Source organism: Cryptomeria japonica, chromosome 4 (assembly GCF_030272615.1).
Source record: "Cryptomeria japonica chromosome 4, Sugi_1.0, whole genome shotgun sequence".
Lineage (NCBI taxonomy): Eukaryota > Viridiplantae > Streptophyta > Pinopsida > Cupressales > Cupressaceae > Cryptomeria > Cryptomeria japonica.
Genome location: NC_081408.1, coordinates 542859574 through 542931662, shown reverse-complemented (window position 1 = coordinate 542931662; position 72089 = coordinate 542859574).

The following is a 72089-nucleotide window of genomic DNA, read 5'->3' as shown; positions in this document are numbered from 1 at the left end:
GTGATGATTGCTAGACTTTTGTGTATTGGTCTGTTATTATATGTACTGCTGTTATTACATTTAGATAGGATTGCTAGACTTTTTATGTACTGTTGCATTATATTTAATTAGACTTTCATGCACTGTGGTATTATATTTAATTAAATTTTGATTAGTTATGACTGCAAGTGAAGAGTGTTTTTTTGGGTTAGTATTTCGTGTGTTTTATATTGTGTAATAAATGGTTGCGATTGACTAACAAGTCGCTATCACGCTGTACGAAAGGTCTATTTTGGAACCAGAATAGCTTCAGGCAACATTTATGTATTGTAAACTTACTGCCCTTTAATTCTTTCTGCTGTTTTGCAGTGTAGTGTTTATAGTTTAATTGTAGAAAATGTTTTATACAGTCACATAAATAGTCAGTCGTATAAGAGACACATTTTCTGATACGTTTATTTATTCTTATATGACTGTTTATAACCATTTCTGGAATTTATTATAGCTGTTCTCATTGATATTTTATTAATTATTCTTCATCTCTATCTTGTTTGAAACTGCTATTTTTCTTAAGTTAAATTGTAGTCATGATAATTTAGCTGTAGAAACTGGTTATGCTGTCATATAAAAGAAACATTAACCATATATTTGTTTACTGTTATATGACTGACGATATATATGACTGCATAACCATTTCCATACATTGTTATAGCTATTCTTACTGATATTTTAATAAGTATTCCTAATCCAGTAATAAAAAACTTATTGTCCTTAGAAGTGCACCGCCCATTGAATAAAAAATTATTGAAGGGCCACAAAGCATATGTGTATTTCATTGAGATATATCTGTGAGAAAATGAGATGAAAAGAATAATGCAGAATGGACAAAATCAGCTCCATAAATGAAAGAGACAAATTAGACAATAAGAAATGCATTGTCTCTGTAATATCTCTGAAATGGACTGCTTGTATAGAATCAGAGGAGGAGATCAAATCCACCGCCTCACCAAACAACTTGTTCTTCTCTTCTCTTGTCAGTGTTTTCTTGATTACCAGTCATGTATCTGTCATATAATTCAGAAAAGGAACTCATTGTTGTTCCCTACTCATTAAGATACAACCAAAATGAAGAGAGTTTTGAATAATTGAATTGTTTATTTATTAGTTCCCACATCCTTATATGCTAGTCAAATCAATGGGCTTTTGAGCTAATGAGCTAATAGTTGTCTATTGCCTTGAAAGTCATGGCATGTTGAGATTAGATTAGACATTGAGAACTGACACTCTACTCTTCATACAACTTGTAACTATGCCTAGCTCTAGGTGTATATGTGAGGATGATGTGTATTTGTATGACCAAATCAAGACTCTGTTATGTTTTAGATTCTATTCTTTTTAATCTTTTTATTATTAAGCATTGTAAAGGACTTCAAGAAGGGATATTTTATGAGGTACTTGTATTATTTGCTCTTGCTTTTAGTCGAAAATTGGAAAAAAATGTTAATTTGAGTTATCTTTCCATCTCATTTTCAATATATTCATCATTTCGATTTTGATTTGTTATATTCATGAAGTTGTCGTTTGCATGTAATTCTTACAACTGATTCAATAAAATGATTTTCATAATATTGAGAAAAATATTTCACAAACAATTTTATATGTAATATCTAGATTAGAATGTCATAGGTAAGGGGTTCTTTCCATAGGTAAGGGGTTAAGTGGTGTTGTTGTCATGTCCACCAAGGTTAAAACCTTCATTGGGCCATTGTGATTGTAGGCTTGTGCCTTTGTTGATCCAATGTGCTTGTGGGTTTGAACCTCAGCTTTGTTAAATGGGGATGAGGTCCCCTGTTTGTGACCACACTAGTTCATAGCTCCAATTCAAAATCATTTCACATGATACTCGAAGGTGTGTCATACCAACATCACCAAATACATTAAAAAGTTTACCGACACTTCAAAAAAACAAAAAGAATGCCATAGTAGCTAAATATATCTAGGCTCAAAGTGACCTTTCTAGCATGTGTGCCATATCTATGCTTAGAGTAGCCTTTCAAATGTGTGCCATTGGTTGTACAATTTAGCATGGTGTTCCTAATCGAGAATTCCCATTATTTTTAGTTCCAACTATTTGTTTAAACTCCTTAATTCACAACTCTTATCTATGATGTAAGCAATGAATTTAAATGAATAAAATCCATAATGAAGATTGAGTAGAATTGCAATGGTAACAATTGATGTTAGAAACAATTAAGATAAAAATTATATTTATCGTATAAATTAATGCGATTCATATTTTTATGTGGCAAGCTCACAATTTTCAATGGTACAAAGAAATTTAAATCACTCTAAGAGAATGCACTATCTTCATCAACATAGAACAACACAACAAAATTTCAAAATTTCCTTTCATAAAAGCATTTGTTTGCTCTTAATAACTACTATACGAATTCCTATAAATTCCACTTCCTTAAACTCTAAAAACTAAATTCATTCATCATCGTTGGCAACCAATTTGAGATGTCTTAATTATAGTTTTGTTGTGATTCTGTTAAGCTTTATGTCTTGTTTCATATAGTTTTCTCCCTACCTTATGTCTTAGCTTATTTTTGTTGAATTTATTAAACAATGTTACAAGTGTAGTTGATTTCTAGGGTAGCTTCATAGAAATGGCAAGCCAAAAGGGTCTCAAAAGTGGCTAATTTTTCTTAAATTTAAAAAACAAATGAGCTCAAATTTTCAAAATGTGACAATAACAAGATTAGTAAGGTTTATAATCTAGGTTATAAACTAATATTAGAAAAATGGTGGACATTAAGATACTCAAATAGGGGGAGCACACAAAATGGTCTTATTTTCTGTCAAAAAACATAACTTAGTGTCAGGTGTGCTCCCCTAAAATGCTAATTTTTTTCGTATTTCAAACTTCATTCAGATGGAAAGTTAGCTAACATCACCTAGTTTATTCAATTTGTTTCTATTTATTTTTTGATGAATATATCATATTTTTACTAATTTTCAAATTAGATACATCTTAAAAATTAAAAATTTGGGCAAGCTCCCTTGTAATTTTGAGAAAACTAATTAAAAATATTTTTTGAATGTTTATGCATTGATTCTAGAGTATAAAAATAACAATGTTTATGCATTAATTTGTTTAAAATCTTGATGAGTATATAACAAATGATACTAGTAAAAGTATACATAGTTTTTTAGTGAATATAGACAATAGAAAAAGTACTTAAAGATAAAAGTATAGTATTTAAATTGTAGAAAAATTTACATGGTTAGAAAGGTAAGTGTTGGCATTAGATTGTCATTAATGTCAACAGTTGAGATGATGCGCTACACAAAGATGCATTGAGTGTGAGTGTCCCAGAGTGAAGATCAACATGATATAGATGGTGTTGTCTCATGTTGGCAGAGTTGAGCAGATCTCAGTGTATGTGAGCAGGATGAACAAGAATTGAGTTTGTATTTAGTTAAAGGCCATAGCAAAGACAAAGAAGACAATTGGAGTTAGCTAAGTGGACTTGTAATTGGACAAGGAAGACACAGGCCATAGAGTGGTGGTGGAATTGAGCAAACAATGAAGACTTAGAAAAAGTGTTGTTACAATATAGCATAATAGAGTGCATTAGTCACACGTTTTACCAAGGTTAGCATAATAGTCTATGTTAGTTGGGTTGCTAGAAACATCAACTCAACACTCCGCTCTTGAGTCCACCATGGATGCCTCCTACATGCAGACTATTTGTGAGCACATGGGTATGTTGATGGGTCCCACCATCCACTATGTTGCTGAGTGAGATATGAAAGCTACGTGGATAGATCTTGGTTGACTGGTCTATGTAGTAGATTGGAGCATGTGTGTCAAATAAGTTTTTGTTTTCAGTTTTATCAACAAAATAAAAAGGAGTCAATGCTAGATAGAGTTGCAGTTGAAATTTTTTAATTCCAAAATGGACAATGTACAAGATAAAATCTTATCACAGGGGTTGTTGAGAAGAGAAGGAAGGAAACATTTAATATAGTCAGTTGCGAGATTGAAGAGGAGACAAGGCAGGTTGTCTAGGGGCCCGAGAAGAAAATTATTGAATTTTCTTCTTGGAGGTAAGATTGTTTGTGGTACGTAGATGACCACCAAGTAAGAAAAGATAATATGACAAGTAAAGTGGAGAAAGGAGGTAATGAGGGTGCAAGTGTTGTGTGTGAGTAGGACCTAAGGTGGGCAAAGGAGATATGTGAAGAAGGAGGAAACAATATAGAGAGGAAAAAACATGGGCACATAGAAGCAGTTCATAATGATCTCATAACACAAAAAGAACACGCATAACATCTGAAGAGATTTTATGTAGAGTGATCAGAGGTGAAGAGAAAGCAAGAGATAGCTAGAAGTAGATCAAAGAAAAAAACCATAGAGGACTAAGAAGGTAGATCAAGAAAGTGAAGAAGTTAGAAGCAAGATTGAAGAAGAAGGTGTGTCTTAGTGAGCATGAGAGGTTGTTGAGTACAGAGGTAGTGGAAGCACACAAAAAGGAGGAAGAAGTATTGTTGTTCAGAGAGTTGAAAAAGGAGGAGTGAGTGTGAGTTGTAGGCATGGAGAGAGGTGAAGAGAATATGTAAAAAATAGAAGAAAAAGAGTAGAGAACAGAAAACAAGGGCACAGAGAAGCAGTTTTAGAACGTGTGCATAACACGGTACCAGAGTAGGCATAACCTCAAAAGATATTGCTTGCTAAATAATTAAAGGTGAAGATGAGACAAGAAATAACTGAGAGCCAAAGCAAAGAGTAGAAAAAAAAAGGACTAAGAAGGTAGATCAAGAAGGTGAAGAAGGTAGAGAAAGAAGGTGAAGAAGGTAAAGAAAAGAAGGTAAAGCAAAGAAGTGAAGAAGGTATCCATGAGAAGATGATACAGTGTAGTAGAGAGCATGCGGGATAGTTGAGCAAATAAGTGAAGAAAAGATATAGTTCAAGGTATCAACAAGCGAGAGAGTTGAAGAGGGTTGTAGAGGAATGAAATCAGAGCGTCAGCATAACACAGAGGCAGAGAAGGAATAACACTATGAGCAAGTACCAAAAGAATAGTGAGTTACAAAAATTCATTTGTAACAAGGTGCTTAACTATAATTGAATACTTACTCATTGAATGTCATCTTAGTGGGTGCTCAAATTAGGGGTCGGTGATCATTTGGGTTGGTGCCCATAAATGTGTAATCAAACTTTTACTTGCGAGGCTAGATTAGAGCAGTAACCTCTAACAACTTTTCTCATTGAGGTCTTTCCCCACCGCGGGTTTTCCTCATACACACTATGTCATGCGTATTTGATGTGCATGTGTGTTCAACATTTCATTTTTATATTGTTGCATTTTTACTTTAGCATTTTCATAGTTTAATATCAAGTTTAAAAGCTCCCTTGATTCACCCCCCCCCCCCGCCTAGTGGTCCATTTGTGTTCCTTCAGTAAGAGAGGTTTTTACACTGCCATGAAATTTTGAAGTAATGTCTTAAAATGTGCAAACCTAATAGAGAATAAATATAACATTTATTATTTTTTGTATGCTTTAGAAAAAACATATAATACCCCAAGATTTCATCTATTACATTAGCATAGAAAAATCAGATAAACAACTTTCAAGTGATACAAATATGATACCAAGCATGTCACACCACACTTTTATAAATATAATATACCATAAAATAATGTCATGATGTACAATTGACATGCATGCCAATACATCATGGTGCAGGAGCACCCCTTCAAGATGATAAATCAGACTCAAAGGAGGAAGGATAAAGCATCAAACATGTCTTTAGGATATTTTATATGTGTTTCAATCATGCATTGTGTGTTTGTAATAAAAGACCCCATCTTGTGAGCCAAACTCCTATTTTGGCATCTCAATAAGCCAATTAGGACTTTTGGACAATAGGGGATCAAATGTGTGTAGGGAATAGTTATCATAGTAGATTTAGTGCTTCTAGGATGTTTTAGGAGGGGTTAGTCTTGACCTAAGGCATTAGGAGGCGAAAGATGACATTTTGGCAACTTTTGCAAAAGTTGTCATAAGCAACATTTATGCACTTTTTGCATGGTTGAGAGAAGTTGTGGAGTGGTTTATACACCTTGTGGATCCAATTCCCAAGGAGAGATGGTACAAAGGAAATATTTGGTGACTGCAAACTAATGAAATTATGAGTTTTTCCTGCAATTCTGGAGTTTTGGTACGGAGTACGGTACTGTACGAATTGGGATCAATCCCAAATGATGTGAATTGGTTAGAGTAGAGAGTTACCTTTGTTTTGGATTTGGTTTGAGGTTCAGACCGTGTGTTTTGCTCCTGATATTCCAATTTTGCTGTAGGTGCCCGGAAAACTAGGGTTTACCTAGGGTTTTACTCCTCCATGGCCATAACTTGCAATTTATTAATCTAAGACTCATGGGATTTGGTGAAATGAAAGTATGGCTAGTTTATTCTAAGATTCCAAAATCATTTTGCTGGAGGAGCAAGGGAGGTGTGTGTTTGAACCGACCCTAGGTAGACATCTCTATGTGGCTACCTAGTCCTTAAACAACAAAGTTACCCTTGTATGCAAATGGCGATGATTCCATGCGTGTAACCATAGAATCCATGATGGTTTATGGTTCCTCACATTCTTATGGGGTTTTGATTGTATTGTTTTCTCATTTGGACATAGATGCTTCACAAATGGAGGCCTAATTAGCCCTTTAGGATAGTCAACATTCTACCAGTTCAGACCTTTGTTTGTCAGACCTTGACCCTTCCTTTTGGGGAATTGTGTAAGGCCCAAAAGGGTATTTGAATCCATTATTTTTCTGCTAGGGTGTTTGGAAAGGTTTGGACTTAAAGTCCCTTTACCTGCTTCAAAGGGCTACTAGCAAATAGGCCTAATTGTGAAGGTGCTATAGGGAATGGGGTTTAACCCATACAACCAATATTTGATCTGGTCCAATTGAGTCATGTTTGACCCAAAACAAGTGTGCTAATGATCAATAACCCTTGGGGGTATCAAAGTGTATGTTGGAGCAAATTATCCAAGTTGAGTAGGTATGAGTCTTGAAGGTTGTGAGATGTTGAACTAATGTTGTAGAGCCTTGCCTTGATAGGTTCCTATTGTTTCTTTGAGGGGTCAGTGTCATACATCTTGGAGTGTTTGGCAGGTTACAAGGAGGGCTCTGCATCACATTAGCATAGTGACACAAGGTGAAGAATTGCTACATCATGAAATACTTAGCCAATAAGATTTAGATGTAAATTATGGTTTCCATGTCAAAATTTAAACCCCTACACCTTGATTAGTCAACCAATCCTTAGTCATCTCAAGATATGGGAAGACAAAGAACATTCCACGCTAGTTTAAACTTTTAGGATCAATCTACATAGGTTTAGATGTTAGGGTGAAATTTATAGTCTCTAAATTAGCTTAGAATTTAGATTCCAATCTAAAATTATGTGTAAGAATGACTCAAGATTAGTATTTTGAGTTGGTGGATACACCTTCAAAATTAAGGTTGGAACTCTAATACAACTTGATAATTTCTCAACACTTTAGAGTTTAAACTATAAGCTACAATTTAGACACTATCATTTGGCTTGTATTTTTCATTTCTAATTCAAGTTATGAAACACATAATGCAAGCTACATAATGAAGAGATATATATGAATTTGTAGGTTGATCACTTCTAAATATGAGTGACAATTTTATTTTATTTATAAATAAAACGTGAAGTCCAAACTTTGATAATAAAATCTAGATGAACCTTTAGAGGCTAATGAGCCACATGGATATAAGAGTTTAGACTCCAAAATATGACTTACATAAAATAAATTATAAATTAGGTCCAAACACTTGGGGAATGATAATTTAGACTTCAAGGTTTGATTTGTAGCATGCATTTTAAAATCTACTAATCAATTAGAACTTGAAACAAATTTAAAATCCCATATCTTATAATGCAGAATTTAAGGTTCAATGAGAAAATTGTACCATGCAAAAAATTTATATATCTTTTTCAATCAACATGTTATAACTCCCTTTATTAATTTGACATTAAAAATTTCTTAGCTCAAGTATTGAGGCATACATATATGATCCATATTAGCCAATAATGGAGCTCCCAAATTCATTAAAGAGGACTCTAAATCACATAATAAAATTCTCTTTTCCTCAACAACAAGACATTATAAAAAATAACAAATTTCACAAGGAAACAATCAAAGAAGACAAGAAAGAATCACATGACATCACATTAATATACAATTTTAGAAAGAATCACATGACATGACAATTCCTTAATAAGTCCATTATAAGGCTAGGATCAAAATATATGGAAGTATACTTATATATTAGGAAAATCATACATAATATAAAATCAAGTTTTGTTACACCATAATGAATAATAGAGTACATATCACCTATAGGGGTGGAACATAGTGAAATAAACCACTATCTATTAACAATATATAATTGATAAAAAAGGACATCAAAGGTCCTATATTTATACATTTTTACAAAATTTATGGAAATAATTAAATATCATATGATGAGATGGAAGATTTGGTACACACTCCTTAATATACTTTGAGAAATATACAAGCCCCTAATGGTGCTTCAAAATCACTGAAATAGATGGAACCCTTAAGACCATCCCTCTGAATTTGGGGCCAACTAAATTGGGTAGTCTAACACACTCAAAACAAACATGAGGTCAAACAAACACATAATATTCACATCTTAATCATATTTCAACATAGGCTCATCAAGAAATCATAAATGAATCTAGTAAGAAATTTCTATTAAATGAATGCACATGAAAAATAAATAGTTCCATTGTTACACCCCATAAACATGGACGAGAATAAATATATAACAATAGATAAAGTATGCACATTAAACATCATACTATTATGAAATTACTAGTTGATCAAACCATTTCCTACATTACTCTATGAGACAAAATTATAGATGCAAGATTATAGTTTTACCATAATGTAAAGATCAAATATATAATGCAATAGGACACAAGATATACCATAGGAAAATCACCATGAGGGAAAACCCTAGTGTCCAAAAGTATCCATACTAAATTTATATTATTTAGCATTTAAACATTACAATACAATTACAAAGTCTACATGACTAATTTTGAAATATCAAAATCCACCAATGCACCCTGCATAAATCTAAGCATAATGAGTAATCATGAAACGACACATCCCATGCCATGATTCACATATGCACTTTTCAAGAGAGCTCAATACAAATGAAATCCAATGCTTGCTTTTATAAAATCAAGTTTGCACAAGTACAACTATTGTTTTGGAAAAAGAATGTTCTCAAAATTATAAGATCACAAAACCATTAACCCAACATTTAATTTTTGGCTAAGGTTTCCCAAAATTAAATATTCTTCCAATGTGAAACACACATGAAAAATATTTATCAAATATTATAATATAACTTTACAAGTGGACCCACATAAACATCTAACGAGGCTAAACAAATAACCAAAGATGCACCATGAATGAATATTCATTTTACAAAATTAAAAAAAGTTCTTATGTAGTGGGTGCAATACCATTTTCCTAAAATTATCCCACTCATTATATGCATTGCATAATGGTCAATCGATGAAACACATAAATATGTAGCCATCCATGAAACCACTTTAATCTCTAGCATGCCCTTGTTCACCATCAAGATGCCTATAATAACATCCGTGGTGAGAATCATACCATGAAAGAGCTCCTCTCATCCTCTAACATGCTACATATGGAAGAAAAAGAACAAGCCAACTTAACAATGCACCAATCCAAAGAACAAAACCATCAAATTTAAGTGATAAGAAAGGATCCAAGATACTACCAATAAAAAACTCACATAATTGGAAATAACAATCATAATAAATTATAATGCATCTAATCATCCATCAATACAAAGGTATTTGAATCTATTAGTAGAAGTCGTGTGAACAACATATCCAACTTGTAAACTAAAAACAAAATCTCCTTATATAAAAATTGTCAATAAAGAACATACATATCCAAGAACTCCTATAATATGAGTAGTGCCAAACAATAAAAAATAGATCAATGAATACCAACTCTAAAAATAAACTCTCAAATCTATGTATGGATAATAATTAATAGTAGCAAGTAACAATCACAATAACCCAACATGCAATAAAAATCACTACATAATATCTCACAACAAGTCACCATAATTCTCTAAAGTTCTCTAGACCCATATTATATGAACATGAACCTTTATGATATAGCCATAAAACAAAAAGAGAAAACCAAAAAATCATACAACATAACATGTCGTACTAGCACCTCAAAGTCCTAAGATATTCCAAGTAAGAAATCTTTCATAGAACCTCAAATAAAAGTCCTTAACAACAACCAAATATTTAATCTCATAGATAAAAAAAAAAAGTCTCATATAAGCAACATTTATGTAAGAATATTTAAAACCAAACAAGCTCAAATTGAAATTCACTCCTAAAATAAATAAATAAACCCAATAAAATCTCTTAAACTCCTCATAAAGGTCATCATAAATAAAAATCATACACATAAGGAGATAATATTCCAAACATTCCTCAAATAAACCCTTCAAAACTAATAAGAATACCTAAAGATCCACATCCATGAGAATATAAAGAAGGAAACATAATCCATATGAAAAAAGAGGACAATAACTATTATATGATTATCTATCAAGCAGACCAAGAGTGGAGAATGAGATTACTCCTTAAGATACACCAAGCCACAATGACTCTCTCCAATAATAATATACTCAATAAAACCATATTGAAGTCACAACCATATCCAAGTGAAGGATCATCAAACTTACTACTAAAACCTCTATAGTAATTAAATCTCATTGGTGTCTCTAAACTCAAGAGAACTCTAGCCAAACTTGAATATCTAAGTATCAATGAGAACATAAAATTGATAAAACCTTGCTAAACTCTAAATATAAAATTGTACTATCATGAATATCTCAAGCACAAGATTAATGTAATCAATAACTAGAGAACTAAGCAAATCACCATCAAAGTTAATATTTGATAATTAAGTACTCACAATAATGTCATATGATCTAACATATCCTGTTGGGAGATCATACACTTCAATCGAAAATATAACTCTCAAGACCACCTACATCATGTCAATACTCTAACATGAGATCAAGAGTCCATGATGTCACAATACCAAACAATCCTCTTAACCAAGGATCTCCTATAGTCAAAATTAACATCATAAAATAGCATCTTAGCCAAAGTCTCCAAGAGACCTCCAGGAATAATCAATATATCAACATCTCAATTCATGTGATGATAATAATATCTTATTAATAGAACTCAAAATGTCAGAGTGCTTTGACTGTGCAAGCATCATGATCCTAAAATTTTCTAGGACACCCACTACTACTATAAAATATCATCTATTGCCAAGTGATGAATCCACAATATATCCAAACCTCCCACAAAAATATGATATTGATCTATCCATGTCATCATTATAACAATCTACTAAATGAATATCACCCATATTTCATGCATACTCAACTAGAATACTAGTATCTCTAGAGAATAAAGTACAACTAAGATCTCCAAGCCAAGAAGATAAACCAATAATTTGCCTCTATAAAAATCTCCCATTGAACCATGTAACCAAGATATCAATGAAATTGTAATAATAAACCATAATAATAGTCCCAAAAACTAATTATCTAATCAATATAATAGTATATTCTCTTGTATTTATGCAAAATACCAATTTATAAATGATAATGGACAAGGCCAATTGATTAAATTTGCATCAAAACTTAAAATACCTATAGATAAAAATAAAATATAATATAATTTATCATTACAACTATTGGATATTTAACCCAAAAGACAATATAACTCATAAATCTAAAACCGACGCAATATGCAAAATTAGCATCGCATTGATAACATGTAAACTAGGATAATTTTTAGATCTCTCTTGAATCAAACACCAAATCAAATCCTTTATTTTTTCATAAATATCTTAAATAATAAACAATATTCAAGGAACCAAAAAAGAATCTAGGAGATAAGAATAACCTCACCACTAGCTATAAATATGATTCAATCAAATATCACAACCCAATTGTTGGCAAGAGACACTGAAGGCATGATGAGATGTTGTCATTGATGGCAACTCATATCAGTGTTGGCATCCGCACTTCATGATTTCATCATTCCAGAAGATTGAGTAAAGATTGCTTGAGTCTGGTAAGGTCTGGTAAGATGAACAGTGTATCCGACAGAGTGTATGATGTTTTGGTTGGCGGATTATTGTGGTTGAGCATTTTACTTTGCAGATCCAGGAGATGTATTATGGATATGCAATTTACCTTATTCCAGGCTTGTGGCCTCTGGTGATAAGTTTTGTGCAAGTTAGAGGATCCAATAATCATGTAATGGCTAGAACAGTGGTTATCAGTGGTAATGTGTGATAATTTAGTTTGTGGATCTTGCAGATCGATTTTTGTGGTTGTTTGCATGTCCTAGGTTGATGAGATGACTTGTGGAAAGCATGTGGACTTTTTTTTTTGGTCTTCTTAATTATTTTTGGATCAGATTGAGATGACTTGTGTACATGTTTTATCTTTTGTGATGTGCTCTTGAAGCCGACTAGGTGGTGACCTAAATTGGCGATGCATATATATATAAGATAGGTTTATTTGATCACGTTGGATATAAATGTGTGTGCGAGATGTGTATGAGCGATTGTGCATAGTTTTAGGTGCACAAGGGGAATATTGGTGCTCTGGTATGTTGCAGAATATCATAACAGAGCAGTATTGCAGAGCAGAGTAAGAATATGTTTTGTGCTTAACCGAAACTATACTCAGGCATTTGTTGATGCTACTTCATAGTTCAAAACTTTATTGTAATCTCTTACAAACATTTATAAGGTAGTGAGCCTTCCGAGTTGTATCCCTTTCTTGTAATTTGAACAGTGAGCTCTAGGCAGTGTGCTTGAATGCATGTGCATTCCCTCATGTAATATTTCTATACTTTTAGCATAGTATATTAATATTGTGGGTTAGAATCCCATCCTGGTTTTTCCATTAACCGGGTTTCCACATAAAAATCTTGGTGTTATGGTGTTGCTAATCTTTGGTTTGTGTTTCTGTACTTTAATTTCTTTCATATGCATTAAGTGGTTTAATGAACAAATTGTCAAAGTTAAAAATTGATTCACACCCCCCCTCTCAGTGTTCCTTGATTCCAACATCAATCCTATCAATTATATACATGATCATGTGACGTCGATACTCAAATGTACATGAATACCAATGACACCATAATCATCAGCAATATTGTGTCTATACTCAAATCTAGATAAACTAATTTTCCTAGTCTCATAAACCTAGCAACCAAGTTCACAAAATTATAGACAACCTATGTACCTATCACTATCAAAGTCCATGTGATGAAAATACCTATATCATTGTATTAGGAAGCACAAAATATGATAATATACTATACCATAATATTTATCTCACAATTTTTTTTCATTTTGACATGTTTTCACCCAAAAATTCATCTAAAGCCTACATAATCACACCCTAAATCTAAAGATCGTACAAGTACTCAAATAAGTACAAATATTTGTCTATTTAACTAAGTGAAAAAATACTAGATCCATTATATGTATTATAGTAGGAAATCCAACCATAAATTATATGCAATTAAAAATACAAATTTTTATGCTCAAGATATCATTTGTTAATAATTCTAAAATATTACAAGTTTTAGGTACCAAATTAATTAAAAAAAATCATGACTAAATATATCCCACTATGTAATGTTTGGAGAGATATTTATGGATCCTATTAAGAAATAAAAACTCTAATTCCATATGTGAAATTCCCTATGGAATAAAAATATCCTCAAGTGGATAAAAGGGCCTAAAACATGATCTTATTTGTAATACCAATGTCATGATGGTACAATTGAATGGTACTAGGGTGGTGCATTTGTGGTGGGTTGGAAATGGTGGTATGTTAAGTAGCATGTGGGTAGTGTGGTTGGTGGTATACTTAAAATCAAATTTACATCTATATTAATATTTTAAAACTTCATAAATGCTTGTGAGTGTCTAAATAGTGGTTTTTTTTATTGGCGACTAATATTTAGGGCCTAAGATCACTTAAAAAGGGTGGTATTGGAGTTTGGTGGGGGATAATACCCAATGAAAACCAACCTAGAATTCTTCCTACTCCTCCTATAATGTTTTAGTTCCACCTTCTAAATCTTATAAAGGTAAAAAAGAACATCTTAATCTCTCAAACTAGTGAGGTTTATTTCAATCCTCCTACAAAGGAAGAAAAGAAACCTATGTTGAGTGATCTCCAACCTTCATCCACACAAGCTTCGAGTTGTAACAAGAGAAATCATAGTGCATGAGAATACCATCAAAGATTTCATGCCAAGGATCATGCTCTTGCTTCCCAAAGTGTTTCCTCTCCTACACAACCAAATGTTGCCTTGATCCCATTTTCCTAGCATATGCCTATCATAGGGAGGAGCTTTACTTTGATCATCCTCATAAAAAATTAAAATTGTTTTTGCAACATGATTCTTCTTCGTCTTCTCATTCAAGAATGAGATCTCCTATTGTGATTAATTTGGATGATGATGTAAATAATAATGATGTGGATACTTATGATTATGATGATATCTATGAAGTTGTTGAGATTAATCATGAGTTATATTTGATATTTTAAAAAGGTTTAACCCTAGCTGCTAACTAGTGACACACATAGTAATTCATCATTAGAGAATGGTCCTTGTTTGGCACTAGCGATAGCTCCATTTATCGTACTCATTGTGGATCTTCTTAAATCTTGTCCACCATCTCTAAATGATGTTAAGAAAGATTAGTAGGTGGATGATCTGCTAGACAAGCTTCATTTGTTCAGTAGATTCTTTTTTGTGTTTGATTGCATGTAATGTTTTCCTCTTAATGTGATGATTGGCACGTATTTGTGTTTTGTTAAGCTCTCTTTGCATGACCCTTTGTGCTTTTTTAATTCAAGGTAATGAATTGACCAAATCTATTGTGACATTCATCTATTTGTATCTCACTTCTTCTACATGTCGTACTCATGTTGTGTTGTAAATTTGATCTTTTCATAAATGTGTTTTTGTGTTGTCTACTTGGGGATGATGAAAAACATTGAGATCTTTTTGGTCTCTTCCATGTTGACCCAAAAATACTTGTGTTGTTTGTCTTATATGTTTTTCTTCCATTGTGCTCATAGTTCCACTATCTTTGGTGATGCAACCATAACTGGTGAAACCCTCAAAAGAGAGTTGACCGGCTTATGCAACAAGAGTAACACAACGGAAACAACATGAAAACATAGCAAGAATATATAAGTAGATCATATTATTTCCTTAGAACTTCTGAAAACCATCCGGTTATCATCATATAATCATCTTATAACATCTGGTAGTTAACCGGTTACATGCAGGCTTCAAGTTGGATACAATCCAACCGGGACTCTAAGAATCAACTGGATCACCAAATTCGAATTTAAATCCTTATTCTCAATTATACCTCTTCTGCCCCTACAAATGATTACAAAGTGCCATATAAATACCCTTTGGAACATATCCGGGTTGGCCTCATAAGATTATATTTACCAATGAAGAAAAATGAAACATGTAACTAGGTCGGTCCTAAGAATTAAAGAGATCCTTCCCGAAAATAACAACCAAGAGGTGCAGTTCAGTAGGAAGGTCGGCCACACGCCAAAGAACATCGGACAAGACCCAAAATATATCCACATGCCAAGATCCACTCTGGTAATGAAGGAAAACCAACCGGTAAGCATAAGAACTGTTCCAGAACCCAGAAACAGTCAACTAGAAGCGACAACTGACCGGAAAAGAACCCAAATGGACTGGAAATATGGAATTAAGCACATTAACTAGCCTGGAAACTGAAAATAGGATCTGCAATGAAAAGCAAGCAACTACTGGTACCAACCAATAAGAACACAAAAAACTGCACAATGAACTAAACAAGAACTAAACTGAAAGGAAATATTTTTGGTTGATGCAAGATTGCTCACAGATCGGGGATGCTCCTGCATCATTTGGGGATAAGGTCAATTCACTATAATCATACTTGATAGACATGATTTATCTTGCACACATACTAACCCTAGATAGTGGATCCCTTATGTGCTCTCTTTGTTTCTTGTGAATCATCACCTTTGAATTGCCTACGCTTGGCACATCTCATTGTTACAACATGCTTGTCCTTTGGATGTATGTATGCTACCTTAAAGAAATTTCTACCAGTAAGGAATATGAAAATAATTTAACATGGGGCCATTTACACTTTGTGCACACACCAAAAGGTTTTGTTTATGCATTGTGATCACACACCATGTTATGTTGGTGCACACGGTAGCACCCATTTTATAGTCGAGGCTTTGTTTTGTAATCTTTGTGCTTGGTATATGCCACAATACCCATTTCGTAGTTAAAATTTTGTTAGATTATTTATCAAACTAAGGTTTTTCTTTGTAATCTATCTTTGTGCTAGTATGACTCATAGTAATAAGTTCCTTACTAGACCAATAATTCATGTCCCTTCTCTTCTCTCTCTCTTCTCATATGGCTCATAGTAAGCATCTCCTTGCTATCCTAGAATCCATATTCTCTTCTTATTTCTTGCACACTCCATGTGTTTGATCATTTTTGCTTCTTTTATCTTGATGTTTTAGATTGATAAGATCCTAAATCCTTGGAGGCTTGGTGTTTCTTATTGCTTTAATGTCTTGGTGAAAGTCTTTCAATGCTATCATATATTTTACTAAGAGTATGAACGTAAATTCATACTCTTGATAGGGAAGCTAAATGTATGTCGTAAGTTGTATCCCCAATATAATTTCATGCTCATTTGCATCTCACCTTAGTTTTTTGTCTTCTTTGTCCAAACTATGCTTTATTCCACTCAAACCAGTGCCATATATGTTGTCTCTACTCTTTATTGTTGCTTCTTGACTTTTTCCTAGCCCAAAAGGATTGGACTAGGATTCTAGGTACCATAGTCCAAGCCAAAAGGGCCCAAATTTAAATCCTCTAGTGATCAAGAAAAGTTGAGCGGGAAATGATACCCAATGTCAACCTTCTTCGTAATTTTCAACATGTTTCATGAGGTTGGGTATAAAAGAAAGTATTATCTCCTCATTTGAAACATCTCTCATCAAGGAATTTACTCCACATTAAGCATTTCAATTGAGCAATTAATCAAGCATTTTCAAGTCAATGATGAAGAGGTCAAGTATTCAGATTTTTTAGCATTCAAGATGGCATTTATGATCAAATTTATGATTCAAGATGGAATTTATGATCAAGTTTATGTGAAGACATGCATGGGTTCCTACATAGCAACATCAACCTTTAATGAAAACTTCAAGGCAAGAGAGATTCATGAATGAAGTTATAACATTTCGGTTCAACATTTTATTTCACATCTAGCCTCTGCCCTACAAGAGTAAGGTCTCTTTTTTATTTATTTATCATTATAGGGTTAATTCCAAACTCAGGGTTTGACCTGGGAAAGCTTTTATCAACCCAACACCATTTTTTCTCTCTTGCATGTGTAGGTTTCAAATTTAGTAGAGAAAGAATATAGATTCTAAAACTGTTGAATGAGACAATGAGAAACATATTTTTAAGAAGCAAAAAACCCTAGACAATGGTAATTGTCACACAATGTCCAACAAATTTTTGACCAAATTTCAAGCGTGAATTCTGAGTGACATCCTGATCCCAAATTTGTTATCAGCACTTGCATCTAGCACCTTTAGAACTAGGGCACTTATTGACATAGTCTAGCAATTTTGGGCTCAAATTATAGAAACATGTTCCTTTTTATTCCCTGTTTCCAAATCTAAAGTCTGCATATATAATATGTAGCTTAATGTTTATGTTGATTACTCTCAATTTTGCATCATTAGCCCTAGCTTTTGCATTTCAATATTCTATATTATCTGGTTGCATCTACACACAACAAAGGAGATAATCAACCATTGTGCCTAGCTCTCCCAAGGGTTTGCAATTGAGCCTATTGGTTGTTTTCCCAATGTATGTTGATGCGGATGGGTTTGATTGCTAGTTTTCATGTTTAGACTAGTGAACCCCATTTCTCACCATTACAAAATGCAAAATTCAGTGTTCATTTATTTCTTCATCATTTTTTTGTGTAAGAAGAATATATATATTATAGTCACCTCAACATACATAGAACAATATTTTAAAAAGTTAGAATTTCTCAATATAAAGGTTATGAATATGGCCTTTTTTACTAGTTTATTTTTTTTTCCTTTTTTAGTCTACCTTAACTTTTCATATTTATTGATATTAAAGTGGGAGGCCTTACCAAACATAAGAATCTATAAATGAATTCCCCTACAAAATTGATCTTACCAAGAAATGGTTATAGAGATTTGTTGTTCACAAGCAAGGTGAGTTCTAAAGTAAATTGAACTTTTACTAGGTTAATAGATTAATTTCTTTTTTGGACACTATGATTAAGTAGTTTATCTTTAGGGACACCATGCATACACTTTTTATTGAGAGATATGTTGAACTCCTAATAGCTTTAGAAAATATTTTTTAGATGCATAAAATGGTCTTATTTTTTCTTAGAGAACATGGTGATGTAGCTTTAGAGAACATGGTGATATCAATGATCTAATTGAGGGAAATATTTATAGCTAATTAAAAAGTGTTTCTTACATTAGACAAGCCAAATGGAATTTTACTACAAGTAAATTTTCCCCCCATTATTCTACCCACACCTAGATGTATCCCCAAAAGGTGCCTATTTATAATAGTTGATCCATTAAAGGCAACAATTGATGGTCCTTGGGAGAGACCTTACTTAGGTATCTAAAATCAATGTGAATCCTTATCTCTAACTTTTTTAAGATAGGAATTAAATGAGATATTGAAGACAATTGTTTGACAAGAATCATAATCTTGGATTCAATTAAGTTTTCTAATTCTTGCTTCATAAAAAAATATATCTTCGTATTAACATATATATAATTTTCCTCATAAGTTTGGCATCTAGAGAGAGATGAATAGTGTACTAAATTACTTCTTTATTGAAACCTTTAAGCTCTTCATAGTTCTCAACTATGAGTCCCTCACATTTTCTACATTGATGAACTAACTTGTCAACATCCCTTTGTGTATATACTTCGCCAACCTTTACTTTCTTATTCGATGAAACCTCTATTTCCACATAATCTCCCTTCTCACATTGTCTAGACTAAAAATAATTTTAAGTGATTAAAACCCTTTTGGAGGCTTTTTTGATTTGAACTAGATGATTTTATTGTTAGACAAATTTGATACAAGGAGTAAACTGAGAGGGGGGGGGGGTTGAATCAGTTTACCATAAGAAATCAGAACTAAGGCATATCAAAACCATTAAACCGAAGCATAAAGAAACCAACACAATTAATGATAGAACATGAGAGAATAGTACATGCAACACCAATATTTTGATGTGGAAAACCCGGTAAAGGAAAAGACCACAGTGGGAAACCCTACCCACAATCAGATGAATACTCTGCAGTAGTATTGTGAACAATTACAATGGGGTCTGCACTTGCAGAAAGGCCAACAACCTAGAGTGCACTGCTCATCACAAAGGGAAGTCTCACTGACTTACATAAACATCAGACTACAATCCGAAAAGAATGAACTATGAAAGTAGCATCTCCTAATGCTTGATACAGTTCCGGTTAAGCACAAATGTCTGCCCTACAATACGAAAACCTTCACTGACTGATATATCACTTATTCGCACATAAACCTTCCTCTGATAATGCAGACATACCATTGATCCCATCCATGTATCAATCGATATTCAAATACATGAATAAATCACCTATAAATATAAATCATCAACCTTATTGACAAGGTCGGCTAAACCCTAAACCCATAAACCCATAATAACAAAAAATACATTGCATGGTATCACCAGACCAATATTATGATTTACATTACATAGCATGGACCTAAATCAAGTAACCAAACAATTCCATCCATTGGAATTCTGCTAAGACCAAAATCCAACACGCTTCACCAACCGATAGAAACCCTTAGTGAAATAACACATAAAGTCTAACTGGATCCAAATAGGACCACCATAATAGCTCAACAGCCACTACAAAGTCACAAACACTCCGAATATGATCAAGAAGCACCTTCAACATGATAGAAACCGATTCCATAAGCCGGACCAAAATCGTCTAACCAAAACACTAAATATTACTTACCGGTAAAGCTAACCAGTACCGGGAAATATCAACCAGGAACATAAGTGATAGTTACTGGAGCACCAAAACATGAACTAATAGAATATGGAAAATAGATAACCATCCAGAGTAAGCATCCAAAACCAATTCCAGAGATCTGATCATACCGGATTAGTCATAGCCAAAACCAAGATGATCACCAAGACTAACTGGGATAGGTCCAACCAGGATAGTCTCTAACTAGGATACTGTGTTGACATCAATGACAACACAACCAAATCCAACATATTGCCAACAATCTCTTCCTTTGGCATTGATGGTAACGCCGAATGTGAAAAACATCCAAGTGTCAAGGAATGCCAACAAGCTCCCTCAAAGATATGACTGATTTTCACATGAATACCACCTCTCCCCCTTTGACATTAATGAAAAAGGACTAATACCAAGTCAAAAATACTGAACCAAATAGCTGACTACTTTCCCTGAGTAGTAGCATCATCTCATCAACCCGGATCAAAGAAAATATCTGATAAGCTTACCGGATTGATGCATTCCTGCATCTCTAAGTCTCTTCTGGAGGGTTGGTAACCCCCAATTGATCTCTGAGATATTTAAAAGTATCTTTAGGCAATGATTTAGTTAGAATATCTACAATCTGCTCCTTAGTAGGCACATAAACCAATCTGACTTCCTTTGCTTCAACCTTTTCCTTCAAGAAATTGTACCTTATAGAAATATGTTTTGATTTGGAATGAAATACCAAATTCTTTGACATATCAATAGAAACAGTATTATCATAGTGAATTAAAAAAGGCTCATCATAACTTACCCTTATATCTTTTAACATTTGTTTCATCCATAAAATCTTAGTATAGTTGGTAGCAGTAGCCACATATTCCGCTTCAATAGTAGATAATGAAGTACATGATTTTTTCTTGCTAAGCCATGAAACCAAGTTCTTCCTAAGAAAGAATGCATCGCCAATAGTGACCTTCCTATCATCCACATTGTTGGCATGATTGGCATAACTGATGCAGATGAAGAATGATGACTGAACCGGTAAAGGACTGTTTGTGATGACATTGTGATGAAGATATTGAGATTGCATGATTGGATGACTTTGATAAGTTATTTGTGTTGTCATTGATGGCAACTGATGTTTACTACAGTATATTTTTTCATCTTAGTCTTTTTGTTCTATCGGAAATGCCTTACCAGTATTGAAGACAATGAATTGGGAATTAGGACCTTAACTGGTAAACGAGGAAATGTTTTGATTAGATATGGTGATTGGTGATGATTGAAGTGTTGTGGTTTGGAATGTGAGTTTGTGTCATTGTAATATGTATATGGCTGGAATCACATCATGTTTTGGTTATCAGAAATTATGTTTATGGTTTATGTTGTATTTTTGCTAGGGTTTAAGGACCGGTAAAGAATTCTCTTAACCGGTAATGATTTTTGGTTTGGCGATGATATACATCAAGTTCAAATATTGGTGATGATGTGGCACAAACCACGTGAAGTGTTTGTATGATGTTTTGGCACATTTGAAGATGGAATTTCTTGGGAAACAACGGAGCGCTTAGAAGAGTGTTCTAAGGGTTTGACTTTGTATCAGATCGAGATGCAGTGATCATTCAATGGTTGTAACTGATTTGTAATTGATTGTAATGATCCATATGATGATCAAATAAGATGTAAAGATTTGTGATGATCTATGTTGTAAGTCTTAGGGATTTGTAACCGACTAAGTTGTAAAGATTATTTAGGTTGGTACAGTTGATGTTTGTTATGTTGATGGTTTTTGAGAAGAGTGTGAAGCCGAACCATATTGTGAGAGATCTACCAAAGTGTACTAGATTTGGAGTAGAATTGGATCTAATCAAGCAAGTAGTTAAGTGCTATACCCATACCATTCACTGTTGTTATCCTAACAGTTACGACAATAAAACCCCTTAATCGGGTAGGTCCTAACAAGCCTTACATTGTAAATCCCTTAACCGGGTAGCTCAACATCTGAGTGTTAAATCCTCTCGCAAGGTTGATCCTAACAGGTCAAAGCTCCTAATAGGGCTCATCATCTAAATCCCTTAACTGAGTGATTCCTAACAGGGCATCTTTGTAAGATTCTAACCGAGCTAGGCTCCTAACATGGCACATTTCAAAAGAGTGCACAATTTTTGTGGGTACCAATTCCCATTGTGGTTTTTCCCTATTTGGGTTTCCACGTGAAAAACATGGTGTTCATATGGTGAATGTTTTTATGTGTTGTTATGTTTTAATTTTAGTTTATTCATGTTGATGAACACTTAATGAGAAGTTCCGATAAACCAGTTTAACATTTGGTTATCAGTGATTACCGATAATGGTAAAGAGTTTATTACTGGTTTATAACTGATTTGGTGAAGTTTTGTAAGTTCAAGTTTTAAGTTTGAAATTGTTGTTAGTACTAATTCACCCCCCCCTTTCAATATTAACCGTATCCTCTAAGATTAACACACATCTCTTGCCCAATCAGAATCTATATATGCACATAATCTGAAGTCATCATTCTTTGGATACCATAACCCAAGGTCTGTTGTACCTGCTAAATACTTGAATATCCTCTTAACAACAATATCATGAGTTTCTCTAGGATCTGACTAAAAAATAGATGCAATACAAACATCATTCATAATATCAGGTCTAGTCTGAGTTAAGTACAATAATCCACCATCATCGATTTGTATCTACTTGGATTCACTTTAGGGGATTAATCATCCTTTGACAATTTGCAACTGGTTATCATAGGATTACCGACATGTTTGGAATTCTCAAGTCCAAATTTCTTAAGTAACTCCTGTTGGCAAATGCACACTCCAATGAGAAATTGTAGTTGATTGAAGGTATTGTCATTGATGGCGACCTTACAATCCTATGGCACTGACAGACACCGGCACCTTGTTCGACATGATTTTATTTATTGCAAAATGTAATTAATTGTAATATCTTTTTAAAAGTTGACAAGGCATATTATAATAAGGCTCATATATAAGTATGAGATCTTAGAGAACATTTGAAAATGGTATGTATGATGGATATTATGTGCGAATACTAAGGCAGTGTTTGGAATAAGGTTTTGGAAGTTGCAGAGCTTAAATCGATACTGGATCTGGCATAGCAGATGCCCTTTTGTAGCAGTACATGACATTGGATTTTTATAATCCACTTTTGTAAGTCAATGAGACTTGTCACTTCTCTTTTGTATTTAAGCAATGAGCTTTAGGCAGTTGGCCTTCCTGCATGTGCAAGCCCCTATTGTAAACAATAATATTCTCTTATTGGCCAATAAGCGAATATTGTGGGCCATAAATCCTACCGAGGTTTTTCCCACACTAGGTTTCCTCATTAAAAATATTGTGTTATGGTGTGCCTTTTATGTTGTGTTTATTGTTCTTATTTACTGCATTAATTTTGGTTTATCGATACACAGTTTTGGAATGCTTTTCATTTAATAAGTTAAGAAAATCCTTTAACCGACAAGATACTGATTCACCCACTCCCCCTCTCAGTATCTTTGGGAATCCTAACAAATCCTTCACATACTTAGTTTGACAAATGAAAATACCTTTATCAGTCTAAGTAATCTGCAAACCTAAGAAAAATTTCATCTCACAAATCATAGACATTTCAAATTCATTCTTCATATCATCAGCAAATCTCATGCATAAACTATCTTCTCCTCCAAAAATGATATCATCCACAAAGACTTCAATGATCAGTATGTCATCATGCTCAATTTTGTAATATAGGTTACTATCAACATTACCTTTGCTAAAACCAAGCCTAGAAAGATATTTGTTTAATCTAGCACACCATTCCCTAGGGAATTTTTTTAGTCCATATAAAGCTTTCTTCAATCTGCAAACCATGTCCTTGTCTTTTGATAAAGAAAATTCATTAGGTTTCTCAATGTAGAATTCCTCTTCAAGATCTTCATTCATAAATGTGCATTTGACATCCATCTGATATACTTTGTATTTCTTGTGTGCAACATAAGCAGGAAAAAGTCTTACCGCTTCAATTCTTGCAATCGGGGCATAAGTCTCACCATAATCAACTCCTTCCTGTGAATAACCTTTGCAAACCGATCTAGCCTTGTTCCTCACAATTTGACCTTCCTCATTCAATTTATTCCTGTAAACCCATTTAGTTCCAATGATGTTCTTGTCTTTAGGTCTAGGAACTAGTTCCCATGTCTTATTCTTTTCAATCTGATCTAATTCTTCTTCCATTGATTTTATCCAATTTTCATCTTTACTTGCTTCTAAAAATGATTTCGGTTCAATTTGAGAAATTAAACATACCTCTTCAGTAGCTAGCCTTCTCCTAGTCATCACACCTTTGCTTTTATCTCCAATGATCTGATCTTTAGAATGATTTAGATTCACATACCTGAGAGTCTTTGAATTTTATTGATTTACTGACTCTTTATGTTGTTCCTCTGTCACAGTTGAGTTTTTTGATGTTACTGGAGTGACAGGTTCACTGTTTGGAGCAACTTCATGCATTGTCAATTCAGGTCTGATAAATTCTCTTCTGGTCCATAGTCATATGATCTGTTCTGATTACTATCATGTTCATCCACCTTGACATTTATGCTCTCCATTATCCTATTCAATCTTTTGTTATAACATCTACATGCTTTGCTCTTAGTAGAATAACCCAAAAATATTCCTTCATCATTGCTAGGATCAAATTTTCCCAATGCATCATCTCTTCTAATGTAACATTTACTTCCAAATTTTTTAAAATATCTGATAGTAGGAGTATGACCAAACCATAATTCATAAGGAGTCTTACCGGTATCACCTTTTATGTATACTCTATTGAAAGTGTATACAATTGTATTGACAATTTCCCTCCAATAAATATTAGACAATTTATCTTTTGTCATCATAGTCCTTGCCACATCCAATATGGTTATGTTCTTCCTTTCCACCAATCCATTCTGCTGTGGAGTCCTAGGTGCAAAAAGTTGTCTTTTGATTCCATTCTTCTCACAAAAGTTTTTGAATTCACCAGATGTAAACTCACCACCTTGATATGATCTCAAACACTTTATCTTTGGTCCTATCTCAGTCTCAACCATAGCTTTAAAGATTTTGAATTTCTCAAAAGCTTCAGATTTTTCTTTCAAAAATTCCACCCACATCATTCTAGAATAATCATCAATAAGTAACATAAAGTATCTGTCACCTTGAAAACTTTTAGTCCTTATCGATCCACACAGATCAATATGAATAAGATCAAGAATTTCATTAGATTTATCATGTATGCTTCTAAAAGAAGTTCTGACTTGCTTACCCATTTGACATTCTCTACATACCAGATTATGAGGTTTGACAATTTTGGGCAAATCTCCGACAACCTGTGTAGAATTGATCTTCACTATGCAATCAAAATTTACATGACACATCCTCTTAGGCCATAACCAACTTTCATCAATCTGAGAAATCAAGCAAGCTTGCTCACTGGAGTTCAAATGAAAGATGTTTCCATTGGTCTAAGTTTCAGAAGCAATTTCCAATCCAAATCTATTGATGATCTTACATTTTCCATCCTTGAATTGTAAATTAAATCCTCTATCCACCATCTGACCTACACTTAAAATATTATGCTTTAAGCCTTCAACATAATACACATTATCAGTGTAGTCTTACCATCCAATGATATTGTTCCCTTGCCTTTGATCCTACATGCCTTGTTGTCTCCAAATATGACTAATCCACCATCAAATTCTTGTAGTGATAGAAATTTTCTCTTGTCACCAGTCATGTGATGTGAGCATCCACTGTCTATAACCCATTCATCATTTTCTTCAATTTTAGCAGCTAAAGCCTTTTCTCAGTATGAGTTGCTTCAATGACAGGTTCCGGAGAATAATCCTTGATAGCAATAAAAACCCAGTCCTTACTAGATGAAGCTCCATTACCAGTTCCACTCACAGGTTCATCATCATCATCATCATCATCATCATCATCATCATCATCATCATCATCATCATCATCATCATCATCATCATCATCATCAATAATACCAAAATCATCATCACTAGCATAATAACATGATTTATCCTTATTCCTTCTGAATCTAGGTCTGTTTTGATATTCCAGATTAGGCTTATAACTCTTCAAAAATCTTTCTTGATTCCTAGCATCTCTTTCGGGGCTAGAAACAAAATGACCAATCTTATTGCATGAAAAACATTTAAAGGGGAATTTTCCTTCATACTTACTTCCTTTGGGAAATCTTCTAGCAATCAGGGCTTCCAACTCTTCAAGTTTTCTTTTCTTCTCTTTCAATGTCCTCCATATCTTTAGCATACATATCCTTCCAATCTATCTTTTGCTTACCGAAGGCAGATGCTTTAAATGCAACCTCAATTTTAGTAGCACTCTGATCTCCAAGTTCCTCAAGCTCAGAAGCAGTCAATTTCCCAAGCAGTGTATCTCTGGTAACAGGGGTACTTGACATTGTCCGAAGTTCATTGATTGCAATAACCTTCATATTATAAGCCAAAGGTAGAACTCTCAGAACCTTTGACACTATCTCATCCTCACTAACTAATCCGTCGTAGCATTTGATTCCCATAACAATCTCATTTACTCTATCCATGAAATAACTTATCTTCTCATCTTCTTCCATCTTCAAAGTTTCATACCTTACCCAAAAACCTTCAAGTTTTGCAATTTTCACAGCCTGGTCACCTTCATAAAGAGTTTCAAGATTTGTCCAAATCAACTTTGCATTCTCCAACTCTATGACATTCAATAGATTTTCATCAGATAGGGCGCTTAACAATGCTTCTTTAGCTCTGACATCATTTTTAGCCTTCTTTTGTTCATTAGTAGGTGTCGGTGTTCCAAAATTAAGATCATGAGGTATATACCCTTTCTCCACTATCTCCCAAACTTCAGCTCCAAGACATCTGAGATGAATCTTCATTCGCTCCTTCCATATTTTTTAATTTGTGCCATCAAATCTGGGACTCTCCTTCTGATAGGCATTGAATGTAGAGCTAGATGCAGCTGCCATCAGATCTCCTCAAGTGATTAAGCTTCTGCAAAGAGGACCTTTCTCTGATACCAAGAGTAAACTGAGAGGGGGGGGGGGGTGAATCAGTTTACCATCAGAAATCAGAACTAATACATATCAAAACCATTAAACCAAAGCATAAAGAAACCAACACAATGAAGTTTAGAACATGAAAGCACAATACACACAACACCAATATTTTGATGTGGAAAACCCGGTAAAGGGAAAAACCATGGTGAGAAACCCTGCCCACAATCAGATGAATACTCTGCAGTAATATTGTGAACAATTACAATGGGGTCTGCACTTGCAGAAAGGCCAACAACCTAGAGTGCACTGCTCATCACAAAGGGAAGTCTCACTGACTTACTTAAACATTAGACTACAATCCAAAAAGAATGAACTGTGAAAGTAGCATCTCCTAATGCTTGATACAGTTTTGGTTAAGCACAAATGTCTGCCCTACAATGCAAAAACCTTCACTGAATGATATATCACTTATTCGCACATAAACCTTCCTCTGATAATGCAGACATACCATCGATCCCATCCATGTATCAATCGATATTCAAATACATGAATAAATCACCTATAAATATAAATCATCAACCTTATTGACAAGGTCGGCTAAACCCTAAACCCATAAACCCATAATAACAAAAATTACATTACATGGTATTACTGGACCAATATTATGATTTACTTTACATAGCATGGACCTAAATCAAGTAACCAAACAATTCCATCCGTCGGAAATTCCGTTGAGACCAAAATCCAACACGCTTCACCAACCGATAGAAACCCTTAGTGAAATAACATAGAAAGTCTAACCAGATCCAAATAGGACCACCATAACATCACACCAACCAATGCAAAGTCACCAAACACTCAGAATATGATCAAGAAGCACCTTCAACATGATAGAATCCGATTCCATAAGATGGACCAAAATCATCTGACCAAAACACCAAATATCACTTACCGGTAAAGCTAACCGGTACCAGGAAATACCAACCGGGAACATAAGCGATAGTTACTGGAGCACCAAAACATGAACCAACAGAATATGGCAAATAGATAACCATCCAGAGTAAGCATCCAAAACTGATTCCAGAAATCTGATCACACCGAATCAGAGTCATAGCCAAAACCAAGATGATCACCAAGACTAATTGAGATAGGTCCAACTGGGATAGGTCCAACCGGGATAGTCTCCAACTGGGATGTAGTGTTGACATTAATGACAACACTTAACCAAATCCAACATATTGCCAACATTTATCTCCATTAGATTATTTAATCTTGGGTTATTGTTCTATAAATTTACCAAATTATTGTAAGAATAGGGTTATTTGTACATAATTTTTGAATACTTTTTATTGATCCCTATTATCTAAAATTCTAGTCTAGATGATCTAATCCTTTTTTGTAAAATATATATTGTTGAATTAAACTAAGAGCCAACGATCTAGCCATATGGTTTTGCATCAACATTCTACACTCTTGAAATTAGTTGGAGATTAAGAACCTTAAAACATTTAAGGAGGTCCCATACTTGGTATTGGTATGATCTCATTTGAACATTTTTAGTGGTATTTAAGATTTAATTATGCTAAGAGAAGTTCTACAATGACAATAAAGTATGGGAATCGTGTTTTGAAGATCAAGTAAACAAAAATTAAAACACTATCTAACATATATTTGAAAAAATAAAATTCTTAAATAAATAAAATAAATAAAATGAATGAACACTAATATCTCTTGATATATATATATATATATATATATATATATATATATATATATATATATATATACTATTTCATTTTTTCATAAATTTATTAAATTAAGATGCTTTATTTTATTTTAGAATTAATATATCTTACCATAAATCTATTTTATTTATCAAATACTTTATTTATTTTAAATTTAAGATTTATATTTAAAAAATAAATGATAATCTACATAATTTTACTTTCAACTATTCTAACTATTATTTTAGTGTTATAAATTACATCTCTCTAGCATAATAAAAACAATATTATCCTAACTTTAAACGCCATACCATTTTTTACTCTAATTACACATTGAAAAATCTATATTTATATCATAACAATTAATGACGTTTCTTCAATTATAAGAATGTTGCATTGTAATATTTCAAATTTCTTTTTACTTAAAAATGTAAATGAATTTAAAAACATTAATATTTTTGAAGCACTACTTTAGATATTTTAATATAAATTAAATATCAATTTTTTTCTCTCTTACTTTGTCAATCTATCTTTATCTACACCAAAGACTTTTAGTATTTAAGTTTTTAAAGAAACAATTTTAGACTTGTTTTATAAGGCATAGATGTCAATTCATATGAAAAATCAAAGTAGATATTCATGAACATATGCACGAACGCAAGAACATTAGCCTTCCAATTTCTTAAGAAATAATTATTTTATTCTTAGGTTCTTTTAAATACCATTTTTATAATCTAAAAGCATTAGAATTTTAATAAAATAATTTATTGGGAAAATTGTGATTGATTTGAACGATATAAGTATTAATATATGGAATATTTTATAAAGATTATAAAGATTATAAAGAATAATTTATTCATAATAACTAATTTTGACGTTGACAATGTCTATCTTTCTTAATCACAATATATTGATTGATATGAAATTAGTTGATTTATAGTTTAATTTGCATATACATATATAGAATATTTAACTCCAAAATCTATTTGTTCGTTTAGATTCTACTATGATAGAAATGAACAAGGAAAGGTAAGTTTAATCATGAAATTATGTTTTTATTTTTTTGTTTGTTTTAGATTTATATTATTTTTTATTCTTGATGTAATAGTTTAGTATTCAATTAATATAATTGTGTAAAAAATGATATTTTCTTGAATTTGAGTTGAACTTAACTCAATATATTTTATTGATCTAGATGATTCTTAATCTGGAGTGAAGATCATTCAAGCAATCCTAGATATATGATAAGATAACTTTGACCTCCATTTTTCAAAATTAATATTTTATCATGGATCCAAACCAACTTGAATCAAATTATTTGTTAATAATAAATTAATGCATGAAATAGCGAAATTTAAATATTAAGGTGTCATATGAAAGGGCTAAACCTTGTACCATTACACATGTGATTAGATGACTGATATAGCATGATCATTATGAATCATTACATCAATAATTGCATGTAAACAGATATGCAAATAGACATTTTTTATTATCCTAGCATGTCTTGAATCATGTTTAAATAACATTGAATTGGTACATAACACTTCACTAGAATTAAAATAAGTCACACAACCCCACTTAATAGAAAATCTTATAGTGCTTTTTTTTTTATCAAGTTGTCAAATCTTCAATATGTAGATACATACACATGAATCAAAATTAAATATATGATAAAAAATGTTAAGGCCACCCAACTTGATCGAGATCATTCTTGTAGTCTTTATCGAAATCTCTACACAATTCTAGATTTCACATAATGTATCAATCATAGTCATTAATTTCCATATCTAATGTTAGATTGTATATATTATATCTCTATCACAATCTAATCACTTTCCTTTTCTCTAAATCAAAAGTATTCTAAGTATGTAACTCTTATAAGTTCTAGACCTACTAAATTTTAAGTATGTATCTAGAATCTAACTTTTTTATTTAAATTAATTATCAAATAATAAAAAAATCTATATAGACTTTGAAAGTAAAAAATTCTCAATAAAATTGTCTCATCATTATTAAAATGATCTCATCTAATATGAAACGCATTCTTCTAAATACAATGAAACACTTTCAATCATTAATTGATTAGCCTAGTCATTCAATGTATGGTGATCTTTGATATCTAATTCATATCATAAGATGAGAACTGGCATGGTTGGACTATTTGACTATTTAATTATATCATAATTAAGGTTTGTTTTCATTGTCCAGCTTGATTTTTTTTAATAGCTAATCATAACTTCAAAGTCTTGATTGAAATATTGATGGGAATGATATTGTTTTCTAGTGGAAGACAAGATTATTATTATTTTATTTGCCAAAGCTACAAATTATCCATAGTAATTTTGGACTTTGAAGCCAATTAGATATCAACGAGGTCAAACCTAGTCTTTAAATTATTTCCAATTTAGGATCTCAAACTTTTCACATGAGAGGACATATTTTATGGGATTTATGAAGTGTTTTTTATTAAATTGAAATTACTTTGCAATTATAGTTTATAATAATCCATTATCCACTAAAATAGTTGCAAAAATTTAGTCACTCATTTGCCATGAAAACATAACTTTAGTTTTCATTGACAAAATTATCCTCTCTAAATTATGGGCATATAATTTATTCAAGTACTACATATAAAAAGGTGTTTATTGGTTAGTGTGAAAATTAATCTTAGCTAAACTTATTTTTGAAGGGTTATTTTATGTGAATTATTTTATGAAGGTATAATGAATATTACGAAAGATAAATTGGATGGGCCACTCTTAAATATCTATAGAATTAAATGCAGTTTTAGTATGGATGATAAGAGAATGTGATTGCAAGATAAAACATATCAAACCTAAGATATTTGTTAGTATCTAGGTCCGTGCTCTCACATAAACTTACATTTGTGTAGATATCAAACATGGGAAGCATGCAGGCATGAGATATAACTCAAAATAACTTTTTTAGATACTATCTTGTATTTCCTACCAACCAATGGTGCAATAGAAAGGACCCTTTAACAAATTATAAAGATGCAATTGACTATTAGATGTTAACATGATCAAAAGGTTGGCAGATCTAAAAAAAGTAAGGTTTTACAACCTTTTGGATATATAGGAGCTTAACAAGCATCTATTTGACATCAAACTTTGGAAAGCTAAATGATTAATAAATATGAAAGGGGTGATTCTACAACAATATTACATGGAAAATTATGACCAATGACACATTGAGTTTTAATTCACAAATAGAATTACAAAGTCACCAAGCCCAACAAGAGGCCAAAAAATAGAGAAGCAAAGAATCAATCATCTGCCACCACAAACGTATACATGTCCTCCATAACAAGATCCTCAAGAATTCAAGAGTACTCCAAAGGCATTTGTCCCCAATCTTCCATATTCCACTAGCCGTGCTGCTCAAAAGCCCATCTTGCTAAGCAATCTACCACCTTATTCCATTCTCGAGGGATGTGGAAAAAGGTAAGAGAGCCCATAGATCCACAAAGCCTAAAAAATTGCCTTTCTACCTGAGCCAAATGCCAACTCACTCCTTCCAACTACTGACTAGTTATCATTTCCACAATAATTTGTGAATTAGATTCATAGATGATTTTTTTCCAACCCAGTTTACAACATTTCTCCAAAGCATGCAAGATCGTCAAGGCCTCCATTGAGTTTTTTTTTGTATTAAGTATCATAGAATCACAAAGCTCATTTTTTGCTCATTCGAGCATCCACGTTACAAACTTGTTACAAATACCAGCTCCTTTCGAGCAAACTTATTACAAATACTAGCTCCTTTCGAGCACCAAACTAGAAACAACAATTGGAAGACCAAGGGTCACAACTTAGAAATCCACTTTAAACAATGAGACAAATACAACCAATGGAAGACCAAGAGTCACAACATAGAATTCTACACAAAGGTGTCCCTTATGGGAGTTAAACTTGGGTCTCCACATTGAGAACTCAATGCTTTAACCAACTAAGCTCAACCCCTTGGACCCTCCATGAAGTTATTAGTCTACTATCCTTCATATGATGAGAAGAAAAATTGAACCACTCCATAGCTATCTCTTTCAAATCCTCTAATTCCAGCATTCCCAGGATTACCTCTAGAGGATCCAACAATGTTTATTTTCAAGACACCTAAAGAAGGAGGTGCCCAATTGCCATCTTGTCCAACCTTGCTTCTAAACTATTTTCCAACCCTAGAAAGGGATGACCTACCCTGACAACCAGCTAGACCCAACTTCTGAATACTATCTTGATCTCCTATATCCACTTGGCCAGATAAATCATATTTAGCTAAAATAGTTTCCTCCAAACAACTAACTGTTAGAGTAAAGTAATTAATTAACTTTACTCTCCTCTTAAGATTTCTCTTTATGCATACATTAGTCATTTAATAATTAATATTTAATTATTAAATGCTCTCACCTTAGGGTTAGGTTTTCCTTTCGGTGTTGATCTCCTTTATAAGGATTGATCTCTTGTATTATTGATATTCTTGATTCTTTTTTCTCTGATAATAAATCTTTTCACTTTGTCAGAGCCAAAACCCTTGTATTTGTTCTCTCTCTTTCTCTGTGATAGGTTTCTTGCATGCAGGTTTCTTTGGGTTCTGTGGATTTGCATTTCTCAAATCCTACATGGTATTAGAGTCATATCTGCTGCAGCTTGTTCAGACTTTTGAAAGATTTTGAGATCTAGGTTTTGGTTACATCAGATCTGTGTTTGTCTTCTGTTTTTTATTTTGGAATAGGAGGGTATTTTTTTTGGTGCACTTTGAGCCCAAACGGACCTCACCGTTGTGCTTGCAGCGCCCAAAAACCCCTATTTTCATATAAAATTCATCCGATTTGGACATAGTTGCTCCAGAAGGCAAAATTTTTTATGCCCCAAGGCCGTACGGCCCTAGGGCACGCAGCACGAGGCAGAAATTCAAAAAATAAAATAAAATAAAATAAAAAATGCAGTTTTTTTAATTTCCACGGGCGCAGCCAGTTTTAAGGCCCGCGCCGCCGATGCATCGCCCGGCGGCCACTGCCCGGCCGCCGCCGCCGGCGGTAACCACCGGCCGCGGCCAGGCAGCCACCGTCACGCCGCCGGCGCCGCTTGCAGCCCGCGCACCGCCCGCTCTCCACCACCGCCCCTGCGCCGCCAGCCCCTGCACTAGCTCCTGGTCACCCAACGGACCAGGGGCTTATTTTTTTTAAGCCCTTGAGGGCTTAAAGGCCCATCTGGGTCCTTTTTTGGACCAGTTTTACAAAATTGGGCATAACTTGGGCATCCGATCTCCGTTTTTCGAAAATGAATAGGCGTTGGAAAGCTGACTCCGAGTCAGTTCTAATGGTGTAGGAATTTTTTCAAATTTCTCTAGTTTGATTGCATTTTTTCGCAGTTAAAGTTCGATGAGCCTTTTTGCACTCCGAGGGGCATAACTTGCTCGTTTTTGCTCCGTTTTTCGAAAGCGAATAGGCGTCGGAAAGGTGGTTCTGTGCTCTTTCCAGATATACAGTCTATTTCATTAGTAAATTCTTCAGGTGCTCAAAATTTTGTCTCAACCTGTTACTGCTTTCTATCATTTTCTGGCTTTCAGTTTGTATTGGGGATTAGGTTTTTGCATTGTGGGGGGGTGCTTTTTTCTTGCTTTCTATTATTTACATCAAAAAACCAGAATCTACAAACACAAAAACAAAACAATCAAACCCCTTCTACATCTTCTGTCTAGTTCTGAAAGACCACTTAATAATAATTAAAAAAATTCAGAGCAGTTGAGGCACAGTTCATAGGATGGCCGACAAACCTATTGACTCTCTCACACCGCATAATTACCACACTTGGAAGGGTCGCATGATGACTCTTCTCCAGTCTTGAGGGTTATGGTCCTGTTTGGATGAGATTCAACCTCAGTTGACACGTCCTTTTGAGGTTATGCAACACAGGAACAATATGGATCAGGCTATGGGATTGATGGCTTTACACATTTCTGACAGTCTCCAGTTTCATCTTGAGGGTTGTCTCACTCCTCAAGCCATTTGGACCAAGTTTGAAGGACTTTTTGGTACTATCAACGAGTTCAGAGCTTTTCAGCTTGAGGCAGAGTTAACTTCCTTGGTACCTGATTCATTTCCCTTTATTGAGGACTTTCTGATGAAGTTCAAACAACAAAGATCTATCTTGCAGGGTTGTGGTAAGACTAAGACTGATACAGAGTGCATTTTCCTGATCCTCTCCAAGCTTCGGGGTCCATTTCAGATCTTCTCTTCGACCTTCTATTCCACCATGGATGCCTTGGGTGCTCAACATGTCATGCCTTCTTTTGAGGTCTTTTGTGATCGTCTGACTCGTGAGCAAGCTAAGCTTAAGCAGTTGGATTCACTTTCAGGTTTACAGAACCAAGTATTGGTAGCCCAGTCCTCCAAAGGAAAACAGAAGCAGAAACTGAAGCCTAAGAAAGATTCAGAGGCTAGTGAGAATCCCTCCAAGCCACCGCCTAAGTTTGATTCAAAACCACAGTCCAATTCTAAACAGGGCAAATCTTCAAAGTCTAGTGAGTCTTCCTCCAAGACTAAGAAGAAATCTGGTGATCCTTGTAGTTTTTGTGGCAAGGAAGGACATCCCGTTTCCAGGTGTTGGAAACGTTTAGAGGATTTGGAGGAAGCCATGCAGCAGCATAATATCAGTGCACCTCAGCCTCCTTCACAGCCCACAGGGAAAGGACATGCTCTTTCTGCACAAGCATTGTCCTCCGCATCCACTTGGATTCTAGATTCTGGTGCCTCTCACCATATGACACACACAGAGGATTTGGTCACCGCTCTAGCCCCTACAGGCACTAGACATATTGCAGTTGGTGACTTAGCACAACTTTCCGTTCAGGGTTCTGGTACTGTTTCATTGGATGGTGGTTGTCTTCAGGATGTGCTTTTAGTTCCTGACATTTTGACAAACCTTCTATCCATTTATTAGATTTGCCACTCTGGCTTTTGTAAGACAGTTGAGTTCTCACCTCATGATGTGGTTATTCGAGATCTTCATGATCCTGACTTGGTTGTGGCTACTAGGAGTGTGGATTCTGCATCTCACTTATATAGTTTTGATGGCTTTGAGAGTTCAGACACTGTTGGTTCCTCTCTTATAGCACATGCAGATTCAGTGAGCAGGCTTTGGCATGAGCGTTTTGGCCATGTCAATTACAGATATCTACAGCAGATGAGTACACAGGCACTTGTGATTGGGCTTCCACAGATTTCTTGTACGGATGGTGTATGTCGTGGTTGTGTCCTTGGCAAACATCATCGAGATCCTTTTCCTAAGGGTCGAGCCTCTCGTGCTAGGGCAGCCCTAGAGTTGGTACACAGTGATCTTATGTCCTTTCCGACTCCTTCCTTTTCAGGGGCCCGTTATGTGCTCACTTTTATTGATGACTTCTCCAAACGTACATGGGTGTACTTTCTTAAGTACAAGTCTGATGTCTTTGACTCCTTCAGGATTTTTAAGACATTTGTGGAGAAGCAATCTGGACTTTCTATCAAGAGGATACGCACAGATAATAGGGGGGAGTAGGTAAATCAGGCTTTCAGAGATTTTTGCACTGAGCATGGTTTACAACATCAGTTTACAGTTCCTTACACCCCTCAGCAAAATGGTGTTGCTGAGAGAAATAACAGAACCTTACGGGAGATGGCAAATTGTATGATACAGTCTCGAGCTATGAGTTCTTCATTTTGGGCTGAGGCAGTCAATTGTGCCAATTATATTCAGAATCGGATGCCTCATAAGGCATTGCGACATATGACTCTTGAGGAGGCTTGGACCCATGTCAAGCCTGATGTTTCTACATTCCGAGTTTTTGGTAGTGAGGCTTGGGCATTTATTCCTAATGCTCAGCGGAACGCCATGGAGAGGAAGAGCCGACCACTCATATTTGTTGGCTACTGTGAGGATGTTAAGGCATACAGGTTGTTTGATCCTGATTCCAGAGAGGTCCTGTTTCGGCGGGATGTCCAGTTTGATGAGTGCTATCCTCAGATGGATTCTCCATCCCCAGCTTCTCCCTCATTGCCTACTCCTTCCTCTTCATCTCTTGAGGATTACTTATCTCTTGAGGATGATGTAGATGATGATCCACCATCTCCACCACCACCAGTTGCTCCGTCTTTGCCGAGGTGGGCCCGTGATACTGTTGAGGCAGCTGGTTCTTTGGCAGGTGATCCTTCAGATACTCGTCGCACTCGTGCTCAGACATCTGGTTCTAGTCTTTTGAGTCATGCCATTTCAGATGATCCTCAAAAGTTTTCAAAGGCGACAGGACACCTTGAGTGGGATAGGGCCATGGATGAGGAGTATTCTTCTTTGATGAAGAATCATACTTTAGATCTTTGTCCTCTTCCTAAGGGAAGAAAGTTGGTTCGGTGCAAGTGGGTGTATCGTACCAAGTATGCTGCAGATGGTTCTATTGATAAGTATAAGGCCCGTCTTGTTGCGAAGGGGTTTTCTCAGGTAGAGGGTATTGACTACTCTGAGACCTTTGCTCCTGTCGCCAAGATGAATTCTATACACCTAGTACTTTCACTTGCAGCTTCACAGGGATGGACAGTGTTTCAGATGGATGTGAAGAGTGCCTTCTTGCATGGAGACCTACATGAGGAGATCTATATGGAGCAGCCTCAGGGTTTTGTGCAGGACACTTCTTTGGTTTGCAGACTTCGACGTTCATTGTATGGTCTCAAACAAGCCCCTCGGGCTTGGTATGAGAAGATGGACTCTTTTTTGCTTTCCTCTCACTTCACACGCTGTCATTTCGATCACACAGTGTATATTCAGCGTCAGGAGGGTGATCTTTTGATTCTTGTGCTATATGTAGATGATCTCATCATTACAGGTAGCTCATCCTCCATGATTTAGAGTGTTCAGAGAGCTTTGATGGAGCAGTTTGAGATGACAGATCTTGGTCTCTTGCACTTCTTTCTGGGTCTATAGGTTATTCAGTCTTCGGATGGGATTTCCATATTTCAGGAGAAGTATGCTCTTGATATGCTTCACCGATTTGGCATGCTTGATTGCAAGTCTGCCCCCACTCCATTTTAGTCAGGTGTTGTTTTGTCTTCCACTTGCTCTACTCCTTCAGTAGACCCCACTTTATACAGGCAGTTGGTTGGCAGTTTGTTGTACCTGACACATACTCGTCCTGATCTTTCCTTTGCGGTTGGCCTTGTCTCTCGGTTCTCCCATGATCCTCATGAGAGCCATTGGCAAGCAGCCAAACACATTTTGAGGTACATTCGGGGCACCACTCATTATGGCATTCACTACACTTCAGGATCCCCTCACATCATTGGCTTCACTGACTTCGATTGGGCTGGTGATGTCAATGATCGGAAGTCTACTTTTGGCTTCATTTTTTGCCTTGGTTCTGGTCCTATCACATGGTCTTGCAAGAAGCAATCTGCTATTGCATTATCATCTACAGAGGCTGAGTACCGTGCAACAGTGTTAGCCAGTCAGGAGGTTTTATGGCTTCGGTAGTCGATGACAGAGTTTGGGTTTCCTCCAGATTGTTCCACTATTCTTTGGTGTGACAATTAGAGTGCCATTCACATTTCTCGCAACCCAGTGGAGCATCAGGGGACAAAGCATATTGAAATCCACATGCACTTCATCAGGCAGTTGATTCAGGATGGTTCTCTCATCTTGGAGTACATACCTACAGAGGAGCAGGTTGCAGACATCTTCACTAAACCTTTGGCATCTCCGTGCTATCTTCAGTTGCGCTCCATGCTTGGGGTGAAGGAAGTTGTCCTTGGGGGGTCTCAGTGAGGCCTTCCTTCCTTCATGTTTTCTTTTCAGCATGATTCTTTATCTCTTTTTGGAGAGGAGTTTTTTCCCACTTGGTTTTCTCCTTTACTCTACTTTATAGAGATTTTCTTGTATTCGGGTACCTGATCAGGCCTTGTTGCCAGGACCCTCTTTTGCATTGTAGTTCCTTTGCTTTCTTCTACATTGTTTGTAGCTACATTGTAGCTCATCTTAAGGGGGGGTGTTAGAGTAAAGTAATTAATTAACTTTACTCTCCTCTTAAGATTTCTCTTTATGCATACATTAGTCATTTAATAATTAATATTTAATTATTAAATGCTCTCACCTTAGGGTTAGGTTTTCCTTTCGGTGTTGATCTCCTTTATAAGGATTGATCTCTTGTATTATTGATATTCTTGACTCATTTTTCTCTGATAATAAATCTTTTCACTTTGTCAGAGCCAAAACCCTTGTATTCGTTCTCTCTCTTTCTCTGTGACAGGTTTCTTGCATGCAGGTTTCTTTGGGTTCTGTGGATTTGCATTTCTCAAATCCTACACTAACAATGTGCATCCAAAGTTGGTGATTAAGAATTCTTTTCTCTTGGAAGATCCTTCTATTCCTCTCCAACTAGATTTTCCAAAGAATAAAAGGAGGACCTATATCCCAAGCAATATGGAGTAAAGGAATCTTGGCTAGAGAGCTCCCTACCTAATCCTATAACTCAACCAAAGAGGAAACATGGAAACAAGCCTTATTATAGATCCCCCATCAACAATGCCAAATTTTTGTAGAGTAGAGGGAAGAGAAGAAGAGATGAGAGGAGATCTCCTTCTCCTTCTTAAAATAGAAAAACCTTGAAATCCTCTCCTTCTCAAATTATCCTAGGTGAGGCATTGATTGTGAGAAACCAACCACATAAATAAATTACATTTAGGCCGAGAGAAATTGTTACACACCCACTTCCACCAAGAAACCCTTTCTCCCATAAATTTGGTTGTCCAACTCTTGATAGCCTAAAGTGATAGTTAATTTACCTTTTGGGTCAGAGCCCCAAGCAAGAACAATAATCTCCTCCAGAGAACTACAAGCCCTACTATATAAAATATTTCTAAGCTCCTATCAATGAAAGGTTTTCAATCTAACCAATCGACATGGAAGTTTTATAATCTTTCACTCTTCTCCACCCTGCCTCCAAAAAGATACTGCATAAGGATCTCAGATGAGGATAACCAAAAATGATAGGAGAAAATCTATCTCAGGAGTCAAACCAGAAAAGATATTCAGAACCTTTTTTGCTTATCTAAAATAATCCCTATTTAATTAACTTAGCCTCTCTTTTGAGAGTATTCCAAATCATAGACCCTTTGCCCTCAATTTTGTGTTGAGGAACATCCTTTCTCTCAACTCCACTCAAATACTTTAAATTAAGTATCTTAGCCCAATCCTAGTCTTGGTTGTTTCACCACCTCCAATAAAATTTAGCCGTCAAAGATTGACCATTAAGGATTGTCTGAAGAAGGCCAATACCCTCTTCTTGCTTTGATTTACAAACTGAGGGCCACTTAAGAAATCTCCATTTCCTTGACACCAAATTGTTGGCCCATAAGAATTGATCAGAGAGGGAATCAAAGTCCTGAATGAAGCTAGAAGGGGCAACCTACACGAAACATATATGGAGAGAAAGAGCCTAGATCAAAGACTTGAGGAGAGTATCATTCCTAGCTGAATAAAGCCATCTATTTTTCCAATGAGAAACTCTCTTATGAAGCTTATCTAGAATATCCCACCAAATTTGTTTTGATAATGAACTAATGACAATAGGAATTCCAAGATATAATAAAGGAAGAGTACCTATCCAAAATCTAAGACTCCTAGCAATCATATTTTGGATAGCCTTAAGAGTGTAAAAGAAAAATATTTAAGACTTTTCTTTATTGATCCTTTGCACCAAGACATCCAAGTAAGTCCAAAGACTTTCAAAATTTAATTGGTTCATTAGCTGTAGCCAAACCCATCAATATTGTATCATTAACAAAATGCAAATGTGAATGGGTAGGAATTTTATTACCCCAATTCCATCCTTGGATCTGTCCAAGCCTCACTTGAGATTTTATAAATCTTCCTAGACCTTCAACCATCAAAATATAGAGGTAGAGGGATAAAGGGTTACCTTGTCGAAGATCCAAAGAAGCTCCAAAAAGATCTGATGGCTTAGCATTAATGGGAATTGAGGACAAAGCTCAGGTGACACAACAAATCATTACCCACTTGATCTACTCCCTACCAAAGCCAAAATATCTCAAAGTTTTACACAAGAAATTCCAATTGACCCAATCATAAGCCTTAGCAATATCAAGTTTGATAAACATAGCCTTCTTTTTAAAAGTGGCCATGAAATGAATAGCCTCAATTGCCACAACCACCCCATCCATAATTTTCTTACCTATCACAAAACTCCCTTGTTCCTCTAAAATGAGAAGATCAAGCCATAGCTTAAGTCTCTCAGCAATCAGCTTAATAATGATTTATTAGACTACATTGCACAAGGAAATAGGCCTAAAATGATCCAAAGAATTTTCACCTTCTCTTTTTTGGAAAAAGGGAAAGAAAACTAGAATTCATAGCCTTCAAAATTTTCTTATTTCTTTGAGATTCCAAAACCATCTCCAAAAGTTCCATCTTATTAGTATCATAGTATTCCTGAAAAAAATCTACTAGGAAACCATTTGGTCCAAGGGCTTTACCCTTCTTCATTTGGAACAAAATCCTCTTTGATTCATCCATGGTGGTAGGTTTGATTAATAGCCCATTCATCTCATCAAAGACCAAATGATGAATGCAATCTAAAATGAGAGCCTCCTTGTCCTTAGCAATAGGGGTGTCTTTAGTAAATAGAGTAGCATAGTGGTAAGTGGTCTCATTTGAAATCATCTTGAAAGAGGATAATTGACACCCATCTGAAGACTTAGGAGAAGTCATAAAATTACCTTGCCTCATATCCTTTACTATGTTGTGAAAGAAACCAATGTTTTTATCCCCCTCCTAAAGCCAATCCATTTGAGACTTTTGTTTCCAAAATATTTCCTCTCTTAATTCCCTTTCCTCTAACTCTTTCACAACTTTAGCTTCAAAATAGAAGAAATCCTCTATAAGACCCAGATCCTGAATTTGACGAGTCATATCATCTAGATGAGATCGGGTTATGGCCTTAGTCGAGAACACATTTCCAAAGCATTGCCTATTCCATCATTTCAACATATGCTTCACAAATTGGAGCTGCTCAGTAAAAGAAAATATTGTTGTCCCAAAATTTGGCTTCCCCTTAACCCACCACTCAACAATCAAATCTCGTAAGGACGAATCACAAAGCCACATTAACTGAAACTTAAACAAGAGATTTTTGAAGGTACAGAAAAAATAGTAGAGATTTTTATCAGGCAATTATTTGAGCCTCTCCAATCAAGAACCTCAGAGCTAGTAGTCCAATCATATCCAACCCAATAACTAGAAACATAAAAAATATCAAGTCTCTTAGAAATATCCTCATCGTCCATCCTTCTATTGTTCCTAGTTAACAAACCATTAGATGGCCTAATGTCCACCAGGTTCAAGAAGTCTACATTATCTATCAAGATCTTTGAGGACTTCTCAAGCCTACCAATACCACCCCTCTTTTCATCCATAATTAAGATCACATTAAAATCCCTAGACAAGATCCAAGGGAGATACATAACAGGGGATTTAATCATCTTGACATGTGACCATAATTTTTTATCTTAATATTTCAAACGATGCATACACATTGGTGAGAAGATTAACCTCTCCAGTATCTAAACTAGTAGTATCCAATGACAGATAAGATTTGCTCAAAATCCACCACAATGGAAGAATCTTGTGTGGATCCTAGAAGCAAACCACACCACTTGAATAAATAGATGCCCCAATACACTAACACTGTCCTCCAACCCAAATATTAGAGGCCAAACTTAGCATACCTTCCATTGACAACTTGGTCTCCTATATAAAAACCAAATCAAGAGAATGCATCCATATCAAATCACGAATAACCTTTTGTCTAGGTATGCTATTCACACCCCTAACATTTCACGAGTGAACAATCATTTTTGAGATGGGTTGAAATGAGAATTAATCATTTTCACTAGACCAGATTCAACCAAAGTCTCCCTGATTAGCTTCACTTTTTCCTGGTCTTTCTTTCTTCCCACCTTAGAGGTCTTCTCTGAAGCACTCATTTTGAGAGGTTTTTTGTTGAACCCCCAAAGTAAGAGCACCACTCGTTCCTTTTTCCACATCTTGAGAACATGTTTATCCATTGAACTGAGTGCCTTTGGAGAAATAATTACCTCCATGTCACTACTTGTCCTCATCTCACCTGAAGCCAACAAGGGGATATCTATGTCCACCCAATGTCCAAGCACCCATCTTAGTGAAAACTAGGGAGGCTAATGATATGTTCTACAATTGAATGTTCCAAACTCAATGGTTCTTGTCTTATAGGCATCCTGGCAAGAACATCATTAAATCGGTCCAACTCCTCTAGAACATCAAATTTGTTAAACATTTTACCATTTTGTCTCTCCTTCCAGATCCTCTTCTATCCTCTTCCTTTATTTTTGGCCTTGACCCGAGTAAAAACTTCTTTATCCTCCATCATAGGATATTTCCTTTATCTTGCTTAAGATGTTGATTAGCCAACACTTTACTAGAAGGCTCTGTAGGACTAGATTTGGGACACATTCTCTGCAAATGTCCATATTCATGACAAATTCAACATCTAAAAGGAAAAGTTTCATAATTGACTTACTGGATCTAGAATGATGAACACAACTAGATTTCCCCAGAGTCTGATAAGGGTTTACTCAATTTAATTTCAACATAGATACGAGCATAATTGATTACCTTTATGTCCACATTTTGAGACCCCACTAGCTTACCAAGCGACATTGCAATTGAATGAAAAATATATCAACTCCAGAATTCTAGAGGAAATCATGGAAGGTGAACCTGCACTAGAACTCTAGAAGGTAGCTTCTTTGTAGGGTTAAAACCTACATGCCACGACTTAATGAACAACCCTACTTGATTGTAGAAGTAGAGTCCCCCTTTGAAACTTTCTTTCTGTCTGACATGTTCAAAAAAGTCACCAAAAAACAAATATTTTCTACCAACATAATCTCCATTTCACCCTCTGGATTCCATGTTTCATGAGCCCAAGACTCCAAGAAGGGGAGAAAGACCCAGATTCTCATGAACTTGTAGATCAGAACATGGTTAGATAAGTAGTATTTCAGGCTGGATAACAAGAATGGGTCCATGATCACTTCTAGCTAGGCATCCATTAACCTTAGAAGGCCAAAAATAATCTTTAAACGAAGTACCCTCTCTAAAATTGTCAAATTTCAATCCAACTCCTAAATTTTCTCACATCTTGGAAAGAATCTCTCTAAAATTGCATCCTTAAATGAAGAGTTTGGATTTGAAAGAGGTTCAACATGTAGAGCCATGCAAGCCAAAAAATAACAACACTAAAAACCTACACCCAGAGAAAGAAAAAACCCACCTAGGGCCCAAGAAATTCCCTTGAAACCCCTTATAGAAGAAACAAAGGTCTGCAAAAATTAGTAGATCAAAACAACACATATAGCCAAGAAATAAAGGTACACACCTCTGAACTAGAACCGTCCACAGGCAGAAGAGCCCCCAAATTGCTAGTAGCCTCTATGCACACTGCTCTATAGAAAAAAGAAAACCTTGAATTGTCAAGAACAACCCCTAAACAACATAGATCAAAGCAGCCAGGGCCTCTCAGTCCTAGCTTGAATAGACCCATGCACACTGTTTCTTCATCACCTAGACCTCTGAGATCATTCAACATCACAATCTACATAGTTACTCTATATTATCATTATTATACTATTATTATGTTATTTAGTTTGATCTAGGGCCTATATGTTGTTATCTAAGTTGACCTAGGTGACATCCTTGGCATATTTATTATATATATAGGAAGTAGAGAATAGTTATCATCATCATGTTAATTATTGTGTTCTTGTTAAATAAAATTGAAGGTATCTCCCTTGAAGTGACATATTATTATAATTTTTTTGTAACATCATCATATTAACTACATATTTTGTGCAATTTATAATATAAGGAGTGGTATTAGAGCATGATCTTGCTATTGTGAAGGCAAGGCATTTGTTTCAATTTTGGAGGTTATTTTGGGAAACAAATATCTCTCAAATTTTGTCATATTTTTGTTTGAATTTTAAAGTATTTTTGATGAACATATTGGAGAATCTACAAAATAAATTTTAAAGGAAGTGAAAGGTTATTAAGGAATTTATTTCCAAATTAGGATTTTTACAAAAAAAAACAAAAATGGAATACAATCTCTCACATCTATGTGAATTTTTTCTTAGTTTTTAAAGGGCTTTTAGAAATTATTGAAGCATCTACAATTTAAATTTAAGAGTAATTGAAGCAAATATAAGAAATTTATTATGGAATTAGGGTTTCTAATAAATTAATTCTCAAGGCTAAAAGTAAGCTAATTTATTGGATATATTTATGGGTAATCACAACATAGGCCTTGATATGGTAGACTAATTTTTTTATATTATTTTGATTTTATTTGTGTGATTTATTGTAAATTAATTTTCTAGAACTTCTTCACAATAAGAAGTAGAAGAACAAGAAAAAGAGAAAGAGAAAGAGAAAGAGAAAGAATAAGAACAATAGAAAGAGTGATAATAAGAACAAGAGAAATAAAAATATGAGAATGAGAAGTACTAGATGAAGAATAAAAAAAAAGTGAAAAAAGGAGTTAAAGTTCAAAAGAAGATAAAAAATTAGCATTAAGGAAAATTCTTTTTTAAAGAGGGGTGGAATGTTTTATCCCAAAATATATAGTGTGTATTGGGTTACAAGTGAGCAAAAAAGAACCCTTATTATATATTATGGAGTGTCTAAAAATGTGCAATGAGAGCCTTGTATATATAGGCAAGATAGAGGAGATATGAAGGTAGAGTTAATAATTGATTACCCCTATAAAGGTGCAACACATGTAAGATAAAATGACAAGTGTGTGAGTATCTATAAAGTGCGCATGCAAGAGGTGTCTTAAAAAATAAGTAATTCTATCTCAACCACATGAAATGAGAAAAAATAAAAAGGTACTTAAGTTGAGATTTAACTAGTGTGAATGGGTTAACATAGAAAGAGTGGTTAACTTACTATATGTGTAATGATTCTATTTACACTAACACCCTCTTAAGTATAGTTTAGGGAGTGACAAATGCAAAGATGATGATAGTTGTATTTAATTTTCTTAGCCATACTACCAACTGAGACTACTTATATCAAGTGAAACAATGCAAATACCCTTCCAAACACATTAAAAACCCCATTTTTCCCATTAGGTTAAGTATGTTGGAATTAATGAACACAGAGAGTGGGGGGGGGGGGGGGGGTGAATCAGTGTTCTGCAATATTTAACTTTGACAATCCATCCTTTAAACCACTTAATGCATATGAAAGAAATTAAAGTGCATAAACATAAAGGAAAGATCAACAACACCATAACACCAAAATCCAGTTATGGGAAAAACCACGGTGGGATACTAACCCACAATATTAATATACTCTGCTAAAAGTATATAAATATTACATAAGAGGAATGCACATGCATTCAAGCACATTGCTTAGAGCTCACTGCTCAATGTTTACAAATAAGGGCTACAACCTGAAAGGCTCACTGCCTTACATAATGTTTGTAAGATATTACAATGAAGTTTGAACTATGAAGCAGCATCAACAAATGCTTGGATATAATTCCAATTAAGAACAAAACATATTCTTACTTTGCTCTACAATACTGCTTTGTTCTAATATTCTGCAACATACCGGAGCACCAATCTTCACCTTGCGCACATGAAACTATGCACAATCACTCATACACATATTTCACACAATCACCTATTACCAAAATGATCAAATAAACATATGTTATATATCTGCATCACCAATTTAGGTCACCACCACGTCAACTTCAAGAACACGTCACAAAAGATGAAATTTGTACACAAGTTGGCTCAAAGTGATCAAAAACAACTAAGAAGACTAAAAAAAAGATCCACACACTTCCCACAAGTTGGCTTACCAACCTTGAACACATAATAAATCACAAAAATTGATCCACAAGATCTACAAAATGAATTATCACATGTTACCATTGATAACCATTGTTCTAGCCAAAACATGATCACTGAAGGCCACAAACCTGAAATAAGGTAAATTGCATATCCACAACACATCTCCCAGATCAGCAAAGAAAAACACTCAACCAAAATAATCCACCAACCAAAACACTGTACACTCTGCTAGATACACTGTTCTTATCGAGCCTCATCAATACATGATCAATCTTTAATCAATCTTACAGATGATGAAAACATGAAGTGTGGATGCCAATTCTGATATGAGTTGCCATAACTAAAAACATCTCAACATACATGAAATGTCTCTTGCCAACAACCTCCCCCTTTGGCATTGATGGCAACACTTAGTGAAAAATGACTGTGTTGGATCAAGACCAAAATATATATACTGCAACTAGAAAATCTAATCACCGGATTCTAAAGAATCAAAGAATTAAGGAACTACCCCCTAGATCAACATTTTTCACTCCTATACACTCCCCCTTTGACATCAATGACAAAGGTAAGATACCAGAAATTGAGAAATTCTATACACTCTTCACAAAAAACTTGAAAATATTTGCATACAGATTCTTCAAAGAGTCCAAGTGACTATCCCAACCCTTTTGTGGATTCTCAAAAACTATTATTAACCCATTGAGAAGATAATATTGTGCTTCTATGGTCTTGAGATCAACTGGATCACCTATCTTGAGATCACTCTGAGCATCTTGAAGAGCATTTAGCATTACATCCAACTTAGGGACAATATGACTCCTAAATTCTCCAACTCTACAAATTAACCTTTCCCGATCACAGCTCAGACTTCAAATCTTCTCAAGCAATGAAATTACTTGATTTTCATGTTGGCTTAATGAATTTGATAAAAGGGTCAATTGAATAAGATAAGCTTTCCAACTAGTCCTTGTACTCCTAAGACTTCTTCTCAATATCCACAGTGAACTTGTTTAGGGATAAGCATGATTTATACAAGTTTTCACCTTTGGTTATTGCATCATGTATGCTTTTCACACAATTACTTAATGTGGCTCTATCATTTGAGATCATTTTCTTCAAGGTGCAGAGCCTTTTAGCATCAAATTCATTTATGACTTTTACCTTTGCAAATTTATCAAAAGATTCAAAGTGAGAATTAATAGAATCAATTAGACTTTTCAATTGCCTAGATGAAGTATCAGATTTATCCTTTTGGAATGAGGGAATTAACTTCTCCAAATTATTGACTACCATGTTCATTAAAAAACTATCTTCATGTGATATTTTAGAAGATCTTCACTAGCTTTGGCTTGAGCAAAAGATGCCAACTGAACTTTCTGTATGGGAGATAGAGAAGCAAGATTGATTGGTCCTTGTATAAATTTTGGGTCATCAATGACCTGCTCACCTTTCATAGTCTCTGTAGTGTCTCTTGTTTTGGTTCCAACTTCAACCATGACCTCTTTCTTCTCCACATTTTCTTCAACAATTGCTTCCTTTTTAGGTGCCAGAGGGATCTCAACTTTATCTGTTATATCAGCTTCACCCACACCTGCATCACTCTCAATTCTACTTTCTTCCAGATCATTGACTTTTGTTGCCAAGAGATAGTGTTCCGATGATGTTAGATGCATGGATATTACTTAGGGGTTGTCATTGATGGCAGCTCAGTCTAGTAATTCTATCTAGTACCTATAGATTTGATCTACTAGAAGTCATATTGACTTTAGGCATAAGTCCGATAGAGTGTGAGCACAATATTGTAGATTCATTGATCATAATTCATTCTAGGTTGTATAGTTTTTTAGGAAACTTACTTCATATTTTGAGTCTTCAGTGTTGATTCTAGTGCATGATTCTTGGTCCGGTATTCAGTGATTCCAAAAGAGCAGAGCTATTGTATGGATAAGTTGGGTAATGTGTATTGCAGAACTGTAGGGATGATTTCAGTGATTGATGTTGTGTTTGGGGAGTTTATGTCATTGTGTGTGAAGCTTGTTATCATATGTTTTTAGGTTTGGTATATGGATTTGTGGTGGATTGGCCGACATGAGACTACACATTTCATAATTTGTAGTTTTGTGAAGCCAACTTGTTGGAGATCCATTTTGGTAGTGTGGATATATAAGATCGACTTGGATGATGATTTTGAGTGACAAGGGGTGAGAGAAATTGTTTTGGGAGTGATTGAGCGCAGTTTCATGTATGCATCTTGAGTCTTGGTGATCTTGTATTTGGTAGCAAATCAAGATAGAGCAGTTTTTCATATAAGTGGCAGTGGATCATTTTGAGCCTAATCGGAACAGATTCCTGGAATTTGTAGATGTTGTATTCTAGTTCAGACATTGTATTTTCTATTATATCTCATTTGTAGGATAGTGAGTCCTTTGGGGTTGTAGCCCTGTTTTGTATTTGAGTAGTGAGCTCTAAGTAGTATGCCTAAATGCAAGAGCATTCCTCTTTTATAATATTCTTTTACTACTAGCCATAGTATAATAATATTGTGGCTTCAAATCCCACCATGGTTTTTTCCTTTCTGGGTTTCCATATAAAAATTATGGTGTTATGGTTGTTTGGTTGTAGGCTTTGAGTTTTTGCATTTTTCTTTCTTTCTTATGCATTTGGTGGTTTAAGAATCAGTTTAATAAATTAGAAAAGTGAAGAACACTGATTCACCCTCCCCCCTCTTAGTGTTCATTTTTTCCAACAATTGGTATCAGAGCTTAGTTCCTTCAAGGAAGCCTAACAACTTGAGGAAGATCCATAATTTTGAATCAACGGACTCCGGTATGCAACGACAACTTAGTGTGGCACTTGAAGATCTTGATGTAGCAAGAAAAGAAGTAAGTTCCTTGAAAAGAAATCTAAATGTGTCTAAGGACTTCATTGAGACACTGAAAGATCAAGTGAGAACCTCTAGAGAAAAGAGAAAGGAGATGATGGACAAGCTGAAGGAGAAAGAAGAATAAAGCATTGATAATCAATCCCTACAAGACAAAATAGATGGACAAGTTGAAGGAGATGATGGAAAAGTTGAAGGAGAAAGAAGAATAAAGGAGATGATGGACAAGTTGAAGGAGAAATAAGAACAAAGCATTGAAGGAGATGATGGACTCTGGTTGGTTGCCATCAATGACAACATCAATTATTCTCATTAGAGTGTAGAATGCTAACAATCTCCCCCTTTGGCATTGATGGCAACACTCAGGAGAAAAATCCAAAATTGCTATCCAAAAAAAAGTGTGCTCCCCCTGAGCAAGTGATCTCCTCTGTGCATTTTTTTTTCATACTACTCCTTATTTTTCTCCATATTACTACTCCCCCTTTGACATCAATGGCAAAAAATGTAAAAAAGAATCAAGGAATACAAAAATTCTACCTCATCTCCTGTAACCGGTTGGTTATAATTTAAAAAATGTCTGCCAAAATTAGATTTAGGCTCTGCATGAATTTGTTGTTGTCGGAGAGAATGGTCTCAGTTTGTTGGATCAAGCTGGTTAGATAGTGCATTTGTTGCTCTAGTGACCGTTCTCCTTGAACTGTTGCCTTTGATAGCTCAACCCGTTGAGTAATGAGACTGTCTAATTTTGGACCAAGTTTACTTTTGAGTTCTTAGGCTTTTAACCTTATCCTTGTTTTCTCTTTCTCAAGTTTCTCTAACTTCTCCTCAAAAACTGAGATAAGTCCTGAGGAACCTATCAAATTATCTGCAATATCATCAATTTCTTTCTACGTCTTCTTGATTTCCTCATCTATATCCTTAGTCAGATGGTGAGGCTTGCAAGCTTCTCTATACAACTCCTTATATTCCAAAATTGTTGAGTTGAGTACTAGTAATAATGAATCCATATGCTCATTACAGTTTTGATGGTTTTCTCAAAGAATTCCCCTTTCTCTTTATCTACTCTCTCCTTTATAGTATCCTCATTCACCTTATCTATAGTTATGACATTGTCAGCAATGAATTTGGACAATGTGTCCAATTTACCTAAAGAATCACTAATGTGATCTATCTTACAAGTAGGTGCAATCATCTTCAAGATAGGTAATGTGTTATCAATAGCCTTAAATGCTAAGGCATTGGAATTTGTTATCCTTTTGATAGAATCCAATAGAACATCTGTTATGTTAGTGGGCCTGAATTCTCCAGTGGATGTGCTTGGTTCTACCATTGGTTTCCTCTCAACAGATGCCTGCCCAATTACCTTCACTATTTCCTCCTTATTTCCATCGGTTGCTTCCTTTTTATTTACATTTTCTTCTGGTTCCTTTGTCTGTGTTTGTACCTCTTATTTTGATTTTTTAGTCTGTACAAGTACCTCTTCAACTACTGGTTTCTCTGTGTTAGTTACCTTATCCTCTGTTGGTTTCTCAGTCTCGGGTTGCTCTTCTTGTGTCGTAATCTTAATCTTCTGAGAGTCAACAGTGTGTGCCAGTATCTCAGAGATCTTACTGTCCTTAACATCCTCTACCTTATCCTCTGCAGTCTCCTTATCTATAATAATATTAATATCCCGTGTATCCATATTCATGGTGAAAAATATTTCAAACTCCAGGTTAGTATCATCATGAGTTACTTCATCTGTTTCCTTATCCGATTGATTTTCTGTATGTACCAGTGATGCTAAAGTTAATGGAGGGGTGTCTTGAGCTGGTGGAGGAATGTTATCTATTACCTTTATAGCAGGTACACCACCAATCTTGCCTTTCCCTTTATCCTTTCGATACACCTTAGCAAAAATATTTGTGTATTTTCTGTCTTTCCTTTTCCTTTTCAACAAAAAAGGTATCACATTTGTTCGCAGTCTCATCAGCAATCTCTTTAACTCTCCCAGCCATTAGGCTCACTTACTGGTGTCCACTGATAAAAACTGACCGGTTTACCTCAGAGATTAGCTCATCAATTTCCTCTCTAGAGTTTGTAGACACCTAAAATTAATATTTAATTAATTTAAGCCTATCAACATAATTAATTAATTTAATTGTGTTATCCTTATTCCTCTTAGAATCAATTAAATCTAATTTAATTAATCCTATCACTATTGTCCAATAATTAATTTATCAAATAAATTAATTATTCCCCTATTCTTCTAAAGTCATCTCAATAATTATTTCCTCTAAACCCATGCAGTTAATTAATTTTAATTAATTAACCCAGTCATGTGATTCCTACAAATCACTTTTCCTAATCCCATTAGCCTAATTAATCCTTCTAGAATCTCTCATAATCATGATTACCATTATCCCTCAATTTTTAATTCCCACTCATGTCACATCAATATTGAGTCTCTCAAAGAAATTCAAATTTCTTTGAATCCCTCAATGCATCCTTATTTTGGAATTTTTAATTCTTCAAGTTTGAAATTCAAATTTCTCCCCCCTTTTTCCAAAGGAATTTTATATTCCTGTTTATGTTCCCAAGGCACCCTTGATCCATGCCTTCTATCTTGAATCAATCTCAACCCTTCATAATCAAATCAATCTTGGCCCTCCGTTGGCCTTCTCCAATCTATAAATTGGAGCCAATTCTCTTCACAAATCATCCACTTCTCATGTATTGTCATGCTGCCTATTTCTCCTCTAATCCTCTTCTAATCCAAATCCTCCTATCCATCATTCAAATCCAATCCAAATATCAATCCACCTACCTTGTTGAGCACAAGGAGAGCAATCCACATTCATTCTATCTCTCTCCAACTCTCCATTAGTCAAACTTGGGAGCTAGCAAAGTTTGTGGAGGCGAGGAGGACAAGGAAGAGTTACTTGCAATGGGAGCTTCATGAGTATATTTTGTCTTGTTTTCATGATGTTCTTATTGAATCTTTCTTAATATCTCATTTAAATGGTTTTTGGGTTTATTGAATATTAATCATGCTCTAACCATTTTATTGTGAGATAGAGTTTACAGGGTGCATTGCCAATAACGCTTCAACTTTTAGCTTTTTATCTAGTTCTATTACTGACATTCTTTTAGCTTCTAGCCTTGAATATAAATCATTCAGTAGATCCTCTACAACTTCAATCAAAACCTTCCTATATATATTTAAATGCAAAATTATACTAGCCTCTATAGTGTCCTTGTCTGAATCTTTGTAAGAATGATAGTATTTATTCACATTGCAAAGATTTCCATCTTGTGTTATCTCATTAACCAGTTCCTCCGATGTCAAGGTATCTGTTGTCTTAGTCTGTTTCTTCTTTGGTGTTAGTTTCTTTTTAGGTTCCCTTACAACCTGTTGCTTCTTCCTCAAAGTTCTATTCCTTTTGGGAGGAGGAGAGGGTACCAGTGAGGGTTTCCTCTTCTTTCTTTCAACTCTTGTGAACTTCGCTTCTTTCCCACTATCTGTATCTGAAGAAGTAACAACCGATGAAACATGAGCTTTCAGTTTCAATCCTTCTAGTTCAGTGGCATATATACTGCTTATGTTCATTACATTTTCTTTGACCTCCTTTAACATCTTGAATGCATCTCTGGTAAAATTTTCTCTTCTTTTTCTCCAATTCTGCATCAAAACAACACTCTCAATGGTCTCGGTATTTCCAAAAGTTTCTTTAGTTGGTTCTCTAGGTACCTCAAGTAATGTTTTAGCATATGTTTCAAGAATGTTTAGATCAACTTCATAACCTATTTTAGTAGCCCAAATAGTTCTAGGGCTAACTGCTTCCATCCATGTCTCATCATGCTTTATTACAAAGCATATTTGCTTTTCATACTTGTCTACTATGCTCTGGGGTAACCTTTCTCTAGCTCTCATCTTGGTCTAAAAGTTTTTGAAGTAATCTGATATAATGTTGTCACTGTTAGAGTCCATACTGGTGATAGATTCCTTGATTTTTTTGCCTACCGGGACGTCACATCCAAAGTCCTTGTGACCAATGTCGGGTATCTCTTTGGTGAAGTAAATCATCAAACACACAAGTAGGTTGCCAAAACAAAATGTTCCTTTCTTGTCACCCTTAATCTTTTTTAGGTTGTCTATTAATTCATCTTTAAGCCATTCACAAATATCAATCTTAGAATTGTTCTTTACCATCTCATATGCATTATGAATACATAAGCTGAAAACTGAATTCAATTTGTTTGCATGAGTTACTCTGTATCCAAGTACCATACTCACATATCTCACATTAGCATCAGTAATGTCATTAACCCTAAGAGATCTGTTGTTAGATGTAGCTCCGGTTAACTCCATAACTCCCTTGTTAGGTATCTTCCTAGTTTTTTTGAGCCTACTACCGGTTGAGGGTAAACCAGTAACTGCCTTGATTGCTTCCTTAGAGATTTTAAAAATAGAGTCAAGCCACATGAACTCTCCATGAACTCTACTCAGAACTAGACAGACTACCTCTTTAGGAAATTCAGGTATGTTCAGTATCTCAATGAATCCTAAGTCTTCAACTATCTTATGCTATGGTTTAATTAAAACTTGTTCATCAGTAATGACACCATTGTACATGTTCTCCAAATCATCAGTTCCTAGATTCTCTATGTTGCAGTGAATGTAGATTCTAAGATCTTCGGCAATAGTGACTCCCTTCGAAATTTTCAAAAAAGCTCCGATAGAATCATCTTGCTTGGCAATTTCAGGGATGATTTTAAACACGAGCCTAGGGCGCTTAATGTTTTCTACCACAGTAGGGTTTGCAATAAACTCAGGTGCAGAAGATGAAGATGCCATTTTGAAAGATAAATACCTCTTAGCTTGAATGCTTTGACTGCTTGAAAATCACTTCGCTGCTTCGCCTTTAGATTGCCCTTGCTCAATTTCGTGCTCTCTGAATGCTTGAATGCTTGGTGAGTCGAAATGAGGGTTTTCCGTGTTATATAGAAAATTTCTTCAAAAACCACATCAAATGCTCGTCGGTTAAGTGAAATCTTAACACATCTACTGGTAAAGAGTAAATGTATCTTCTTCCCATCAACCGAGGGTAAAATGCATGATTTTCAACTTGCTACCATACCCCTTGAGGATTATTCCTTAGTTAGATGAAGAATCTCCTACCGGTGGAGGGTTACTCTGTTCTACCAGTGCAAAGATAGATTCATCAACTCTCTGATCTCCCTTCTTGATCCATTGTTTTGAAATTTTTTGCTTTATATCATTTACCTTTTCTTTTCCCTTCACACTAGATCCTTTATTGTTCGCCGGTATAGTCTTGCTTCTACAAAATTTTGCAATATGTCCAATCTTGTTACATGCATAACAAGTTACATTATTTCTCTGAATAGCTTTTCCATATCCTTGACCGGTTTGTGTTCTGCATTGATTAGATAAATGCCCAAATCTACCACAAACATAACATTTCACATTCATTTTGCAATTTTCTGAATTGTGACCAACTTTATTGCATTTAGAACATTGACCGGTGGGTAAATTTGTATTCCGATTATTTCTAAATCTGCACTGATTTTCTCTATGACCAAATTTGTTGCAATTGAAACATTTCCCATTAAATTTATAAGCATTAGGTTGCCTTACCGGTTTATTGTGATCTTGATTATTTGCAGTCCCAGAACTTTCTCCATGTTCAAATCCAAGTCCAATTGTATCTCCATCAGGTTTTTGTCTTTTCAGCATGTCATCAAGTCTTTTTGAACTTTTCTTGAATTTGGCTTTGTGCTCATTTGTAGTGATCAACTCATTTTCAAGAATTCCAACTTGTCTTACAAGCTCTTCTTTATCATGTTGCATGTGAATCAGATTTGTCTTTAGCATATTAATTTCATGACAAAGTCCCAAATTTTCATTACCTCCATCATCAAGTCTCCTAGTCAAATCTTCTTCATTCTTCTTTCTGTCTTCAAGATCCTTACATAGCCTCATGGCCAAGTCTTGCATTTCATTACTCATGTTAGTGTTCTCTTGCCTCAGCTTGTCTGCAATATCACTAAGAGTTTATTTTTTATCATCATGTTTCTGCATTTTCTCATGAAGTTCTTTTCTCTTATTTTGTGATATAACCAGGTTCTCCTGAAGTCCTTTAATGAATTCCTTAGTAGTCCTTAGATCATCTTCAAGTTTGATATTCTTCAATTTTTCTACATCAAAATCTTCAAGAGCTCCTTCCAACTATTTCCAGTTGGTTGCCATCAATGACAACATCAACTATTCTCATTAGAATGTAGAATGCCAACATTCCTGCATGTGCATGCCCCTATTATATGTAATATATTTTCATATGGCCAGTGAACTGATATTGTGGGTCACAAATCCCACCGTGGTTTTTCATCTTTGAAGTTTTCCACGTATAAACTTTGTGTGTTATGGTGTTCATTTATGTGGATGGTTTATTTGCTTCTTGTTATATGTTTATTTTTTTATCGGTTTATATGTGTATGGTATAAAAGGATAAAAACTGTTCATACCAGCAGAACATTGATTCACCCCCCTCTTAGTGTTCTTGTATCCTAACAGTTTATGCTTCTTTCTTTCATTCATTTGCATTAAGTGGTTAAAAGGACAAGTTAATAAGGTTAAAAATTGCATAACACCGATTCACCCCCCCTCCTCTCAATGTTCCTTGATTCCAACAATGGGAGCCAAAATCTATTTGGAAGGGGAGAGCCTGCCTAAATTTAAATTGAGTCCTATTTAAGGGGGACTAGGGTAGTGGGGCACCTTGGTCCAGACCAAGGCTCCACCACATCCTAGTCCTCCAAAAATAGGACTAGTAAATAAGAAAATGGGGGAGGACAACTCTAAGATGGGGCCCACTCAGCAGTGTCAACAGGTGACATCAAAGTCGAAGCAAAATGGGGCCAATATGGACCTAGGGGAATAAAAATAGGACATGCTAAAGTAGGAGCACAAATATGAGGTGTGAATTATATTAGTTACAATTTACGACACTACATTTATCTCCCACTTTAATGGGAGTATGAGCCTATGCAAATACTCACAAAAAAGTAAAAAGATGAGGAAGAGAGAGAAGAGAAACTAAGAGCGAGATCACGAGGCAATAAGACATCACTAATTTTGAGGAACCAAGCTCGCAATCTTAGGATCGTAACTCACTTAATCACATGAAAGGACACAAAAAACAAGACAAAGACAAAAAGCCAAACAAAGAGAATACCAAGACAAAAGACACATAACACAAGGGATTAGTACTAAAAACAACAAGCTCCAAATCAACTAGTTGAAGAGACTTAGACAAACAAATGTCTCGGCCACTAATATCATTCTTAGAATTCTATTACAAGAACACAAGTGGTCACATGAAAAGAGAGATAATGCATCAAGTGATGAACCATGATCCAACAAGTAGAAAACCTATGAGCTCATGGGGAGGAAAAGGAGAACATGGACACCATAAGCTAGCAGGTTGCATTATGCTAGGTGATCCATGAGAAGATGAATACTCATGGGACAACAAGTTATGTTATGTTGTGTGACTCATGTAGAGAAGGATAGGCACAATAGTCTAGTAAGTTGTGTTATGCTAGTTCCACTCATAAAAAATGTCACACAAGGAGGGTTGAATAGTCTAGCAAGTTGTGTTATGCTAGTCAACCTACCTTAAAGAAGTTGAAAAAGGAAGAGATAAAAGGTATAGCAAGCTACTTATGCTAGTCAACTCACTTTTTTTGCATATGTTGCCTTCTGGTTTTAGGAGTTAATAATCTCGTCTAAGAGTTAGATCTAGTTTAAGACATTCAATTGAAAAAAAAATGTCTATTTTTGAGAACATCTCTTCTAAGAGCTAGGTCTAGTTTTGAGCATGTACACCCATATGAGACATATAAAAGGACTATGTTTGGTTTTGGGAATGATGCACCTCATCTAAGAGTTAGGTCTATTTTTCGAGCATGCAACAACGCTTATAAGACATGCAAAATAAATAAAAAAATGGATAAAAAATATGGTACAAGGAGGGGTGTGATGTATGCCCCCCCCCCCAAGATGCCAACATAGAGGTATGTTGATGTCTTAAGGAAGCTATAAACAAGGATACACACCTTCATCACCAAGGAGACATCCTTTAGGTAGCAATATACACAAATACAAGCTAAAGAGTAATGACTCTTATAAGTAAGGAAAAGGTAGTTGTAAAAGAGATATCTTGAAACAAGTGTAAAGGGAATCCTTAGAAGGAAAAGGGGAAGAGATCTTTGCTCAAATACATCTACAAAAATCTACCTCGAAGAGGAGAATTTGAACAAAAATAAGATCATTGACCAAAAGAAAGGAAGGAGAACACGAATTAATACCTTCCTCCTATTGCTAGCTAAAGGGATACTTAATGAAGGATAACACACTTTTGACCCCAAGTGAGGGTTTTATTTATAATAGACATACATGGCCATGCGAAGAAGAGGTTGTACTTAAGGATGCCCACCTCTTGAATAAGAGAGAATCCTTGAGAAAACAAAATAACTTTACACAAGGAATGACATCATGTCATAAGAAAATACCACACATCCTAAGAAAAATGGATCCTTAGAAAGGATAGGAGATATAATCAATGCACCCCAAGCATAGGAATTGAGAGAAGGATTATACTCCTTCCAAGGAGAGATCATACATAAAAGATGTACCACTTCAAGCAAAGAATAGGTCCTAACCAAGGAACACACATGTACTTGCATGAAGGACAATTCAATGCGAGAAAATACATCAAGTTATGAAAAATAAAACTCAAAAGTGTTGGGATTTTGGAGAAATTGATTATGTGTTCCATTGATGTTTGTCATTGATGGCGACACCGGTTATCTATTGGGTTCTGGTTTAATGATTAGTTTATGATATTGATCTGGAGATCATCTTTAGTATGCTCTGATTTGTGGAATTGGTTTGGATTGGTCATTTATATGTTCCTAATGCATTTCATTGTTTGTTGGTTTGGGACTTGATGATCTGAATGCTATTACTTGTCCTTGTAAGACTTTTGGTTAGTAAGGGTTATAACGACAGAGCTTTGTTGAAGATATTTTGATCCACTTGATAAGTGGTATTGGTGCAGCTTCTAGATGATTCACGAGATATTGTTGATTGGAGGTGTTGCATTTGGCTTATGGCGACCTATTTTGGGTCCGGTGCTATCTAGGTTATGGTGTAGTTTATGTAATGTGTTGGTAGTTGATCTCGATGCTTTATCGGTTGGATTTATTGATTGGATTATGCTGCGTCAATCTCAGGATGACTTGGATTATCATTGGTTTGCGGGTTTATGTAATGAATTTATTGTATTATATTTTAGGTGGCCGACCTAATTGTTTAGGTCCCAGGTTGGTATATATGGTGTAAGATCTCTTTGTAGATCATGGGATGGAATGGTTACAGATGGTTATGGGATTATCTGTGTGCAAATAAGGTTGTAATCATATGCAAAGGTTTTGGTCGATCATAGGTGATCGGATTGGGTTTGTGTAAGAGGTATAAGACCTCCAGTATTGAGCTTAACTAGAACTGTACTCAGGTATAGGAGATGCTATCTTTGAAGTTCACTCTTCTTTCCGAATTGTAGTTTGAATTTCTATTGTAGTCAGTGAGGTTCCTTTTGTGATGAGCAGTGTGCTCTAAGTTGTTGGCCCTGCTGCATGTGGAGGCCCCTCTCTTTGTAATCACATACTTACTACAGAAGTATCATCTGACTGTGGGTAGGCTTCCCACTGTGGTTTTTCCCTTTACCGGGTTTTCCACATACTAATCTTGGTGTTATGTGTTGTGGATGGTTGGTAAATGTTCTTTGATTTCTGTCTATGCTTAATTTCTATAACTGCTATTTTGGTATTTGGTTTGAGTATTCTGGTAAAAGTTTTTAAGTGTTTAAAGTCATTTAACTTGTTGACAACTGATTCACCCCCCCTCTCAGTTGCCCACTAGTTATATGAGATATCTAACAAAAATAAGAGGCAATATTCAAGAATGAGAAAGAATTGAATGTATTATCCTTTCCCTCCAAGTGAGGATACAAGGAAGAATTATGTTGTTGTTCAAGTATGATTGTAGTTGAAAATGAATCACCTCACATGACAAATAGCCCCCAATAAATTTAAACTACTAATGTCATAGGGGAAGGAGGAACATTATAGGGTGAATGGAGTGCTAAGACACTTCCTCTTCACCAAGAAAAAAATCAAAATCAGTTGTAAGAGCTATGTGAGATCAATAATATTGGTCTTGAACAAATTCTTTAAAATCTTTACAATTTCCAAGAGAACGAGAATAACAATGATGAAAATGACAATACTCGTCACCTTATTTATTATTATTGTTATATTTTATGAAATAAATTACAAGATTCTTATCATACTTCAATCTCCAAAAGATTCTCGTAGCTAATTTTTCTTGATTGTCAACATGACTATATCTTGTCGCTTGAGATGGAAGATAAGATGTGCTAGTAGAAGGAGAAGGATTATTTTCTTGAAGAAAAAGAATTGGTAAAGTAGGAGGATTATTTGATGTAGTAGCATGTTTGGATGAGTGATAGTTTCTATGTCTTGCAAAATACTCTTTAAGAATTTGAACCTTACAAGAATCCTCCATAGATGTTTGAGAATTGGGGTATTCTAGGCCTTCTCTAGTAAATTGTGTGGGAGGGTCTGTAGGGATCTTAATTCCTTGTTCATGTTTTCCAAGTCCTTGTCCTCTATAGTCTTGTTTTGATATCATATCATATCCAACTTCATAATATGTTCTTAATTGTGAAGGAGAAGGGATTTCATTATGTATTTCTTCAAAATTTGTAGTGTAAGGACACATGGAAGGGTCAGAAGGAGAATTAGATGAAGAAGGAGTATCATTTGTAGCTAAACTCTCTATTCTATCATCACTATTCATGTTCTCTTTAGTAGGAGGAAAAGAAGGGTCCTTATCATCTAAGGCTTCATCTTTGATTAATGTTATGTGAGGAGATAGATCATGAATAAAATACATAACATCATCTTTCCCACAAATATGTTGATGATTAAGATAATCTCTAGGAGAATAAGGAGGATCTAAAGGGATTGATGCACTAACATTTTAACCTTTCCCCCTTGCACTAGAGTATGTGTATGAGAAGAAGATGGTATCATGTTTATCTTCAATGCTTTCTCTCTATTAGAGAGATCATTGATAGGAGTATTGATTCTTTTCTCATTCTCATGGGATACCCTAGGAGGGGTAAAAGTGTTAGCCTTTTCAATGGCATCTATAGGATTACCATTGTCTACAAAAAGATTTTATGTGACCTACATATGCAATACATTTTATTAAGAAAATCATCATAAGGAAACATACAACATGGATAAAAGCTTTGAGAGATGATTTGCAAGTAGGAAATATTTTTGAAATTCTAATGATGTTATATGAAAGAGTACTATGAATGAAAAGAAGTAATGTAAAGTGAAAGAAGCCATTATCCAACACATGATTTTGGTAATTGTAACTAAGAAGAAATGTAATCACATGTGAAATAGCAAACCAATCAGATTTAGTAAATTCCATTATGAAAAATCCCCAAATCAGATTTGAAGACACATTTAAAAAAAATATGCAACCTATGCGTCTATTTTAAAATAATAAAATAGGGTTTTTATGAATTTGACCTATAAATTTATGTAATTCAATTGCATATATGACTAAAAAATTTAATATTTAAGTACATATAAATTGGACCTAAGACAATAAATTAGAAGCAAGCATGAAAGAAGTCGGGTTCACCAAAATGTAATGGTGGTAAAAATAGGGTTTCACCAATTAAGATAATAAAACCACTAATCTTACCTAAGGGACCATTATATTAAAAAGGGGGAGTGAATCCAATAGATCTAGCCACAATTCAATTAGGTATTTAAGAGTTTAATAGATTCACTTTGTTTTGTTTGTCTCCCCTTTTTGAGTTGAAATTGGATGTAGATTGTGAAGTTAGGGTAAAACAATGGACAATTGAAGTGAAATAATAGTAAAAAACTACTACAGATATCAGACAATGCCACAAACAAGGATCTAAGTAGAAGAATAAGATCAAGAACCTGTTCTTGAAAGTTCAAGCTAAATTGTTGGGACCAAGATGGTAGGTCACCCTGGTCCTGTAGCTCTGAGATGAGCAAGTGGTGTCTTTTTTGGATCAGGGAGATGCACTGGATCCACTATTGGAAGCTCGAGTAGAATTCTCAAGACCGAGATGGTAGGTTACCTCGGTTCTCCGCTTTTCACTTCACCAAAATTTGAACTTATTCATCATTGCCCACTCCATCAAAATCTTCAGCCATAGCTCCTAAGTCAATTCCTTGCATATATAAAGAGAGGAAATGGGGTTGTGGATAGGGGTTTGTGTTAGGTCAAACCTCGGTTTAGAAATTAACCTTGAATAGAATAATATAAATACGAAAGTAAATTATAGGATAAATATGATCACAAATATTGGATGTAATAACATGACAAACACATGAACATGAATGACCTAATCAAGCACACATGCTTGCATGAGGATTGATGTGACTTTGCTCCTGAAGGATGAAATATTGCCTTGAATACTTAAGAATGCTTGATGGATGCATGAATGATGGGTTATGTGTCTTATGGAGTCTTAGATCTAAAATGAATTGATATGATGTCCTTATATAGGGTTCCCTAGGTAAATTATTAGTTAGGCCAACCTCCAACAATCAAGTTGAGCCATGAGAGCCAAAATTCATCGGGGAGGGAGAGATCTTACCCAAATTTAAATTGGGTCTTGTTTAAGGGGAGCTAGGGTGGTGGGACACCCTGGTCAAAATAAAGGTGCCATCATGCCATGTTCCTCCAAAAATAAGACCAGGAAATCAACAAATGGGGGAGGAAAACTCCAAGATAGGGCCCACTCAACAATGTCAACATGTGACATCATAGTTAGAGAAAAATAGGGTCAAAACAAGACTAGGGGGAATGAAAGTAGGACACACTAAAGTAGGAGCATGAATATGAGGTGTGAATTGTACCAGTTACAATTTACGACACTAAAAAATGATAGGAAAAGGTTTCCCTTCATGAAAATTACAACTACCTTTACATATAGACCATAATTATTGAATCTTTTCAACCTCATATGCCCTCTAGGACAATTTCTTTAGTACCTATAGATCCATAGATGCTTGCATTCAATTTTAATCACCTACCCTTAACTAAAAATCAAAATAAAATATATTTTAGGGTGATACAGGATTTCTCTAAGCCTGTGGATGCTCTTGCATCAGATACCATCTTCAATCACCCCTTTACAAAGGGGTGGTGGGGGTGTTTATACCCAACCCACCCCACATAATATTTTAAATAATAATTTTTTAATAACGATTTTTTTCTAAAAAATCTTACTATCCTCATCCATTACTAATTTGGAAAAAAAATTAGTACTTTTATTATATTTGGCATCTCCTCCAAACTTAGTAGCACCTCCACATTTAACAAACAATTCAATTTTGGCATCTCCTCTAAAATTAGTAGCACCTCAACATTTAATAAGCAATACAATTTGGTAGTGTTTTTGGTTTGGTTATAGCTATACATAGAAATCCTCCAAAAAATGGTGGTAGTTTATCTTAATTTGGTGTGTACATCATGATGATGCTTGAAAATACCTTTGCTCTTTTTACCTCCCCAAAATTGGCAATTTAGATTTTAAGCCCATCTTCATAGGCTTCATTATTACACATACAAGTTCCTTTTCTGAAGTAGGATAGAATTGCACACTCTTCATTATGGTATATGTTATTTTTAGTTTATATTTTATTTTATATTTTTTTAAAAATAAAATTTTAATGGTTTAGCTATACAATTATCATTTTGGGAACATTGAAAGGCCTTAACTTTTACATATTGCCATATTTTGGATAATTTTTTTTGGAAGTGTTTAATTTTCTTATTACTTTGTAGTGTTTCCCTTTTTTCCTCTTATCTTCTAAATTAATTGTATTTTCAACATGTGGTTAGATTCATATATTTTAAACATTTATTAAATATACTTCTTAATTTGTAAATACACTAAGATAAAGTTTCCCATATAGTACATGTATTTTGAGGATCTTGCACATCAAGTTGTGTCATTACTATAATTGCATTAATTAATAAATTACCATGGGAATTTTGTTATGTGCGCTTTGTTATTTACAATAACAATAGGTTGTTTACTTTTAGGCAAGTGTGTGTTTTTTCTACACACCACTTTCAAGTTGTATGTTTCATCTTGTGCGTCTTCTAATGTTGTTTCTTCACCTCCTTTTCCTACACTATGATGCATAAACTTAGCATACTTATTATACCTTTCTCTTTTTCAGAATTATGAAAAGCATCATACTACCGATGTTAATGTTTCTTTAGTTTCACTTTGGAGTGAGCTATGTATCTAGTTTTTATTTTATATACTAGGAAGATACAAATGGCTAATTAACTATACATTTTAATGAGATGGAACATATACCATACAAGCACTTGCATCCCTATTCATGGAGGTTACCTTTCATTCTCAGTTGATCAATTTTATTGAGATTATTAGCACCTACAATTTTTTCGTGTAATATATTGTGCATTGATTGAGTAATATTGTTGGAGTCACTTGTGTATATTGAAGATCCGTCAATATCTTCATTTTTTATATTGTTACCTAGGTTAGATATTTATTCATACAAAATTATGTCTCTTTGATGTTGATCTTAATCCTAATTTTAGAGGAGGTTTTCTAATTCGAGCACTATAACAGTCATTTTTCAATAGTTGTATACTTTTGCATGATTTAATGTCATTATTCACATACATTTTTTATGTTCCTACTCTTTATGTGATAGCTTTCTAGGCTTCTTAGTACTTCACATGTTTTATCTCTCCTATGGGGGAACATCTTTTGTATCTATTGTGAAAGTACTTTTTAGGGGTTATGTTTAGTTCTCCTTTCTTCCTTCACTTTTTAATGGTTTTTCTCTCTTTTAGATCAAGGTTTTTTTCTTGTGGATTTTTTTGCTTTACTTTGAATGTGGGAATATTTTTGTACATGGGTACCTAACAAGGCCTTATTTTTGGGACCCATCTTGATTTTTATAAATTATTTTACTTTTCCTTAAGTTGCACTTAAATTTAATTAAATTTAATTTTAAACTTTAGGAACTATTCACACCTTGTCACTTAAATTTAATTAGGTCATTTACTTTTTATGCTTCATATCATAGAATTATGACACTCGTCAAGATATAAATTTGTCTTAGGGTTTCATCTAGGGTTTTTTCTAGTGTGAATAAGGGTATTTCCTATCCACTTTCCCCTTTTATAGAGTGAAAAAGGTACATTATCTAACTATTCATTAGTTAGGACCGATTCACCCACATTCACATGTTAAGTTTACTTAGGGCTCTAGGAATATTTCTAATTTTTTCTTATACACATGTGATCTTGTCCTCTAGTTGTCTCATGTCATAGGACTAAGACACTTGTCAACATACTAGTTGTCCTACCTTTCAACCTTGTCTTTATAAAGAAGGTCTCATTTGTATATTTGTGACATTCATTAATCACTATCAATCTATTATATGTGTATTCATATGAAATTTTTTATTTTGTTTCTTTTCTCATATTTTGGTCATTATGGTGATCAGAGAAATTTGATTCCTTGAGTGACTCTAGCAATTTTATTACTGATATCTTATTGTTTTATAACTATTATAATGTTTGTATTTATTATAGTTTTTCTTAACATAGTAAGGATAAGCAGTCTCTCTTTTTTATTGCCATTTTTTATTCTAAAGAATATAGAAATTGTGTTCATAGATTTAAGGGATGGTTCTGTAAGGGTATTGGTATTATCACTTTGGTTTGGGTTCCAAATTTTAGCATGGAGTCAGTTCCCCCTCTTTTCATGCCTTTTTGGATTACTCTCTCGGGGCTCCCTCTTGAATATTGTGATCCAGATATTATGAAAATTTTGGCTAACCAAATGGGTATTTTTATCAAGCACGATCTTATCCCATATGAACTGGCCCATTTAACCGTCAAGGTATACTTACTGCTAAACCTCACAAAGCCACTTCCCAAGTCCATTATAATGACTTCCTTCATAGGGAAATGGAATCAAGATATTTGCATACAAGGTACTATAGATATTGATGATCGTATAGATAAATTGGGTCATTTTAATTCACAGTGTCAAGGTTCGGGCATTGATGTTGTTAGGGTTTGTAAGGACTTTGTGACTGATTACCATAAATACTCCTTTTATCAATCCGCTCCATCTCCTCCTTCTACAACAAATGAGACAGCAAGTGTAATTAACTCAACAGAGAGCTCCGTATCTCTAAACAATGTTGATAATATTGCAAGACCTTTCCAGGGTGCTCAGTTGTTTCAAGATGTTTCTCCTCTCTCTCTGATCCTCTCTCAATCCTTTTTGGGCTCTATGCCTGATGCTTTACTTCCAGCAGAAAAAAGAACAAAGCCCTCCAATTTGAAGAAATATCCTCACTATCAGATTGCTATTTCTAGTTTAAGTTCTCTACAAAAAATTGGGGGGAGACACAAGAAAGTATCTTTTAAGATCCACTGCTCTTCAATCCTAGTTGATTAGTTGTACAAGAAAATATTTGCTTCCTCTCTCTTTAGGCAGCCCACTTCTTCTTTTTTGGGTTTAACTTCTATGGGAAACTCAGATAGTCAACTCTAGGAACTCTATATATCACAGAATGCAAAGGTCAACCTGATTCACAACTTGATGTTTAATTGTCAACCTTTCCATGTGATTCAATGCAGTCCTCCCATTCTTGGATCCTCATCGGATTCTCCAAATATTGAATTAGTGGCACATGATATCCTTATCTCTGTTGCATTGAAATTGATAGATGAAATTGATCTTGAGGAATTTCCAGAAATTCAGGGTGTCCCTGTTGTTGATGCTATGCCTCTTGCTCTTAATACTTCACCACCCATTCCCTCATCCTTGTTAGAATCTAGTCATGTTGAACACCTTGTGGTTGAAGATAATTCATATCAGCCCTTTTAGCCTTCCACACAGCTTGACTTTGATTTTTCTCAACATCTCTCTCTTGTTCAAATGGTTTCTTCATCTCCTCTGTTATATAAAACACCTAAAAAAAGAGGTCGGAAGCCAAAGATTCTTAAAACCCAAGAAGAGATTGCAGCAGGTATCCAGACCAAAATTGTAGATAAGTTTTCACCCAACACAAGACCGAGAAGAACATGTTGTCTTCTCGGATGCAATGAGGATCTTATCTTGGAATGTCAGAGGTTTGAATGCCTCTGACAAGAGGGGGCGGATCAAGTAGCAGTTGGATTCCTCCCAAGCAGACATCATTTTACTACAAGAAACAAAGCTTTCAGATGAAGTCACTCAAAAGATTTTTAAAAAATGCACTTTATGGGATTTCATACATATTCCTGCAGTAGGGGCTTTAGGTGGGATTCTGACCTTGTGGAATACCAGGACAATCAAAGCAAAAACTTTGAGTCAAGGGACAAATTGGCATCTTATTCTTATTGAAAATTTTGATTTATCCTTTGTTCTCTTTAATATCTATGGCCCAATAGCTCTTCAAGAGAAACATGCTCTTTGGAATACTATAACTTGTCAGATACAACAACAGGGAGTTCAAAAAATCATCTTAGGAGGTGATTTTAATGCCATCTTGTCTCAGAATGAGAAACAGGGAGGCAATCCTACAACACCTAAGGTGATTGAAGACTTTAGATCTTTTGTGTCTGATAACGCCCTTTCTGACATTTTACCTTCTAATGGTCAATTTACATGGACAAACTGGAGAACTTCCCTTCAAATTGCAAGTAGATTGGATAGGTTTTTCACTTCATAGGAATTGATCCTTCAGAAATATACTTTCAGCTCTAAAATTCTATCGTTCCAAGGGTCTGACCATTTTCCTATCGAATTATGTCTAGATAAACATGAAGTTTCTCATCATAGATCTTCTTTTAAGTTTGAAAGAATGTGGTTTTGAGACCCACATTTTCATGCTCTACTTTGTCAATGGTGGGTGAGTGCCCCCTTCTATAGGGGGAACAAAATGTTTCAACTTTATATGAAAATGCAGTTTGTAAAAGCAAATATCAAAGTTTGGAATAGGAAAGTATTCAAAAATATCTTTGCAGAAAAAACAAAGGTAGAGAAGGAATTAAAGGACGTCAATGAACTTATCTTTTCTATTGGGATTAATCTAGAAATTTTCTTAAAGCAGAAGCATTTACAAAGCTACTGGGAAGAACTGTGCTCTAGAGAGGAGGAATACTGGAGACAAAAATCAAGGGAATTATGGCTAAAAGAAGGAGATAAAAAATACTAAATTCTTCTAAGCTTTTGCAAAGATTAAGCAAGCTACATCTACTATCTTTTCTATAAATGCCTCTTCTTCGAGGGAAAAAATAACTAATGAACAAGAAATTAGGGAAGAGGGTGAACTCTTCTATAAAAATCTTCTTGCTCCCTCCCCTCCTTTTGTTTCTGAGGAGTCCAGTGTCGACATATTGTTAGACTCCATTCCCTTTCTGATTTCACAACGTGATAATGATTATTTGATGCAACCTTTCTCTCTTGCTGAATTACAAGAAGTGGTATTTTTGATGGCTCCTGACAAGTCTCCAGGCCCTGATGGTTTCACCATACTATTCTTTCAAAAGTGTTGGGATGTTTTAGGCTTTGATCTTTTAATGGCTTTGGAGGAGTCAAGACAAAAAGCTTTTATTCTCAAGAACTTCAATTTAACCCATCTTGCTCTTATCCCCAAATCTAATAACCTTCAATCTTTTGCAAATTTTAGGCCTATCTCCTTATGTAATTCAGTGTACAAGATTTTCACAAAAGCTATCTATCCCCGGTTAAAATCCTTGATACCTAAAGTAATATTTCTTCAACAAGGAGGTTTTGTTCCTGGCAAGGAAACATCAGAAGGTGCGCTTGTGGCCCATGAAGTTCTGCACTCAATTAACTCTTCACAGTCCCCTGCTTTTATAGCTAAATTAGGCATGTTGAAAGCATATGATAAAGTATGCTGGTCCTTTCTTTTGAGAGTGCTTAAAAAGTTTGGCTTTTCGGATAAGTGGTGCAAATGGATCAAAAATTGCCTCTCTGGGGCACATTTTTCAGTTATTGTTAATGGTAATCCTTCTGGTTTTTTTCGAGCCACCAAAGGGGTTCGACAAGGTGACCCGCTATCACCTTTTCTATTCATTATCATGGCAGAAGCTTTTAGTAGATTGGTCAATAAGCAGTTGAGTTTGGGTTTCTGGAAAGGGGTATGCATCCCTAATACTTCAATTTCTATCACCCACACCTTATTTGCAGATGATACACTTTTATTCGACTGTTCCAATATACAAGAAGCAAGGCATAATAAGAAAATATTGGACATATATACTTCTGGATCTGGACAGAAAATCAGTGCGCAAAAATCTAAACTATTCATATTCAATACTTCTGAAATGGTGTCTAACAACATTATCCAGACATTGGGCTTTCTAGTGGATTCTCTTCCATCATCGTACTTGGCTATCCCTTTCTTTATGGGAGTAGAGAAACCTTCTTTTTGGAATTCTGTGATTGACAGATTAAAAAGAAAAATTTATGTGTGGAAAGCTAGATGGTTATCTCTGTCAGGCATAATCCTTCTTGTCAAAACTATTTTGGCTACAATTCCAAACTACTACATTTCAGTCCTTCAAGCCTCGAAATCTATTGTCTCTCATATCGAGAAAATTATTCGGAATTTTATTTGGAAAGGTAATCTTTCAGAAGAGAAAAAGATCCCGCTTGTGTCTCTCAACAAAATGACTCCAAGCAAATCTATGGGTGGGGTGGGTCTACATGATCTGTCAAAAAGGAATAAGGCCTTTGGGGGAAAGATGGTTTGGAATATGTATGAAAAACCACATGCTTTATGGTGTCAAATTATGCAAGCAAAGTATTTAGATACTCCTACCCCTTCACGTATATTTACTATCCTTGATCCTCCATCAGGATCTGCAGTTTGGAACTTCATGATGGACTCTAGGAATGTGATTACTAGATACTTATCATGGCAAGTACATAATGGCAAAGAAGTCAACTTTTGGCATGATTCATGGAGTGGTCTCCCCCCTCTTAATCTGGAGGAGACCCTAGTAGATGTGATCCCTATAGTTACTACTCATTGGGGTTCACACCTTTATGATTACATAGATGATCTTGAGAAGCCTTCAAATCATGTCATTTGGAAGAAGCCAACTCTACTCCCAATCTCCCCAGGTCAAAAGGTAAAATTTTCTTTGATTCTCAAGAACCACATTATCTTTATCTCTAATGGTTTGGACAAATTGATATGGTTCCCTGCGAAGAATGGAAAGTACTCTATCAAGGAAGGGTATAAGGCAATTCATCAAATGTCTATTCAATCCTATTCACAAAGAGCCTACAATTTATGTTGGAACACTAGTGTTCTTCCCAAGGCAAGGATGTTTGCTTGGCTTGCTCTACATAAGAGAATACTCACCAGTGAGAGACTTGTTAAATTGAATATTGCACATCTATTTGCTTGTGTACTTTGTGGTGAACACAGTGAAAAGTTAGATCATCTCCTCCTCCAATGTGATTTTGCTCACTATTGTTGGATGTTCGTGCTTGATAAGCTTTCCTTTAGCACACCTCTTCCAGATAATGTATGGGATTTTTTCCAGTCATGGCCAGTCTTATACTCATCCTCTCTTTTTGCATGTATTTGGAAAGTGATCCCATCCATAGTAGTATGGTCACTTTGGTGGGAAAGAAATAAGCGTATTTTTAGAAAGCAAACATCTCCTCTTTCTGAAGTTTTCAATTATATTGAAAAATCAGTATCAGAACCGGTTAATGCTCAAGTTTCAAATCAGTTCAATTCAAATAGGGAATTTACTTCTTGGGATGGTCAAGTTATTAACTGCTGGAAGGGCATCTCTATTCCTGTATCACCTTGTCTTCTGAGAGTGAGAACTAGTAAAATTGATAGAAATAAGGTGAAATGGTGTCCTCCGGATTCAATGCATTTCAAACTAAATTTTGATGGCTCCTCTAAAGGGAACCTAGGTGATGCAGGGATATGAGTACGCATAAGGGATCACACAGGATGTGTTTTAGCTTTGAAAGCTGCTTTTATTCCGCCAGGTACTAACAACTTTGCAGAGGCATATGCTTTACTTGAAGGTATTCTACTAGTAAAAAAACTGAACATCTCATATATACACATTGAAGGCAATTCAACTATTATTATCAACGCTTGCATAAAGAGAAATATTGATAATTGGCAGATAAGATATTTACTTGAACAAGCATGGACACTAATTGATACATTTACAAACTTCACCATTTCACATGTGTATAGAGAAGGGAACCGGGTTGCAAATCATTTGGAAAATGTGGGAAGTTCCAAGGAGGAACTTCATATGATGGGTCTGAATTGTGATTTTGATTCTTATCCAATTCTTAAGGCAAAATTTTTGGAGGATATGGGTATAGGATAATATTACATATAGCTATACAGTGGTCTTTTTCAGAATGATATAAATTGGTATGTGTGATATTATAAGTGTAGGGTCCTGTGGTTTTGCTGCATCTGTATATTGTGAAGGGATATCGATTTGAGAAGTGTGCTGGATTGTAAGTTCGATAAATTCATAAGTGAGACAAATTGTGGACTACTATGTAAATGTGCACAACTCTCGTGATGTTTTGGTTTAGACTGCATCTTGTTCAATATATTCCAGAAAATATTCGATACTGGGGGATGTTTTATGGCACTCGGTATTCTGGACACTATAAGATATTGTATTTCTTGGCATATTTGAGATTTAAATCTCACAACCTTTCTATGTATTGTAGAGCAAGGATCAGAGTTTTTCTTACTGGTTCTTTTCTCCGAGAGCTCTTTGAATCAGCTTTATATAATAAAATATATTAAGTGGCACTGCCACCTTGT